A 72,089-nucleotide genomic window follows, 5' to 3' on the forward strand; every position below is an offset into this window, starting at 1 on the left:
GATAGAGATGGTAATGAGGTTGAAGCACTCATTGCGAGGCGTGGTGTGAGGAGACGAGACTTACTTTTACGTCGTGGAAACCGACAAAGGGCTCTTAGCACCCTTGCACCCTGACTCAATTAATCTCTAATTAGAAGCGAGAGTGCTCTTAATGTTGAATGGAGGTGGATTTCACATCGGTGTCATTGAACTAAATGGAAATCTGACAGTTCGATGGGTGTCAGGTTAGATGAAATTCAGGTCAGTTGAGTACGCCACGTCCTATCCAGGTAATTGAATTTGTTGGTTATTTATTTAAATTAAACCCTTCATCTTCCTCTTATTAGATTTAGATTCATATTTTTTAGTAAAAACATGGTGTGTATTCCAAAAAATTTGGACACACGCTGAGTTATTGTTGAAATCTTTCTTTGGTTATTAGTATCAACATTCGGTTCTATTTGATAAGAATATTGGACAACTTTGTTTATTTTTTTTCGTTGGGAGTTCGGTAGACATTTTTGTCTACAGATACATAGTTAGTTTCTCATGACCATGATAATCTCCCTATCCTTAAAAGAAGTGCCTAGTCGATACTTTCGTCAGGATTTACGTCCTCCAAATCTTTATCTTCCATCATTTTAGTCGGAACGACGATTCCTTCTTCCGTCTTTCGCTTTTATCATATTGACAGTTAAACTCCTAGGCTCATTTTAAGAATTCGCTGGTGCAAGATATCCATGGGTAATCTAATCCAATCCCTGTTCTATTTCTGTCATATTCTATTCTATTCTATATATTTTGTAGCAATATTTTATGTATTGTTGGATACACTTATTAGTTTGTAAGATTTCGATCATTTATACAATCTACTGGTATATTTTTGTGGTTATACCAAATAGTGGAAAATAACAACATACAATAATAAATTAGTCTACAAAAATAACGTGCAATAATACGAGCGATTAATTTATTCCGAATCGTTTTTGGCAACAAAAAATGTTATATGATATTTATCTTGTGAAATCACTATTTTTAATTTGATTTGTGGTTATATTATGCATGTATTAAAAATCAATGCCTTTTGAAATTATTGCTTTATTTAGCCAATTTTACTGTTCAAATAGTTGAATGATGGCGTTTCCTATATTTTTTATACAGCTGAAGGTCTCTTACAAGGATCGGTGCTAAGATAATACTTTTATTGTAGCTGTAGACACGAATTTCAATAAATAATTTTACTTATCTTTACTAATATTATAAAGAGGAAAGATTTGTATTTAAGTATGTATTGAAATAATCAAAAACTACTGGGCCTGTTTTAAAAATTCTTTCTCCGTTAGAAAAGTTAAAGATTAGTCTAAATAAAACAAAGAAAGGTAATTTATCTGTGAGTAACATAGGCTATATTTTTTAATTTCACTCGGGCGAAGTCGCAAGCAACAGCTATTATTATAAATACGAAAGTTTAGATGGATGGATGTTTGTTAGAGTTTGTAACCTAAACGTCTGAATGGATTTCAATGAAATTTGGTATGGATGTAGATGACAGTTTGGAAGAACACATAGGCTACTAACTTTTAATTCTACGCAAACAGAGTCACGGGCGATAGCTAGTTTCAAATAAAACACAACTATCCCACCTAAATGTCCCGACGACTAAATGCAAAAGGGAACTATTAAAACGAGTTTAAAATAATTTTATTTAATACATACCGTTCATCGGAAAATTACAAAGCTTTCGACATATATGCGCATAGAATTCATTTTATTTATACGAAAAATAACAAAAAAGTTATAAGTCAATAAGAAGCTAAATGTCGCTTTTATCCGGGCGGCTCTATCTAAATAGACTTGTAAGCATTTAGTGTGCTTCTACGATTCCCAACGACTGTCATTAGTGCAGCTTAAGTACGCTCCTAGTGTTCACTTAACACACGCCGTTTGAACGGGAACACTGGCTACAGCCTAATAAAATTATATTACAATTTCTAACTTCCAGCATACAGTTTTGTCTATAAAAAGTTTTTGTAAGAACGTGATATAAGCTTTGGTTTATTCGTTATCAGATTAAGTGCTTTCGTATTGTAGCTTAACATTTAGTTTATGAATAACAAAGATGTGCTTTTCATATAATAGGAAACCCTTCTTGGAGGCTCAAATTTATGTTACGGATGTACGAGTATTCGGATTTAGAAATAATGTGTTATGTTTTGTTTGTATTGATCTTGTTTTGTTATTACTTCATATAAAAAAGTATTCTCACAGTTATTCTGGTTATAGAATACTCGTAATTGCCCGCGACTCCGTCCGCGCGGAATGAAAAAAAAGTAGCCTATGTGTTCTTCCAGACTATGCTGTAAACCTGTTTCAAATTTCAGGGAGATCCGTTCAGACGTTTAGGCTACAAACGCTACCAAACATTCATCCATCCATCGTAACTTTCGCATTTATAATATTTATATGATATGGTTATTAAGATTAATTTATTATGTGCGTGACAAATAAAGCGTTTTAGATTATGTTATTTAATTGTTAGAGCTTGTATATTTGCTATTATAATTGTATTGGGAATTCGTCGAATCCTAAATGTTTAAAATTAGTTATTTGCCTTATTTAAATAGTTGGCATGATTTTCAAGTTGAAATTCACAACAGCGAAGATTAGAGTCACGATAAATATTTTCTAGTCGACTAAATATAAAGACGGTATTGTTCTTCTCGGTTAGTAATTTTCTCAACAAAGTAATTACAAAACATTCTTGTTATTTAAAATAATACCAATTTGATGTAAACTGTTAGGCGCTTAGCAGAGACTTTATAAACTACAAGTAACTGAAATATAGGGCGAAATTTTATTTATGTTACAGCAACAATCCAGTCCGTGACCAATAAACGTAGAGAAAGTTAGTCAATTTCCATTTTTCGTCATCCAGGAACACCATGTCGTCTTATTCACATTACATGCGGTTTTGTATTAATTTTTAATAGATTTTGAAAACACTAGAGATAAAAATTAATATTGTTTATAAGTTTAATTTTTAAAAGGGAATGTACGAAATGATGATATGTGTCAATACCATCAAAACCCACAGTTATACAGCAACTGCCTGCATTACTCGTATTTGTATAGCTGTTATTGTGCTATTTCAAACAGCAGGATTATTAGCGAGAGCTCCCGCTGCAGCCGTCTCTTTGTTTAGTTGTCTGGAAACTGTACACTGACTTAAATCTTCTTAGAGTATTGCCAGTAAGGATGTATTACTTTAGAGATTTAAACACGATGAGAACTACGAATTCTATATTTGTTTGATAGTTTATTTGAAATTTATTATATTACTAGCTTTTACCCAAGACATCGTCCTCGCGCAATTATATTCTATGTTACTCAGTCAAAATATAGCTTACAAATGGCAACATTTGGTTTCTATTAAGCATGCTCCTGGTAATCGACTATTATTTTCGTTTAGCTATGCTTATTCATTCTCAGGAGTCCTTTCCACCCTCATTAATTTCATTCACTTCTACAAAATAATAAATACAAAAGGTCCTTTCTTAAGTTAAGATCTGACCATAACAGAAAACTTAAATTTGTCAAAATTGCATTGTGGATGTGAATATGTAAAAATATTGCATCTTTTATGTTGCGAAAAATGTTTTAATACGCTTCAAAAGTTATGCAAAACAGGATTAATATAGCAATGTTGTCTCAACATAATCCAGCGGCAGTTCGACGACGGAGTTTCATAAAATTTGAATATGTTCATATTCAGCGAGTCTTCATGTATTTTAGTTAAGTAAATGAAATATACACTGCATGCATTACTTTTTAATAAAAGAATTATATATAAAACTATTAATTGTTTGAGATTAGAACAACCTATAACAAGTCAAAATTGAGGTTATTATATCATCAAATGTCGATTTAATTAACTCTATTCGAGCTACTGTAGCTAATAACTTATACAAACACGAAAGTCACATATAAAATACACCAAAGTTGTCCACAATGACCATGATACATACATAACATGTAGTTTGTTATTTTTTTGTCGAACAGATCCTCTGTTAATATGTACATAAATCCACTAAGAATTAAATTCATTATATATTAAATAAATCTTACTAACCTCACTAATATTATAAATGCGAAAGTTTGGATGGATGGATGGATAGGTGTTTATTAGAGTTTGTAGCCTAAACTACTAAATAGATCGTGATGAAATTTGACAAAGATTTAGAGGATAGTCTGGAAGAACACATAGGCTACTTGCTTTTGTTTTATTTTTTTTAATTCTACGCGGACGGAGTCGCGGGCGAAAGATAGTATTATAAATGAATATTTATTGTGCTCATACAATTAATTGAGATTTGACTTAGAACAAAATAAATTTGATCATTTTGTACGGGTAGCGCGGTGTGCGGTCATTATCGCTGTATCGCAGCCCAGTAATAGCTCGATTCGTATGCATGAAACACAAATAAGCAGCAATAAGCTCTTGGGAATAATAATGTAATTAGGAGCAATATTGAACACGTTCACCATATTGATAACGTACATATAGACTGCCGAATTAACAATATAACTATTTGCAGAATAAATAAATTAAACAAGTGCACACAAGTATCAACTTTTTTTAAAGCTTGCGTTGATGTTGCGGTTCAGAACGTCTTGATCCAGAGATTGGATCGGATGATCTTAAGCTTATTTTCAATAAGTAGATTACAAAATATATCACAATTTCTTAGTTCTATTTAAGTAACTTTTGAAGACTTTCCTTTTTCGTAAATGAACAATGAAGAAATTTTGGGTTGTCATTGAAATCCTTTGTAAAAGACACAATACGTTTAGTTTCACCCTAAATGTAATTCCGGTAAGATGTTTTGATATTATTAGACCTACAAAGCGTCGACAATGGCTCTATAAGTCCCACGCTGTGCCCTCTTCTCTTCAAACACACAATACTTATCCTTTTTCGTGACATATTGCGTTCTCTTTGTTCATTATCTTTGATTGTGGACGGCATTTATTAATATGAGTAAGTTATTAATATTATAAATGCGAAAGTTTAGATGGATGTTAGAATTTGTAGCCTGAACTGCTGAAAGGATTTCAATGGAATTTGGCATAGATGTAGTGATTAGTTGGTGAAACTCACTGGCTAATTGCTTTTGTTTTTTTTTTAAATTCCATGCTGACGGTGTCGTGGGCGAAAGCTAGATATTAGTAAAGCTAAGCTAAATATTGAGGCATAAAAATAAGTAGTAGATTAAACAAATTCTGACAATGGTTAATCATTCATTGTGCGGGAGAAAATAGTTCAGTTTTTGAATATTTTATGGGTGATATATGTATATCTAAGGAGCTTGTGCGGTATAGTGTCAGTACCAAATAAAGGGTGAGGGATTAATTGTAAAGTATAAAATAGTTTAACAGCCGCTAAATCCTTCGTAAGCGATAAGATAAGAAAGGGTCGGATACGGATGTACCATCATTATTAAATGACATTGCACGACTCTGCTTTACTATAGACCCAGTTTGTTTTGTGTAAATATAACTGTAATTTAAATTTTCTGTTAAAATTAAGAATAGAGGATCATATCTTGAAGACGTTTGATCAAGTTCAGTATGCTTACTTTAGTACAATTCGGTTGTAAGGTTTGCAAAACCTTTTATTTTTGCAGAACACATTTAACAAGTATTAGCTATTAAAATTTGTAAGGCACTTTCAATTTTACGAGGGTACACTTTTATTTGCCTGCGAGTTTACTGACCGCAATTCTAAGAAACAGCTGCACAGTCTATAGTCGGGCAGGCGTTTGTAAACACAGTGTGTGTCCGAGTTTCCTTTTGTCCTATGTACTAACTTCGCTTTGACAAAACTTCGACAAAGGCGAATGAGATAGCAAAAGGTGTCTTTCCTTAAATGCCCTCTGGTCTGCCTAATGAACTAGAATCAAATTTCGGTTAGAATAAGAATATACGGCTGTAATAGTTGTTACCCATGGATTATAAGTCATTTCTTTTCTTCTTTCTCTTGGCGTATTTATACAGTTATTCCGTTTTATTTATTTGAAAAATATTGCGTGTTACTTTTGTTAGGTTATACCAGATTAAACCTCCTACATAATTAGGACAATAAAGGATTGTTTTCTATCATTACAACCTACAGGTTTTAGTTTAATCATTGTAAAAAAAACAAGGTGTAGTCAAATGTCGTCGCTCTTATATTCGACCTTACTGAACTTATAAATAAAAAAATCAAGGATTTGGAAATTAACCGTTTATAGGAAGTTGTTCCTACATTAAAAAGATACCGTAGTCGTATAGTATAGGACATATGAATATCTCAAAGTATTTACTTTTTTCGGAGATGTATTTTATGTAATTGATTTTTTTTACAATTTTGCGGATCTGAATATAAAAACAAACAATAATGAAAATATATTTAATCAAAAATACAATTTTCAAGCTTAAAACATGATGCAATATTTAAAATCAAACTTATCCAATTTGATTGCCAAAAAAATTATTCCACTGTTAAGGTCCTTTCGTCTTTCTGTTATTTTATAATTCTTCTTCCAACTATCACGTCTCTTATTAAATCTGCCTGATTTAAGTTAAAATTTAATCATCATTCAAATCCTTGAAAATAAACAGTTGAGATTGTAAGATTGCAACAACCAAATTTATTAATATCATTATTTATTTGTTTTGCAACAAACACATTTCTTACGATTCGGCTTGTTTAGCGGAACGGGTGCCATTTATATACCATCCAAGGTCAGAATTAGTAAGGTTCTTCCAGTTTAACGATTTAATGTCCTTACCATCTGATGCTAATAAATTATTCGTCTATTTCAATAGCGAAATTTCGCCAACATCATTGCAACATTATTTGCAATTTAGTTGTGGCAATATTTATGTTTAAAAATGTCGTAGTTAAATAATATTTCACCTTTTTACATCCTTCTCTATTAATTTTATTAACACAAAAGATCATAAATCGAGTTAAACATGATTGAAATTTTCTTATTTCTGTTGTGAATATTTTTTTATTACTAGTTATTAGTAAAAGATTTATTTGCAATGTGATAAGTGTCTTCTTGTAAAAAAGCCTATATTTTTTTTACTTAAATAATTTTATTGTGAATACGAATATTCTAATATTCTCAGTTTAAATTGTTAATTTTGAAAGACAATAAAAAAGTTCCTAGACGCGAAAAACAAGAAAACAAGTAGTAAAATTAATAAAAATGGTTTATCATTCATTTTTCCTTTACTTTATGCTAAAGTCAAAGTATTAAGTGGGCAACACGTAGGCAATTAGTGCATAAATAATATTTTATTGTTAATAATCAATGTTTTTATCTACATTTAATGACAACCCATAAATAACATAGTTATGTTCTAACTTATACTTATTTTATCACATACCTATATTAATGAAGTGCAACATACTATAAAAAATTTCTAAACCATAAATGTTCATTTAATGTTCAATTTTTAATTATTTTAGGTTGCAACATTACACAAACATGTTAATTTGCCGTCTACTCTTGTGAATTTTATTCATTGTTTATTCTTTAATATCTTGTGATTCTATAAATACCTTTTAATAATTTTATTGTAATTATACTAAATTTTTACATCTATTCAGCGTAGCATTTTTTGTGTATGCTGACTTTGGAACTGACAATTGAAGTCTATTAAATAAATAACTCGGTGACGTCATCGAATATACAGTCTGTAGATTTGAAGACGTGTAGATTTTTTTATCTATCTCTTTAAGAGATCTCATGCAATCTCCTTGACACTTTTACTCTGACCCCAGAGTATGTCGATGACAAACCATTGTCCAGTATAGTAGAACAAGTGGCCAATAAACATATGGATCGTCAATACGAAAAATTTAAATGTCGTAAATGATTTCAGCCCTGGATAGACGTATTCTCCTTTCAATAAACTTGTCAGGCATCTGTTGACAGAATTAAAACATGTTATTATGTTACTAGCTTTCGCTCGTGACTCCGTCCGCGTGGTATAAAAAAAAAACAAAGTAAATAGCCTATGTGTTCTTCCAGATTATGCTCTGTGCGAAATTTCATCCAAATCCGTTTAGCCGTTTATGCTACAAACTCTAACAAACATCCATCCAAACTTTTACATTTATAATATGAAAAGTAAGATTAGTAACATTCCTCAGTCAAAATAGATTATTCAAAGACAAATAGTAATAATTATTATGTTATTTTACAGATGTTACGGCAATGAAAATCTACGGTTATTAACTGACAATTGTGACCTACAGGAGTTTCTCGAGTTTTAATCCATTTTAATGAGATATTTGTAAAGCAAGTAAGTAGTAGAGTAAGTTTTTTTCATTGCATATAACTAAAAAATAAACAGAGAATGACCATGGCTATGTAAGAACATGTCTTATATGTATGTTTGTAAAAACTATGTGTAACTAAATATATATTTCCGGCGCTAAATCTATTGAGAGATATAATATTTTTCTTACACTCAAACGTAGTTCTAAGAAATAAAACGAAACAAACACCTTGTGCAGACTTAACACACTTGGTTAAATACTGCATCATGTCTAAAACCTTTTTTATATTACTTTAGTTTATTTGCGTATTTATGAAGGTTAAGATATAAGTTAGTCAAAAATAAAGATTTTTACAACTGACTTTTATCTTCAAACCTTCAAAAGTATGCAAATAATAATATCATTTATACTAAGGGCTGTTTTAGTATATCGTTAAGTACTTATTAACTTGTAGTTAAAATAAAAAATATGTAAACTTACACGAAAATGTAGCTAGTCAGATATATGGATAGAAGTATTATACCCCATTTATATGTCTTTGGTCTTTGTCGAGGCACCAGTACTAAATCGAATATAACAAAGACCAGAGAAGCGGTGTGCATGCTGTGCTGTTCCCATACAGAAACGTACTTGTCGACAGACAGCGGCATCAATAGCTTTCTGTCCGTATTCCATAAGTTCCAAAATAGTACGTCTGCATACTGAAATGGTAGAAGAAATAATTGCAGACATTGACATTGCAGAAATAAGTGACGTGAGTGCATTTTGTACGCTTTTTTTTATAAGTCATTTAGCATTTTATGATATTCTAAATGATAACACAGTAACTTAATTACCTTAAAACTAAAAACATTAAAAGAACACATTACAAGACTAAATACTCGTGGAATCTGGTTGCACAAAAAAACGAAAAATAATCATATGTTATGGAGATTTTAAAGTTGATGTTTTGGTAACTAAAGTACTAAATTGTTAGTAAAGGAAAAATATTTGGTTAACTCATTCTTCTGTAACGTACCTCGAACTTCGAATCGGATTCGTAGAACCAAATCAGAGCTTTAATAAAGAATCATATTGGACTTACATAATTAGCGAAATAACGTTCTTAATACAGTTTACCTAAAGTTCAAAATAATACAGGAATGACACAATATATATAAAGAAAGACTGGACAATTTGTGAAGTTGCGAAATATTAAGTTTTAATTGTAGTAAAATTTAGTTGACCTTTGCATTCACAATTTGGCCTTGAACCACATTTTTATATTATGCAAATCGAGATATTCTTAATGAGGCATTTTTCACATTTAAAATGAATAAAAGGCCCACAAAATAGAACCATGTAGTTTAAACAACGCAAAATAACTGACGCCACTTTGTAAACACTTAGTAATAATGCTTCCTAAACATTTGTCATCGCATTAAGATAAATTCAATATGATTTCGAGATCGAATCGCAGAGTAATTTTTACATTAAACAAACTATTATTTGTGGTTTCTTTTCAATAAATTAGGTGAGAAAATATCCTCTTTGTATGCGTCCTCTTCCACGTCAAATCTGCTACCTTTTCTATCGTTTCCTTATAATGAAGATGGATGATATACGCACTCGTCAGATGTTTTGTCGGAATGACTTGTCACTTCACGCTTGTCTTCTGTGTGGTCGTGGTATTGAACCGTGCAATCGTACAACAGATGTTAGTGTTAGTGGCATCTACCACCGTTATTGCAATAAAATGTAGTGAAAAACATTACCAACGTAGCCGGCAAGATGAGATTTGTAAAGTAAAAGTCACGAATATTTTTCAATTTTTCTACGTTTGGCGGCACGGGGCGGTCGACTTTTCTTTTGAGTTCGCGCCAATCGCAGTACACGCAAATTGGAATGTACGGAATCGTCAAAATCTGAAATAAGAAAAAATCCTTTAGGACATTGCACAAACCGATGTAATTGTTTAAACTCTTTATTATTACTACGGTTAAGTTTGTTGTAGAATTGAAGAATGTAAAAATATTTAATAGTTAGTGTTTGTGAAAATATAGGAATGTAAACTAAAACACTATTTAATAGTTTATACTTTTGATACCCTTTTGATTTAGTTACCGTTAACAATGAAATGTTGACATTGAATTTAAATGAATGGAAATTTCTAAAGTTAATTTGCTTCTTTACCTATCAGGAAACCTTTGCATACGTAAAAAGAACTGAAAAATAAATTAGAATTTTGTTTCAAATAAGCAATTACCTAATTAATTGGTTCGATTATAATATTCAAATTGGCGTATGTTATACTAACCTTTGCTACTCGTTTGTGTTACGGGGCATTTTTATAATGAGTATTATGTGAATCGTACAGATTTTGATTTATATGTTATCTACACATGTTAGTGTAGTAGCCAGATTATCAGTTTATTTTCCCTCATATGTGAGTTAAGTGTGTGTACATTTCATTGTGATTACATCCTAAATGACTAAGATGATTTTTCTAATCGAGGCATATTACGATACGTTCTGTTAACCTAACTGATAGGAATATTTTTTTTATAATTTTAAAAATATATGTGTACATCATCCTTTTCTTAATATATTTTTAAATTGGTTTTTTCTTTTCTTAAAATAAATATTTTTTCATTTTACATCTGGCTGTTGACAGCCAATTAAAGTTAATTAAATGTAACAGAGGTATCTATGGTACCATAATTTCTATGATCTTGTACGATATTCCGTAGATTAGAAAAGAGATTTTTATTTAAAACAAGAATCATCCACTATTTCATTTCATCTTGTATTAAAATTACGTTCTTAACTAAAGTTACTTACCGTAAGGTAATTTCCTGAACCTATAGCAGAGATAATATTACAATAACCTCAAAAATGTCAAGTTTGGACTTGACCTTTTTTTACAAGTCTTTGAGCATATCGTAGTATACGGTGTAAGCGAATGTCATCGACAAGTTCATGATCGGTTTTTATCCTTTTTAAAGTTCATCATAAGCGTCAATGTCCTAATGGTTTCTACTGATCGGGAAGTCGTGGGTTCGATTGTGTTATTCATATACTGTATTACTAGCTTAAACTTGTGAGCGAAAATTGTTTGGGGAAAAGAAGATATTTTTAATTGACAATGATCTACTATTTATATTTCTGTTAAAATTGTGAAGTTAAGGAATTGCTATATCTAGATTTTATAATATAATAAAGCGTAAACACACACTTTTTTGTTGTCTAAGATGTCAGTAATTACAGCATATTTTTGAATAACTCTTTTTTTAATAAAAAGCCCTATACTTACGTTATGCTTTAGGATATATATTTTCACGCCATTAAACTTAGGGGGTAAATTTTTTGGATAAAATCCTGATGTGGGAAAGAGACCATAAGTTGCTAAAAACCATTCCAACAAACATCTCTGTTCATACTTTTTTATTAATTTTCAATTGTAAAGATTTTAATTAGAAACAATTAACACTAACAATAATATTTAAGAGTATAGTAGTACTTTGTATTTGATTATAAATGTTCTTTTCTCCATTTTTAAAATCTCAGTGAGGTTTTAAATTCTGAAAGTGTTTTCATAGAAGTAATTAAATGGTTTCTTTCACAAATTTACCGTTTCATGAAATTAATTTATTATAGCTCATGTTCAAAATATTAATAATTTACCAACGGATGGATATTTTCAGAGATGCGAAAATAATTTTATTTTTAGGAATGTGTAAAAGCAAAGCGAAACATTTATTGAAAATTACTTCTTTTCCATATTATTTATGCTATCAATTTTCACTGAAAATTAGTTAATGACGGTTTTTAATTTACGAATACGTTGTAATAAAGGGACTGAAAAAACTTACATTGAACCATGTTGTAATCAATTTCCACTTTAGAGTTAAATAAACTTTGAGATCTGGATCATTGGAAGTCGAAAAATCCTTGTTCAATAAAACCACAGACATTATATTGAGATGGGCGTACGTCAAACAGTACATAAACAATCTTGTTTTAAGGAATAGTCGACTATGTTTTAAAAAAACATTTTGCAAGTTAAACATTGTGGGACGCCACAGCACTGCCGCGGTTTACGTTTGCTTGTAAGAAATGCGTAAGAGGAACTCAGCGTAAGCTTTTGTAACCGACACATTTATGCTCCGTGTTGTGTAGAAACAATCCGGTTTATTCAGACTTTACTATATAAATATATGATTTTACTATTAAAATATAAAACAGAAAATGATATATTAAACGTGTTCAGGTTATAGAAGTAATATTATAATTAAAAATATTTCGATCAGTTAATTTCAAATTACGCGGCATTTAGGTTATGTTATTGTTTACACGCGCGCCGTCGGCCGTGAACGGCGACCAGCGAAATCGCGATTTGTTAATGAAATGCGAGATAAACAAGTTGCTCTCGAATATATTCGACGTTAGTCTGAGTGTAGACTGTGATGAAACATTTTTTTTCAAGGTGGCTTTTTACTTGCGCCTGCAGTTCTATGTTGAGAAAGTCATTGGTTAATTTTGAAGCAAGATTTACCTTACTATCGTAAACTAGGTAATATGAGTTTTGATAATTGAGTTGCCTCAGGATGTTTATTAATTTTTTAACAATTTGCATTGTATTTTGAAATAATCTTTATTGACATATCACATAAAGCCTATCAGTATTTACAGGAAATAATGGTTAATATTTTTCGGTATCTAAGAGTCACTGGTCAACAAGACCTTGAATGATATTTACCTGACGATATCGTCAATAGCTATTTGGTGTATATTATATTAAATGTGTGTATTAAAAGTTGATTTAACACAAAACAGTGAACATACAAAAATACATAGTAAAATAGCAATTACAAATTGATTAATAATGTGTTATTTTACGTGTTTCTCCAGATACGCCAATCCTCTTACACTTCCTCTCTTCCTTTATTTCATCCTTACCCCGTCCGATTTAAAGATACATTATTAGGAATCATTATTGTTAGAAAAGTGTAAACTTTAGATATTATTGTAGCTACATTAAAATGTTTGATGTAACATTAGCAGTAAGAGATGTAAGACATTATTACCTATTTTCATTTATACAAGCACAGGTTAATCTTTTCACGATGGACATTGATATGAAAATCTAAAATCTCAATCCTTGCACTAAAATTGCAACATTTAAATCCAACTTTTTAAATTGTCTTACAAAATAAACGTTGTTTAAACAAGAATTTGCAAGTTATAAAACAAAGGAATCCAGTTATATCTTAATTTAAACAAATATATACAAGCGTTTTGTTTCTTTGAGCTTGAAGATCCTACTTAGTTAAAAAGGCTGAACCGCGATTGTAAATAGTAATCATTGTAATTACATCGCATTCAATTATCGTATTCACTAGGTTATTGTAATTATTGTGAAGGCTACTAGCATTTTTTGGTATTTTGCGAATGAATTATGCTTAAAATAATGTACTAAAACTATTCAAGTTTGAAAAACTGCGAAGTGTTTGTTGAAAGTAAGTAAATGACATCGCCGGCAATTGTTAGGTTAGATTTACGTTACGCAAAAGATATCCAAAAATTTATTGTTTAAATCAAATTATTTAAAAGGAAAAAAAATCTAAATTTCCGTTAGCTTTTACAACATTCAATGCATTTGAACTCATAAAGTAATTAGGATCACCTTTTTATGTATAAATCCTTCGTTTGCGGTTTTCCAGTGGCAGAAAAAATGAACTGTTACTAACCATATAGAATTAAAGTGTTATGAATGTTTTGATAAATAAATAATTGTGCAACTACACTGTTCTCCTATACTTTAATATACGTAACTCTATTGATATGTCAATTATCATTTTAAGGCAGTGAAACAATACCGTTATAAAGGTATAATACCGCCGGTAAACTCTACTATACTATTGAAACATTCTGTGATAATGCAGCTGTCCACGTCCTCTCGCAGAAGACGGCACCGTGGAATTGTGACTTAATATCCTTAAGAAAGCCTTAGTAATTTTCCGTGACAAAATTAGCCGTAAGCAGTCGCCCTAGGGGTCGCAGCAGACATCCTTTCGCCATTCTAAAATCCGCGGCTCTACCCTTGACACTCTTCCGTCCGAATTATTACTGCAATGTCTACTAAATTTATATTACGATTTGTTAAGACTGTAGGGAACTGAGACAACGTTCTTATTTTTATTTCCTTATGGGTATGCCTTAATTCGTAAATTTCTCGTTATCAATTACTTATTTGAAAGAAATTGTAGTTATTAGATCTTACTGTTGATTGATCTGTGAACAAGATACCGGAGATTCTTTTAAAGTAATAAATAAATTTATAGGTATATGTTTGAACATTAACAAAATGATTAATTATTATTAAGAGTATCTTGCTTCAATAAAAAAATACGACGTTTTTTTTTCTAAACTAGGCTTTTATGTCCCTTCCTTTAATATTATTTATTATGTTTTAAAAGCAGTCATTTATTTTTTCGTTTTTACCTTCGTTACGTTAACATCATGGTAAACATGTTATGAGGCCTTATGGTTTACGTACACAGACACATCCAAAAACATGTACATATGTGACCCATTGTGAAAAAGTAGTTATTATGTCGTTAAGTAATGGGGATCGGAGTGGGCGCCCTTGATAAGGTCAACGAAGATGAGTTGCTTCAACCTTTTAGTGGTCACAATGTGAATTAAAATTATTCATTACGAACTTTCGTCCGCGACGCTGTCCGCTTATAATTAAAAAACAAAAAACAAAAGTAAGTAGCCTATATGTACTTACAGGCTATGCTCTACATATATGCTAAATTCCATCGAGATCCGTTCAGCAGTTTAGGCTACAAGCTCTAACAAACATCCTATCCATCTAAACTTTTGATTTATAACATAAGTATGATTAGTATGATTCTGTTCTTTGTTTGGAATCCTGATGTAGGTAGAATGTTAATAGAGAGAAGTTAAGATAAGGTTCTCTAACTTTGATGATGTTGGCAAAGGGAATTGGCAGTAATTATTATCTTACTAATATTATAAATGCGAAAGTTTAGATGGGCGGATAGATGGATAAATGTTTGTTAGAGTTTATAGCCTAAGCTGCTGAACGGTTCTTGATCAATTTTGGCATAGATGTAGAGGAAGGTCTTGAAGAACACATAGGTAACTACATTTTGATTTTATTTTTCATTTACGCGCGATTATTGATGGATTTATTTTAAATGGACCAGGCATAAAAAGGAAGAGATCCAAATTATCCTCTAGAATGTATAGCTTTACAAAGATTACGTCTAAGAGATTGAGCATTTTAAAGGTCATATTTCGTATAGTTGTGCGTGCATTGTGGTCAAGGCACTTCGCGTATCCATGTAATACCGAGGTACTTGCGCAATGACATTATTTGAGTAACGTGTCTTACAATTTTAGTCACCGATAATTACATTAGGATTCTGTTATATTTTCTTACCACTGATCACCAATGTGTCTTCTCTTTAACGTGGCTTTGCTTCTTATGACATAATGATAGTCTGAATGTTTTTTTTTCCATTATTCATAAAATAAATATTGTCGTACCAACGTCCACTTGGGATTTCCGAAGCAGACAAAAAATATTATTTTCAAGGCAAAATGTTTCGTACTCAGATAAGAGAACGGATTTATAGTTCGGTTTTTAATCCAAGTGTGTCCGTTTGGTTCCTGACTAGAGTAAGCATCAACATTAGTATAAACCTTTGTCTGCCCATTGCTGGACATAGGCTTTCCTCAATACCTTCCAGAGAATGCTGCCGTGAGCACTACGTTATTAATCCACCCGGAGAAAGGACGCCCCATTCTCCTGATCTCCATCCGTGGCTCCCATTCTAGGACTCACTTCCCCATCTGGCGATGCTAAATTGAATTGAAATGTTATGAACTTATGCATGACAATTGTAATTAAATTGACGAATAACTAATTAAACAGTTATACAAGAGCATCTTTTCGAAAACATGAAGACAATAAATGTCAGAAGCACATCAATTTCCTTATGAATGTAATTATTATTATCTATTTATTTATGTCTAACTCCTATAAAATAATCATCGAGGAGCAAAATGTAAATATGAATTTGTAGCGGATTTTATGGAAGCACATGCCGAAACGTTCTCTTGGAAACGGACTCGAATACGTTCGATCTTTGATGATCATGATTCATGCTTGTTGACGTTCGACTTAACATCTCAGTTTGACTAATAGATCGACGTAACAATAGGTTAAATTTTTTTTTATATTAATTACCAAGTATCGTTTAACAGATAAAATTATCAAGGAAATTAAAGCCAAATATGTTACGTTTACATAATTATAAATATTTACTGTTAGCGAAGTTTGTTTAGTCAAAGGATATTCCCTCAAGCATAGATGTTTGCTCACGTCGAGTTATCTCCTTGTTTACTGGAGTTCTTTGGAATTACCACCACTTATATATTTAACCGAGTACAATTTCGTGCACAATTGCTTCTATAAATAAAATGTGTATTGCAATTGTTTTATTAAGTATGTTTAAATATCTTGTTTTATAAAATGAGCTAATTTTGTATATATCATATAAGCTAGGCTGTCTGCATTATTTAACAGACACCATGTATGTTGTTTTGTCAATAGAGGCCGAAATAGAGGTACATCAATTCTTAGATTTGAAATTGAATCTAGGAACCGAAATAATAAAAATGAATAAACTCGTGGGTTATGGAGCCGTAATTAATCACCTGAAATTAATATCTTTTAACATATTTAAACACATTTGAAATAACAATATGTTGTTATTGTAAACGTGTTTAAATGTCTTTAATAGGTTTGCGTTTGTTTTTAGTATGTCCACAGAAATTATTTACCTTTTTATATATTACTGTTAATTTACATTAAAAAAAAACTTAACGTAATGTAAAATAATATATTAACATAGGTTAACTGATTAAAATTAATGTTAAATAGTGATTAACTCCTTTGAATAATCTTCAATGAAGGTCGAATTGAATAGAAATGAGAAATTATATTTACACATTTGTCTCAAAGTGTGATAAATCATTTATTTTATACTAGCTGTTGCCCGCGACTTCGTCCGCGTGATATTAGAAAATATACGAACTATATAAATAACAAAAAGCTACGTATCCCTCGGGAACCGGACATTTCTCGGGGATGAACCTTATCCCATGTGTACTCCAGACTTTGGTTTATATCTGTGCCTAATTTCAATAAGATATGTTGCACCGTTGCAGAATGATCGAGTTATCATTAAAGAACTAAATTAATGAATCCCACGGGAACTGTAACTATTCCCGGGATAAAAAGTAGCCTATGCGTTCTTCCAGACTATGCTCTAAACCTGTGCCAAATTTCATAGAGATCCGTTCAGCCGTTTAGGCTACAAACGCTAACAAACATCCTTCCATCCATCCATCTATCCATCCATCCATCCATCCATCCATCCATCCATCCATCCATCTAAACTTTCGCATTTATAATATTAGTTTTAAATATGTCTTGTTTAATATCTCTGTAATAAAAATTTATTAAGGTACAATTATTTAGATAAATCTGTTATAATTTTTCAATTGAAAAATGCTATTAAACGGTAGTTAATTACAGTGTTAGATAATTAAATAGTATTGTATTATCTGTGATTATGCGAACAGTTTGACCTTAATGGTAATGTAATTTGTCGTAGGGCGACATCAGAGTATGACGTTTGAATGACGAAGTGTTTTAGTATACAAATGCACCTTTTTGTTTGAATACAAAATAACATTAACTTATAATGGACCGAGGTGTTGGGTTCATGCTTCTTTTGTTGTGTGTTCGCACCGAAAACAAAATTGTACAAAACAGAATAAAGCATTTTTTGTTTGTTAGCCATTAGCAGTGCGCAGAAGGTTTGCCGATGAGAGCCGCACTAACACCGACCGATTACCACGCTCATCTCCTCAGTACTACCTGAGTACTCCAGTTAACACGTGACTGTTAATTATCATGAGAACTTCGACAAAGCTTTTGCACGAAGAATACGTGGTTACATTGCATGTAGAGTTTTTTCTTCTTTACGGAAGTTGATTGTCATTTTATTTTTAATCTTTTGATGGTAGCGTATGTGTTATTTAAAAAAAAACATGCTTACAACTGTTGAAATATAAGAAAAAAGATCACACGATTTCAAGAAAACGTATGCTTAAAAGATGGAGGTATAGCTGTATGTATAAGTATGCAAAGTACATCTATATCTATACTATTATAATAAAGCGTAATCACACACTACTTTGTGGCGTAGGATGTCAGCAATCACAGCATATTTATGAATAATTCTTTTTTAAATAAAAATCCCTACACTTGCGTCACGCTTTAGACTATATATTTTAACGCCATTAAACTTAGGAGGTAAATATTATGGATAAAAACCCTAATGCCGGAAAGAGACCATAAGTTGCTGCCAAAATCAAGGAAGCAAGATTGCCAAGGTCATGTCATGTCATGTCATTCTGACATTTGTAATTGATAATTTGACAAGTGTAAACAATAGAATAAAATTTTCATAATTTCACATGGATGAAGCCGCAAGGGAACAGCTAGTAATATAAGTTATTTACGTCACTAAAGAGTATCGTTACCGGCAATCAAATTAAATCAAAAGGAAAAGCAGTTTTGTGAGTGATCTACTAATACAAAATCCAATGTTACTCATGCTTTAGTTAAACTTATTACTTTAGTTCATGTGTTTGTATGCTCAACATAATAACCTATGAATCCTAAAATTTATTTCAGCAAACAAGAGATGACACTTTTTTGTCGGGATGGGTTGGTTACGGTATTAAATATTAAAAAATATAATTTCAACTGCATAAAGTTATTCATACACGTATTTTACATATATTTTTAATTGTTTGTTGTGAATTACCCACGATATGAAAAATTGATAAGAATCATTATTTATCCTCTGTGTAACCTAATGCAATAAAAGTTATGTTAATTCGTTTAAAAGTGACGTATCTGAGATTAAAAATAAATATGAAAGATTGTCAATTTTTAATAAAAAAATCGATTAGCAAAAAATATTAGAAAAAAATCAATATTATGTCGTTGAAGGCATCAAGCCTTTTAATATTGATTGTTATGGTTTTTATTATAAATTTTTACAAAAACACTTTTATAAAATGCAAACGATTACTAAAAAACTATGTATCGAAATTAAAAAATGCATTAGTGCACTTATTAGTATAAAAAACAAACGTAAATAAGTGTAAACAAAAATTTATTATGAATATAGCCTTAAGAAAATTTTATACAAATACAGTTTGTTTAATTTGAGTCTCTTGAAGTTGTTTCATTTTCGTATCGATTAAAAAGGTGCGCTGCTGCGGGTATTGACTCTGTAAATACCGCTCCTGGAAGCAGAAATATAATTGATGTTCACTCGACTTGATACTTCCTTTGAAGAGATTAATTAAAGGTTATCTCTTTTAAAGCTGTTTAGAATATTAAAGTAAACAAACTCATCAATTATTGTCGTTCCAAATAATGATGACTATACACCTCTATCGATTACTAATATAACTTAATCTATAAATGTTATCATATTTACCCTCGTTTTGAAAACTGGTGGTCGCCCATCGCGAGTGCATCTCCATTACATCTGTTCCAAGACAACTGTAGGAAATTAGAGCAACTATTTCCAGATAGCTCGTTGTCTTCGCGTAAAGTTGCCGCGAATAACTCCCAGGCGCGGATGTGACTGCAAGAGTTTGACAGGCCGCAGCCCGGCTGCTTGCTGCCACCGTTCGGGTAGAAGTCTACATCACCAATGGCATCCTTGAGGCCATTAGAGAAAAGTCCCTCACTATCGGTATGAATTACTTCAACGTATTCAGCGTCACTCTCAGATAAACGGCCCGAATTGGTGTCCCATTGGTTTCCGGATGGGTCCAGGCCTGTAAAAAAAGATACTCTGAATGAATTTGTTTATCGAATACTTGAGTAAAGTAGGCTGAGAGGCCCAATATAACAAAGTTTGTAATAATGACAAATAAGGAGAATGTTACCAGTGATTCTTGCAACTCGTCCTTGCAATCTCCTTCCAGCGAAGCCAGCGACGTGAGCACCCAAATTGAAACCTACTATATGTATTCTGCGTAGATCAACTCTGTTAGCGTCCAGCAACAAGCTGATTAGATCGCCAACGGCCGTGCCCACGCCGGGGACGTTTGTAACGCTTAGTTTATAATCCAAGCGAGCCACCGTCGACCAATCCACCACGATCACGTTAACATCAAAATTCTGTAGGTATGCTGAAATTTAAAAAAACAAAACAATTTTTAGTTCATAGAATGGGAAAATTTAATAGTTGGAAAATTAACAAGAGCTAAAATGGAGGCGTAAAATACATCCATTATTCAGTTTAGTAACTCTTATTGTATCAGGTTGATTTTTTAAAAAGTTTTCATTTATTTTGCAATTCACGGTTCAATAAACAATTTCTGAATTAAAATGTTGAACAATCTTACCGTTCTTGACTGTAGGGTTTAAAGAATTGAACGCCGTACTCTGGTGACCGTGTATTAACAGGACCGTGTCCCGGGATAACTCTACTCCTGATTGAGTGATGGTCGTGAGATCGTTCACGATTATTTCTTGTGGATTGTTAAAATTTCCCCTAAAAACAGATTAGTTATAGAAAACAATATTTTACTTTTAGTAATCTTATAATTAAATTACTTGTTAAGTGGTCAAAGTTTGCGTTTAACTTGAATTACAATTGCACTAATAATATAAATGCAAAATTTTAGATGCATGGATGGACAGATGTATGTTAGAGTAGCCTAAATTTTTGAACGGATCTGGATGAAATTTGGAATTAAGTAGAGCATAGTCTGGAAGCACACATGGGCTACTTGTTTGTTTTTTTTTTTTAATTTCAACAGAAGGAATCGGCCGAAAGTTATTTACTTTATAATGTAGAGTAATTATAAAGTGGCGTATTGTTGAATTAATTGATTTTATTTACCTAGTGTAAACAAAATAGCGGTTCGCGTTCCCGTTACGTTGCTCGGCCGCCGCTGCGGCGTACACTGAAATGTTCATCCATTTGAAGATATGTAAAATGATATTCATATGTTAGAAAGAAGAAATAAATTAATTTATTCTCTATTTTGTTTGTGATCACATCATGCACATAAATTCAATCTTGTAGACATTAATTATTTGTTATTCTTTATAAATATTGAAATAAAATTATCTTTAAACTTGAGAATACGCTCATGAATAGTTAGAATTTCTTTCTCCTGAACGCATCCTAGTTGAAAAATTATTGATTTCGGTTAATTTCTTTTAAAAAATACTTTATAATGTTGATTGATCAGAAATAAAAGAAATATTTCCTTACCGCATACTGCTAGTACCAGCACTTTAAACATCTTGTCACTTTCTGATCGTCTAGTTCGGATATGTTAGACTAATTGTCTTGAATCTTTTTATATGAATAATGAAAAACCACAATCAAAGTCATATCGATTAATTAGATAAAGAATGATCAAAGCGTAACAATAAAATAGCGGCGATTTTTTTCATGTAATGATTTTAATCGATCGACGATAAGATTGCAGGCGGTTTCCTTAAAAATTTTCACAAGAAATTAGTGAGTTAGATGACAATGACACAGTTAAGGAATAACTTTCGGTATTCATTGGAACAGACGTACAATAAAATATACAGTTGCAATAAAATGATTGACATCGATTGCATACTTTGTTCATAAAAATTGCAGATTACTTGGTAATTAGATATAACGGTACACCCCCGAGCTACATTGACTGAGAGATATATTTAGCGGGCAATATGTTTGTATGGAAATATGTAAGAAATTTGTTTTGCATGTATTTCATATTAAAATCCTGTAGCATGCATTATTTAACCAATTTTCAAGTATGATCTAAAACATATCTAAGCATCTCTCGAGTGTTATAAAGGGTTTTCAAATTAATAAATAATTCATTACATATTTTGACGGAGTAACAGATAAATAAACCGAAGTAATTAAACTGCATTTTCTCAACTGACCCTCTACATAATTTTATAACGCATGTTTACGTTTTAGAAGCTTTTATATAATAATATGTGCTTAAAACAAGGCTTTTAATACGGATGTTTGTTATTAGTTAATCCCTGCGCCGCAATTACGTAATATGGGTTTAGTATCGCTACATAAATAGGTCAGGGGGTTTAATCGGTGACGCATACTTGCGTTAAGAAATTTGGCAGGACATTCCTATAGCTCGTCCAAGCTGTATGTAACGAGGGCCAGTCACATGCTGACCTAGAATCACTTGGCAAAGGATCCGCATTGTCTCAGATTCGGGACCGCCGCGCTCGGCGGTGCCATAAGTGGCTGGCTTTACTATCCCAATATAAGATGATTATATAACCACTTGAAGCTACATATTCACTAACTTTAAGAAATAGAGAAATTTTTATCATACAAACTGCATAAACATCTATTTTTATACTAGAAGGTGACTAATGAGCAGGGTTTTAGTAATTTTTAAACTCACCGCTGTTCGGAGAAAAGCTAAAGAATTGCAAATGCCTTTTGTAATATTAGTAGATTTTTCTTAATTTACTAATATTTCCTTTAACCATTCCAACTAAGCTCTAGGCTTGTGCTAGAGTATGGTTTACGACAATAGTCGAATGGCGGGATTCGAACTTTCCACCGCAAGATCGGTAGCCCGTACCCCAAACCATTAGGCTATTGGCGCTTTAAAAGACAGAGAAGAGGATTTTCCTATCCGTCCTCTCCTCTATCAAACTCATATACCCTTCCCATCAACGGATGGAATTTATAATAATAAACAAGTAAAATCAGGTAATGGCCTGAAAGTATTTTTTTTTGTTACAAAAATCATGTAAAACAGCTCTTTTTACGTATTGGCTTAATAAAGATGTATTAAGATGAAGATCTATGACATCCATGTATGTAGTGCGCAGCGCATAAATATATTTTATCCCGAGCCTGGGACAACTTCTTGCGAAGGGAAAGATGTTGAATAAACTGGATGAGAAAAATGATATTTATGGTATAACTTTGAGATATATTTTACGTTTGGTAACACATCATGAAGAGTTATAAAACATACTTCTTGGATATAAAAATATATTTTTCATACTTCTTTAACGATACCGTTTAATAATCTAAGGACCCATCATCATATTAAAAGTTTTAACAAAACCTTGTACTGGGATGAAGAAGTAACTATAATATTTTTTTATTTTTTTACGGTGCTCCATTATTGACATTACTTAATCGTTATGTAGTTACAAGATTCGAAAATATAATACAAAGAAACTTATGTATGTACGTTCATTTAATACGTTCATATATGCCCCTGTAGAATTGGGTTCAAGCGAGTTAAATTTGAGCTTTATTTCATGACAAAGGGGTTAAACAGTACGGTCGAAAGGATATCGTACGGTTTCCAAAGAAGTTTTAAGTTACAAATGCGCTGCATGCTCCGGTGTTTAGATGACACAATAAAATAAATTAAAAAAAAGACTTTTGAATTTAGTACTAAACAGTCTTGAAGCAAGTTAGTGAATTTAAAAGATAAATGTTTAAAAGATAAATGTTTAAGACAACAATGAGAATTTTATATCATTTAGTAAAATAAATCTAGACTTAAATTACTTATTCTTAAGGATTGCCTAACTGTAGTGGCATTTATTATCTGTCACCATTAAAATCATAAAGTCCAAGTTTAAATTCGTTTGATTCTGGGGTCAACATCGCGCATGCGTGTCATAGGTCGGCCGCCACTTACACCGAATGGCCTGTAGTTCCACATTCGTACCGGGACCCGCGAGTCGCATCGAGCGCCCCTCTCGCACACATCGGAAAACTTTGTCAGCCTTCAGGAAGCGGGCATTTCAAATTTCGCTACTTCAGAACTCTTTAGTTGTGGTTACATGTCGTCTTATGTGTAAAACATCGTGTATTATTGCCGAAATGAGGTGGGCAGCGGTTATAGTATTGTTCAGCTTAGTTTTTTCAGGTAAGTTTAGTAGTTTATTTGAAAAAAATAATGAAGAAGAAAATCTTCATTAACGTTTGAAAATACTTTAATCCAGCTCAAAATAAAAAAATCAAGTTCCGGGTATAAATTTATGACTCATGTACCTAACCGTTTAAGTTATTGCGTAGTTATTTTATCAGTTAGTAATGTAATGACTATTGTTTTTAAATACGATACGCCTGATTATCTCTAGTTTATTGCTCATCAAAATACATTTAAATTAAATCGATAATAGTATAGAAAATAGATTTATATTCATAGCAAATAGCAACATGTTATCTATTTTATTTACGGCTAATCATAATGATACATGTTATGAAAACGTTGTATTGTTATTTTTAACAATAACGAAAAATAACATTATTTATTGTCATAAGAATATGATAGAAAAGAATAAGTTTAGACAGGTTAATTCGAACAAATAATTGGGTAAGTAAAATTTAATTTAAGTTTCAAGATCGTTTAGTCCTCGTACACTTAAGTCTATAATGAAATAATTGTTAAGAAAAAAAATCACAAACCAAAAAACCTAAATACCTACCTACTACTACTACCTACCAGCACGTCATCGTTGAAACAAGAAAAAAATCTAATGCATTGGTCATACGTTTAATTGGTGGGTCAGTCCGTGTGTCAATTATAGTTCATTCAACTAAACGAGGTTACGCATCAATATCGTTGATAATAACGAAAATTACTCGACCTTCCTGTTTCAAGGACCAAACCCTGAATAAATAATCCGTATGTAATTCAAACAATTACATTTAATAGGTTTAATAGACTACATTACAAAGAGAATACTGAATAGCTGTGTTTAGGTGCGGTCTATAAGATGGACCTAATTTAAATTGTTCGTTTTGTAGTCTTCTTTAGAGTCTCATAATACTAATGCATTTTATTTATACTTATGTATATGTATATTTGGGAAGAAAAAGACCTAATAGTTTTTAATCCAACTGATGTGCTAATTAACTTAAAATAATGAAGTATTTTTTACCTTTTTATTATGATTCTGTATTATCGCAATTTATAAAATATTACATAACACCTTGCCTTACTAATTCATGCTGCGTATGTTTGTTCTGTTGACCACATATGTAACAAGAATGTGGGCGCGGTGCACAGGGCGGGAAGCCAAGCCCTAAGGACAATAACCGCTTGAACCTATCACTTATATAAGGCTCATAATTCATTTCAAGGTCATAAGTCATACTAAGGTCATAGATAAAACATCAAATCACGCCCCTTTATTTGCCTAACTCCGCAATCTTGACTTTTTCGAATCGAATTTTCGCTATAGTACGTACTTAGTATAGAAAGGTTGAAAGAAATGAGAAACGGCAGCGAAAATTAAATTAATGTTTTCCTTTAGGATTATTTTATGCGAAATTGATTAAAACACTCCAATGTAAATAATTTTATCCATTTTCTGTAGGAAGTCGCGAGTGTTAGCTAGTTATTTGAAATAAAAGTGAAAGCAATAAACTAAGTGAAGTATTCCAATTGGTGCAATAACGTAGGAAATTGGACGATTTGTTAAAGTGAATCCTAAAGATTATCTTCAGATGTACATATTGATCAGACATCTGAAAAACTACTTCTCGCTAGGAATATGCGATTAGATCGTTATTTAAACACAAAAGAACTAGTTTAGCTATTGGTTTTTGGAGGGCTGATAACGCAATAGTAAAACAATATAAAAATGTCCATAAAATGTACATAAAGTTGCATTATAGAGGCGAAATTCAGAATAAACGCAAGTATTGTGAGCTCGTTGATGACATTAATTTATGGAATGGTTCGTATTGCCGCTGGATGGTCTCAAATTAAATTCATTTCAATGGCGTCCGGCTAATTGATGACGTTTGTCGCGCGAGCACCGCCTAATGGACATATGTGCCATTCAACTTTGTTTATAGATACTAACTGAAATACAATAATAACTTACTAATAGTTAATTTATTATGGAAGACAGGTATAATACAATTAACTCGTTAAACGCGATAATGACGGTGGCGGCTCTTAGGTAAAAATATTGAGCAGGGAATTTGCATGCTTTCATTTGTCGCAAGAGCGATCAAAAACCGAAGCGAAGATGAAAGACATCAAAACGAGGCAAAAACAGAACAAAAAGTGTGCTAAAAGGTGACAAAATTGGGTTCGTTTTGCATCCAGTTCGCTATCACGGCAGTTTGCTATAGACGTAAATAACTAAATAGTACGAAGTTCCATTGTACCTTAGTCTTACATAGTTAAATCAAGGCTTCACTAAAATCTATGAAAACGCCTAATACTTGTTCTAATAATAACCGAGATATACTTCATTAAATTGTTAACGTAGATTTATCCTACATACCCTTCCAAATAAATTTGTGATCTTGTAAATATTTAGTAAAAGCGTTGAAACAGTGCGGTAGCTGGCTAAATATAGCTTGAGGTTACAGCGCCTCAGGCCGGGTATAACATACTAAATAAATGTCAGGTTTTCAAAACTAAAATAGCGTTCATTCTAATACGAAAAAAAAAACATGTGACTTGCATTTTAGAACGTTACATTTTATTTATTTGTATAGCGTACATTTTTAAAACTAAGAACCAATTATCCATGTGAGGAAAACGATAGGGACAGCTGTAAATTGTGTATTACAAAGAACCCTCCTTCCTCCTTTACGCAGAATATCTAAAAATAAAAGTTCCAAATATAACTGTATCATTAATGTACATATCAGATATTTCACCCTTATTATATAAACGGATATAAATACCGAGTTCGATAAATAAGGAACAGAGTGAGTCATGATTGGTAAACTTTGATATTAACATTTGATTGATGTAATCTTTGAAATAGGTACAGTTTCTGTTGGCTCATTGCCAATTCTTCACGAGATCCCTTAGTATTGATATACTATACAAAATATAACAAAGTAACCTAGAACTAAGAAATAATAAGTAGATTGACGTAAACGACGTTAAGGACACAACCAAACAAAGCAGATTGGGCGAGAATCTCAATTACTTACATCTGTATCTCATTCTTCAAAATCAGCCAAGTATCGTTAATAATACATAGGCATCAGCCTATAACCATGGACCGTACTCTTACTAATATTATAAATGCGAATGTTTAGATTGATGGATGTTTATTAGAGTTTGTAGCCTAAACGGATGAACGGATCTCAATGAAATTTGGCATAAATGTAGAGGATAGTCTGAAAAAACTAATAGGCTACTTACTTTTGCTTATTTTAATTCCACGCGAACGCTACTTTTTTAGATAGATTTATTATTTTAACTCTATGGAATTTTAATATGAGGTATTTTTATCGTACAACATCAAAATTGCTTATCAAATAATATATTTTTGTTATCAAAATTGTCAAAAAAAAATCACGTTTTTAAACTGATGTCAAAAGCTGCACGTGTCGAAAGTCGAAGTTTAATTAAATTTTTTGTTCAGTTGTTTATCGCTAAAACGAGCTCAAAGCAAAATTTCACTCATCGCTATTTGAAACGTTTTAAATGTTCATGGGCAGATTCATTTAACAGCTATTATAAACGGCTATCGCGCGACTGATACTTTTCCGTTTTGTCAGAGTTCAAAGCGTTATTAATTTTTCGATAAATTAAGAGATGTTAAAGAAGAGTCTATTGTTTCGATGTAAAATGAATGTTTCAACGATTGTTTATGTATTTTTTTTTTAATAAATACATTAACACCAAATATAAGAACTGAAATTTACTTCAAGCTTTCAAGAGTCGACGACACCCATTAAAATTAAACTACATATAAGTAATGTTAGTAAATTAACTTTAATAATCATAGTTGTTTTAAAAATAATCGAAGTTACATAAGTTACGTTTAAGATCAATAGTGGGCAAGTTTAAATTTCTAAGCGTAAAATTCCTTCCTATAAACATCCATGTCTAAACAAATAGATAAGTACTACGAGCGACAAAGTCTAGCGTTCTAATTAGAGCTTGTTGAGAAAAAACCTTCTTGCTAATTAATTATTAACAACGACAGTTGTTGGAGCAGATTTTTTGGACTTTTTGTAATTTGTGGAATTAACGCCCGTACTATTTTTAGAAAAATAAAAACTGTGTTGTTTATATTTTCCATGAGAAGAAGGATATTGTTTTGAAGATTAAAAATAAAGACAATAAAAATTATCTAAGTGGGACTCTCTTTATAAACTGAAAAGTATCATGCAATATTTAGCAACGCAGTAAAAAAGTAGCACATGAAATAATGAAACTAGGCATGCAATTAAACATTGTCATAAAGTCTGTCATAGTATTTGTCGTATATTAGGAAAGTTTGCGAGGTTTCATGGGAATAGGTGGTGCGGCGTATGGGGCGGAGGCGGGGTGTGGCTCAGTTACAGCGAGTGAGGCCCCGGAGGCAATAACCTGCTTAATCTAAAGGGCAATATTAACACCAAACTGGCCGTTTTTACGTAATTATGACAACAAAAATAGCTAAACAATTATCTCATACTTAATTCTGATAATTCTAATACGGAATATTTTTAATTCAATTTGGTTAGTGAATTATAAAAGCATGTATTTATGGTAAAATAGACGACACATACTTATTTTTATTTCTATAAATAAAGCATCTGCAGATAGTAAATTAAATCAATTAACAAATATAGTAGGTTTTTTTATATAACATACACTTTTCTATTTTTGATATAAATGAAAATTTACATTTGTCCTAACTTCGTAATTTTACTCGGTGAAAGTGAGATATACGAAACTCGCGGGATATTTCCCTCAACACTCTGCTAAAGTGGAAAATTGTTGAATAATGAAACGAAATAGAATTAAAGAATAATGCCTTTAGAGCTAATATTTTCTGTGACAATTTTTGTCATATTTCTTACGGAATAATGTCAGTATCATGTAAAATATAAAAGTAATGTTTGTTACAAAAGCTTCGTGTCATATCGTCTTATTGTTTGAAATAAAAAAAATAATGAACACTTTCCTTTGATAAAATTTGTTCACGTTTATTTATGTTCTTCCTATACTTTTTATTAACATGAAATACCAAAATTTTGTTTATTGACTTGTATACAGTCAGTTTTTGTAAAAAATATTTTATTATTTTTTCATTATTTCACATTTATTCCACTTAGTTAAGATACTGACATTAATTTAATTAATTCATATTAAACGGCGGACCCGCGCGAATACTCCACATAGTATCGCCCACATACCAAATACTTCAGTTAATTTGTTCTGCTCATATATGGACTGGATATAACTTCATTACAAAATTCATTATGAAAATAATGACAATTTTATACTTAAAAAAACAATTATTTTAAACAGTTTTGTGTAAAACTTTCCTGATCTTCTGTCATTTGACGCAAGATGAAAATGAAATGAGTTTGTGCTCGGAGTATTTTAATAAAAAAAATTGATTGCTCGAAATCAAAACCGGATTGAAATCAGTTTGAATTATGTTGATTCAAGATCCATTTACAAAATTGAAAATTTTCTTATTCATAGAAAATCATGTTTCTGTTACTGTCTGTGTTTTAATTCGTCTTTCGTATTCATATAATTACTTTTTATTATTGTAATAGTCTAAGGTTAAACTTTTTATCGAACAAGAGTTGAAATAAAAATCGTTGGATAATGGTTACATACGTATACCGAAAATATTCTGCTCAACTTCGTTAAAACTTTGTACCGTTGACATTTAAAAAAGCTTTATTCTCTAAACCAAAATCCTAAACGTTAAATAAAAGCGGAAAGTTAGACGGAAAGTTTAATTAAATTTTAGACACATATTTAAGTCTAAATTGTCCGTTCGTTAGAGTCATACTTGCTCCCGCTCCTATGAATATTTTAGACGTCCCTGACCTCTTTCATTAAACAGTCACTCACGAATGCGAATGTATTACGAATGACTGAGTGTAAAAAGGAATTATTAAAAATTTAGCGCTAAAATACAGTTGCAGGTATATTTATCTTTTTACTCGGGTCTGAATAACTAAAGTTTATAGTTGCTAATGATGATATTATATTCTATTCTATAATGATCACCATCATTTACTTATTCTACTCCCGTAGGGTCGGCGCAACAGGTTTTTGTCCTCCAAATAACTGTATACGTCATCTCAGTCAATACTCCCTTATTGAGCATGTCATCTTTCACGCAATCCATCCATCTTTAGGTCTACCTCTACCGGTGTATCTCCACACTCATAACAAACGTTCTCCTTGTAACATGCTATTCATCCCATATTATATAACATGCCCACACCATGCTTACCTTTTACTCCTTACTTTCTCTACCACTGGGGCTACTCTCAAACTTCCTTTAATATACTCATTTCGTATCTTATACATTCGTGTTACCCCACACATCTCATTTCTACCACATGTAGTCTTCTTTCATCTACAATATTAATAAGATTATTAATTATTAATTGTTGTTATTATTACTTACATTATGAATGTTAGAGTTTGCGGCCTGAACGGGTGAACAGTTCTCGATTAAATTTTGCATGGATGTAGAGGATATTCGGGAAGAACATAGGCTACTTACTTTTGTTTTTTAATTCCACGTGGACGGAGTTGGTAAAAGCTAGTATTATAATAAGAAGGACGAACTTGGCCTGGAGGACTTTGGTGATATTAAGCATTTATGAAATTATTTACGTAAAATCTCGCGCAATCTTATTCATAATCCGTTTGCGAATATTCGTGCAAATTAGTATTTAGATTCCGAAATATACAATTCGTGACTTAATATGAAAAATTATCACGCAAAAAAGTCTATAACACACCTATTGCGGTATGTTATAACTATTAATGTTATTTTCAGGAGAAATTAAGCAGCGAATGGAGTCATAAATCTAGCTAATACACAATGTTACAAAATGTAACATACTAGCTGTTGGTACATTAATACTCAATGATGACGTAGCTTTTTAATGGTGAAAGAATTTTTGAAATTGGCCTAGTATTTTTAGTTATTTCCATATATTCCAAAGTCCAAAATCACAAATCTTTCCTCTTTATAATATTAAGTATGGATTTATGATACATTTGCATACTAAGGGTGAGTTGCATCAAATCGCTGGTTATCGTAAAAGTTATAATAGGGTTACAAGTGCAAAAACATATTCTCACAGAGGTTTTATGTGTTTTTCGTTTTTACAATGTAAACATTTAAACCTGAATGTCACTAAAGTGTCAAGTTGGTGTCAAGAATGACATTTACGTAAATTAAAATGTTTGGAAATACATGTTTCGCCGATTATATTTATGTATCATACGCATGGTATTGTATAGTGAAATAAACTTTTTGCCCACGAAGATGGAGAAAATGGCAAACTCTTGTGAAAATAAACCAGTTTGGGCCATTATTGAAACTGTATTTACTTTACTACTCAAATATGTAGCAAAAATGAAGCAATAAAATTATACAAATATAAATGCATCTTATTTATTTTCCATATTATAAATTGTCCTGTCAATGCATATTATAAATTGTCCTTTTATGGAGGACATTTTTTTAAATAAGAGAAAAGGGACAAGCGCTGTTGCTATGGCCTTAGACACTTGAAATTTGTCCAAACTGAATGTTTGGCCAAATTTCGAGTTCCATCTTGGAAATCCATTATTTCCGAGCACGCAAGACTTTATTCTTCTGGATTACGTATAGGATAATAGTAGAGATTTTCGTTTTCCATTACTTTTTCCATTATTTGTGCTTTTGAAGATAAGAGCTTGTGACAGTTGACACTACCGAACTGACACTAACCGTAACGCTAACTATAACCGCCCAAAATCGGGCGGTTATGATTAGTGTCAAATATGACGTCATTTTGACCAGCGCAAAACTGGTGTAGCGAATATCATGAACATCCGAAGACGTAACCATCGGGAATGTGCTGGTTAAGGTTTATAGTTAGTTAATGTAACTCATCCTTAGTAAATTTTAAGGTTATTCCAAATATTACTGTTACAAATAATTTTAACTTTAACGGTAACCGGCGATATGGTGCAACTCACCCTTAATGTAACAAACACAGTTAAAAAACGTTTTAGTAGTTTTACGCGTTCTACGTTACAGCTACATAAGTCTTATGAGTCTCTAAGATTCGAGAATGACTAAAAGATATTTGTATCCAAAAAAACCGTAGCTCCAAATTAAACTTACCGTTTCAAAGGCACTCATTTTCTCATACATGTGTTTGCAGATAACCTCCAGAAAATATAACCTTATTTATAGATTACCCGAGTGGAATATTATCACAATATACATGCCACAGTATGGTTAGCGCTAACGAGCTGGTTATTGGAAGAGATATGTATTATCCAATTGCGAAGAAAAAAGGACACGGCAACGTATTATATAGATTTCGAATAACGTCACTTCGTTGTATTATTCTTCAAATAACTGTATTAAAATATAAAAAGTAACAAGGATCTTACTATATAAATAATTTCAACTCTTTAATTTTAAACATACATCAAGCCTTTTACCCTTGTACCGTTGGATAAACGAAGTGGGAAAAGAGCCTAAGAGAGGTTCAAGACGAGTCTGTGTCGAGACGGCACGGGATCGTTAAAAGTGGAGATTTCCATTGTGGAAGAGCAAGGTCCACATCGTATCGTCACTCTGGGTAGATAAAAGAATAGCATTCAAAGGAAAGGCTAACGTTACTAAACTTGTTATTCTTATCTAATTGATTTGATCTATGATTACGCACAGGTTATCTCGTTTTAATCAATGTCCCCGATACAATAATATATGACTATTTAAAAACTACGCTTTATTTTGATTTTGCAAGGTTATGATAGATATTGTCACTATAAGTATAACATTTGAAATTATCCACACTAATACTTAGCGATATAGCTAAACTAAAACTTAGATAGCGTTGATATCTGAAACTATATCCTTTACACCGCTTAAATCGAGTACAGTAGAAATAGTTTTACGAGTTTACTTCTTAAAACTGAGCTACAAAGTCAAATATTTCGGTGAAAAGATTTCGTAGAGGGCGTATTGCGCGGTCTCATTTCGTAGCAATAATTTACGGAATAGCTCGTGCCGCTCGGCCACGAGGATACTCTCAAATTAAATTCATTTCAGTGTCGACGAGCTAATTGGTGACGTCGGCCTTTTCAATACTCTGGAGTTTAATAACGCTACTCTTGTAATTATGATCCAACTTATTCAAGATCAATATAGGATTTTCATCTACGACTTAAGCAGTTACAAACTTGGCTCACGGCTTGTTTGCTCACTTATAAGCTCGGCATTGATAATAGTTTTCTTACACTAGAAGGAGTGATGTCACATGTTTAGTAAGTATGAGGCCAATATATCGTACATCTTTGCAATTAAATTTATTACAGTTTTATTTAGGCATAACCTTGAGAACACTAATGTCGTTTAGGTTGTGTAAAAACATTTTTCGCTTCTAATAACCTCTGAAAGCAATGTTGTTTTGAATCCTGCGTCTTGCTCAGACATTCTGACATTTACAGACATATTTTACGATCCCTCAGGGATGGAATGAGAGTTTTATTCTTATAAGAATTTTTGTTTATGTTATGAGCCAAGGAAAGGTTCATACAAAAATGAACATAGTTAATGTGATTACTATATATTTATGTTTTTTAAATTAATGTTCAGAAAATAGTCAATGACAATTGTCCCATTTCTAATCTTGCTTGTGAATAATATATCCAATATTTTCAGACTATGTCAGATTTCAATCCTTTTGTGGACCTCCTTCCGTCGTTGACACTTCATTCGACCCTTTTACCTATATCTTATCATATATGCAGATTAGATTTGCGACGACGACAAGGTGATTGTCACTTTGTTTTGGAAATGTCACGAATTAAAATATTGATTTGAGAAATGATAAGATCAATGAAGCGTTGTGGTCACTTAATGTCAAACACGTAATTATCACCTTGAGATATACGAAAAGTAATCAATTAAAAAGAACAATGAGCTCGAATGAAAAAACAAATGACAACGAATAAATCACCTGCCATACAATCTGAATATTATTGAACATTGTGAGTCACTTGCGTCAACCACATAAAATTGTTTCAAAATACTAATAAAGATTAATCTTATTAACTAGCTGTCGCCTGCGACAGCGTCCGTAGGGATTAAAGAAAAAAATTAAGAAGTAGCCTATGTTCTACATCCAGACTATGTTCTACATCTGTGACAAATGTCACAGATATCGATTAAGCCGTTTTAGAGATACGTGGTACAAACATTCATCTATCAGCCTAAACTTTTGTTTTTATATTATTAGTATGGAATACGATTATTGAAGTGTAAGTTAAAAATGTGGCAAGGAACGTTCAGCGTGTATAATAATTAAATAAGTTCGAAACGCTTGCGGGTTTCAGTAACTAAATGTGGTTTGGGATCAAAAAGTTTTCGAAAGCGGTAAATAAATAAGAGAAACAAAACGTAACATTCGCAAAACCGCTAAATACAAAGGTGAAAGGGCTATAAGCTAAAACAACATTACAGTAATGGCGTTGATATTGAGTTGTAGTGTAAATATGTACTTATATATAAAGATTAGGTTTATGTGTTTAGACGGAAATTAAATCGGCTCATAATTTTGTTGAAAATAGTTTTTGTCTAAAAGTTATATAGTGGTATATTTAAAAGGTTTCCATTAGTTCATGAATAAGAAAACCGAAAACAGATGTTAAAAAAAATAGATATGGTTTAAAAGTATATTCAAAGTTTAGCCTTAAAAATAGACCCTCTGCTGTTGTAAGAGTAAGATTATTCTTAATAAATTAAAAAGTACTCCTCTCAACAGACAAATTGATTTCACACAGTGTGACTATTCCGTTGTTCTGTGTTATTTTTTAAATGTATTTTAAAAATGTCTAGTAAAAGAAAGAATCGTAGAAATAGTGTACAGAGATTAAGCAGTTCCAGTCACATTGCACTTTGTACGGATATTTTTCAACATCTCAGGTGTAAAAGTTTAATTAGGAAAGTAGAATTACTGTTTGTAAAGAAATGTTTTAGAATTTAGTGTGATAACTTAGAGATGGTTTATTATTTGTGTGAAACATAGATAAACGTTTCTTTTTATAGCTTTTACGCTAGCGACTCCGTTCGCGCGGAATTAAAAAAAAACAAATGCAAGTAGTCTATGTTCTTCCAGACTATCCTCTACATCTATGCCAAATTTCATCGAAATCCGTTAAGCCGTTTAGTCTACAAACTCTTACAAACATCCATCCATCTAAACTTTCGCATTCATAATAATAGTATGATTGACACAGAAATGTTTTATTTAGCAATATGTATGACATGTCAGCCCTTCAATTATTAGTAGTTCATGTATTGTTTTTTATTTCCAGTTCAACGTAGACGTTAAAAATTCGATCACGACTATGAATCATAATTTATTTAAAATGAATAATTACGAGGTATAATACTAATCTGTCCTGAAACATGTTATCATGTAAAATATCGAAAGATTTTAATTATGATTAAGAAGTACAAACTGATCGTGACTACGCGTTTCTTGATAATAATTGCATACTCTACATTTAAGTTCACGTAGTACCACATATTTTTTATATTTATCACTACCTATATGACACATAGTTGTACAAATTATACCGTTTTTAAAATAAAATTTGTGTACGCCAAACGGGAACATTAACAAAATCCGTACTGGCAAAAATCTACGTCGACACAAAAAAGGAATTAAAGGTTTGGCGAGTTTTTGTCGTCAATTTATTACGTAACTTTGACCATATATCTGGCTAAAGAGGACAATGACCTCGCCTTAGCTATTACTGACTAAACCCTCCCATGAGTACAATGTTACTAGACTGAGGAACTATTATTTTTGTTTGACAGCATTGTAGCTTTATTGCATATCTTTATCTTTATATATTGCGTGTAAAGATAATATTAAATAATAATATTGGTAAAATTAATTCGCATAACATTGGTAGCATGACTTCAATTCGTCAACGTGACTTGTGACGATTTCTATGCACTTTATTTAATAAATTTTAATAAAAATACTTGAAATGTAAAATAACCTAACTTAATTTATCACTGACTTGGAATTTAACACATCTTTATTTTAACTTAATGTAAATAAAATACAACTTGCAGAAATTAACATTTCAAAGTAGTTGGTGTTCAAGTTAGCAGGAAGTTTTCAATTTTGAACTTACTCAACAAGATAAATAACTTGATGAGTATTACCATAAAGAAGTAAAATAAAGATGGAGAAAATATATTTTTATGAGGAACGACAAGCTTATAGCAAATTAATCTGATATACTCTCTATTTGCAGAATTACTACTAACTTTAAATACATAAAATAAATTAAGCAATAATAATCAAACTGCTTAAGCTTTCATGTTACAATAATGTTTAAATAAGAGTTTGAATTTCAAATAAGTAACAGGTTTGTAAAGAAAATTGTAAATTAAAGAGAATTGTTCCAACTTGTGACAGTGGGATAAGAAACAATAAATATTTTATTACAAGTTTTATTCTCACACATAGAAGCGCGTAAACAACTTGAGAAGAGGGCAAACTAATAAGAAAGCAAACACATGTTGCCTCAATAATCTAACATTGTAGCTGAATATGGATTAGCTAATAAAACTAAAGAACAAATCATACGTACGAAATGAGAATAACTTTTCCCCCATATTTTTTATAACTTTGGGTTAACATAAATACGTTAGAACTGAAATCGTAGGTTAGGTACTCGATTTTATAGATCTGTTGTTCTTCTGATCTTTGACCGATACAATTTTCTTAACTATATTGAAACATTTTCGGAAGTTTAATTTACTATAGTAGTTAATAGTGTTGTACTAACTTTATTAATATATGAGTGTGCGTCATCTGGTAGCACGCATATCTGTGGAGAGTAGACCATCAGTAATCCGCACACGATTCTCAAATCACACCGCTTACGTATTCAACAGACGTTGACAGATATTTTATCAAGTAAATAAGTGAAAGTATTTTGTATTCAGAGCCTATTGTGATGTAAAAAAGTTATATAAAACTTCTGAAAAATTACATTGTTATAACATTCACAACGATCTTTACGGACTGGACTTTGCTTAAGTGGAGACAAAACATAAGCTACCGTATTTGTGCTTTGGCATGTCCTTGCATATTTCGTGGATTCATCTAATTATATTTTAACATCTAGTCTTAAAGTATAAGGGCAAATGCTCAAAAATATTTTGTGATACGTGATATATTTTGCAATTTATTCGCTGCTTGTATCGAAGCTTCGAAGTGGTGATTTAAATAAAGTAATAAAAATCTGAGCGCGATTTTCTTCGATAAGTCATGAATTGTAATTGAGTAATAATTTATTCAGCAACCGTGAATTTTAACATCGTAGACCCGTACCTCATGAAGATATTATAAAAAAGCTTCGATTTGTAGCTGGTTATGTAATTTCTCGTCTTTAAGAAAAAGGGGAAATCCTTGACATTCTAAGTTAGTATACGAATAAACAAGTTCTACTCAATCTTTATTACAGGAAAATATATTTAATGTAAATAGTGGATAAACATACAGAAGTCGAAGGGAGGAAACAACACAGAGCATGATATATGTTAGAAATGTAAGCGACCTTGTCCGTGGTTTATAAATCAAATTGAAAGGATTCTTCTGACGAATAGGAAAATAAAACGGTACGTGGAATGACTAAAATGAAAGTAACAAATAAATGCTGAATTGAGCCTAGGAAACACTTTGACTGAATTGAGATTGGATGAGTTGAGTTTGTTCCCGTCTTATAGTTTGTATGGTGTTTTGAACGTATGAGAATTTTATTTTGACCTCCTGTAGCGTTAACAGCTTAATTTTTTCGAGGAACGTGTTGTTCTGTTCGTATTTTAAGGAATATAGGCAATTGGACTATTGATTTTTGAAATTAATAACTTTTAATGAAATGCTTGTTTTCTTTTAACTTTTTGGACGTGTACATTTCATGTTGTATAAATCCAGCGTCGCGTATAAAGCGGCTATAACTTGTGGTATTGTAAGGTGCAAGACAATGATTTATCGCCGCACACCTCCGATTACAGTTTTTGGCAGCGCGCGCCGCGGGACTGCTGCCTCAAATTAATGGTCCTCCTGCCTTGCTTTTGACATTTTCAACTGAAAACCTATAAACAGGATATCTTTCACCTTCTTTTAAAATCGAAATTTACTACCATACTTTATAAATGCTTCGCTAGTAGTTTGATTTGTTGGTTCATATCTTACTATAATTTTTGTTTCGTCTGATAGAGCAAAAGCTAATAAGTCACTCTAAAAAATAGAGATAAAACTCACTAGTATGATGTATAGGAAAGAAAATGTAACTATATCCAATGAATTTGATAAAACATCTAAAATCCGACCACGTACAAGTGAAGTATGTATAATAAAACCAAAGGGACTATCTAAAACTTCATTTCCAATCAGCATGTATGATACATACGGTTGGAATATATTTTATTTAGAACTAATAATGAAAATACTTCTGTATGAATACAATGTAAATTAGTTTCCGAACAATACTCATATAGCTTGCGAGAGCGAGTCGCTTTGACTTGAGTTATTACCTTTGTTTATTAAGCTTTTTAAGATTCAGTGCAAACGTGTTTCATAAATCACTGTACGCGTTGTGTTTCAGACTTATGTCGCATATTTCATTTATCTTGCAAATGTGAAATGCAAGAAAATTTACTTTACCAAATAGGCTGCCTAAAAAGTTAAATTTATATACTTTTGTAAGAATGATGAGCGATTTGTAGAATTAATTCCGAAGGCAGATCATATACACGGTAACTATAATATATTGTGGGCGAGAGCATGTCGGAGATAATGAAATAGCAATCGCGTATCATTAAAAGCACCATCCTTAGTTAACCACCATTTTAAATGAAAACTGCACAACACAATCTAATCGGTAGCAAACATTTACAGAGATTAACCAATTGATTTTATATTACAAAGCACATCATTCCTCCATTCAATGACAACTGTCGTCAGTCATTCTATCGTCGTCTTGACATCTATCATGCACTATGCATATTCGGCCAGTGCTTAATAGTTATTAGTTGCCAGCAACTTTAATCGTTCAAAAATTAACAGTCATTTCGCCCCATTAACTCTACCATATACTAAACTTTCGCAATATATACTTAATCTATGATAATTTAATAATGGCTTAACTCATGTTTTATCTGGTATATGTCTAGAAAGTATGAAAATATTTAATTATATAATTAATATAACATTCTTATTGAGGTCGCACAAACATGAACTTTATGTGTTGCATTCCATCATAGTTAAATAATGTTTACGTGTTGTTTAACGATGTAGTCACAGGGGACGCTGGTGTCGTTCACCAAGGACATATGTTTACACAATGGGGAGTTAATTCACTCAAGAATGTCTTTAAAACTAAATAGCATGCAACATTTGTCAAATTAAACAATAACAACTGACGAAACAATTGCATTAATATGAGGATACAAATTAATGATAACAAGGTAAAGCTGGCTCGATAGTATAAGCATTTCATATAATATTGGCTCTTGCTCGACAAATAAGATTCCTGGCAGCGGTTATACCATTCCTGCGGGACGTAATTAACATTAATAAACATTGAGCGTGGAAAGCGCTCGTCCGGCCAGTATCTGCACAACGCCTTTAATTAGGAATAATTGTTGGCATTCGAGGAACCGAACACGACAACCAAAATTGTATGCATTTGGCTTAATATAATCAAATAATTTTAAACAAACTCTGCGGGTTTGTTGTTTAGTTTATTACAAATAAGTTTTTATTAGAAAAAATACAAATAAAACAACTGAGGTTCAAGAATTATTAAAGTTACAATGTAATTATATTAAAATAATAGAGATGATGAGTTTGATTGTTTGTATATACTAGGATTAAAACAAATTGTAGTTTCACTTTACAAACAAATAGAATTAAACACCCAATAAGCTTCGCTTTGTGTAATAATTTCGATAAGAAAATTGCAAAATAAACAACGAACATGATTTTGTTTTAACTAAGTTGTTGAATGCTTTTAATGTTATAAAATTTTGTACTATTATTTTCGAATAGAACTTTACCCGCTATAGTGAGTAAGTTCTCTCAAGTTTTGCTTTAGGAAGTTTTTATTACATTTTAGCATACCTTGTTCTAAGATTGTAAGTTATCTTATAATACAAGGCCGTAAACTTGGAAGCCTGTGGCTTGTAGCTCATCATACTGCTGTTCCGAATTTACGAACATATAGATACCTTGTTCATGCAAAGTTTGTACTAAACTAACTACATCGACATTTCCACAACTATGGAAGGTATATGATGTGGTTCAAATACATTATCAGGAATACGAATCATTTGCATACTAATGTTGTTAATGCGAAAGTTTAGATTGATGGATGGATATGTTATAGTTTGCAACCTAAACGGTTCAACGGATTTCGATGGAATTGGTATAGATGTAGAGGTTAGTCTGGAAGGACACAAAAGCTACTCACTTTTGTTTTCTTTTCATTCCACGCGGACGGAATCGTGGACGAAAGCTAGTATGTTATAAACTGTTACATTTAACATGTTTAGTTTTTAACGGTTAGCTGTAAACTTATGTACCTAATTTAGAAATGTCGGAATTTTATCCGTATCAGCAAATATTAATGAGACAGAAAGAAACTGGTTTTGGCTTAATTTCAATGATAATTCTTTTTTTACAAATTATCACGTTGATTCTCACTGATTTACTTTGATTATCTAATTGAGTAAAACTGTGACAAGGTGCAAGTTAGTGAAGCGCAAAGACACTTGTAAAATACTTGAACGTTTAAAGCAAACGGTCCCTGTATCGCATATTCTCTTAAAAGAATTTGCGGAGTATATCAGGTATTGATTACCTTATTTTCTAAATTGCGCATCTTCAGGATAGTTGCCAACGACAGGATGATCTGCTGGCATCGATCTGGCCCGTGACGTCACGGGCGCCGGCCGGGCGCGCCAGCCCGTCGCCGACGCACCCTCGCGCGAGGGATGAATTGTCTGACCTCAATCTCAGTTTTACAGTTGACTGGGTAATACAATTGCCGCAGACGCCTCGTTTTATTTTTACATACGTTGTGTTAATAAATTGTTTGTCCTAACGATTTACCTTAATTTTCATAGCAACGACAAATGCGAAATAATGAAATTTAATAATTAGGTTTATAACAAAACCTATAGTAATCTAATTAACTGCACAACATTTAACAAATTAGATTAAATTTCACTCAAGTAAATGTATCTAATGATAATCCTTAATACTATAAGTAATGAAAATGTAGTAAAAATGATAGCAACAATACATAAAAGAAATATGGAAGGAAATATCGTAGGCGCGCATCCATTGTACCGTAGAAGCTTTTCCATCGAGTTAATCCGACATCGGGATTGATGCTTCTGTTACTGAATTGAATTTACTTGTAGCAGTTGATTGCCTAGTACTGCCTTTGTCTAACAAAAGAGAAATATTCTCACAAAAATTCTCAATGTATTTGCCATTTTTTGCCCATCGAAAATCTAGCAAAGATAAAATTATACCGAAAATCTCTACACCATATATCAGACTTTATGTTAGAAATTTGACCTATTCAGAAATTTATTGCAATCTATTATTGTAATATGTATGCCAAAAGAGTTTCAGAGAAAAATATTTTGTTGCGCCATTTGGCACTGTTTCCACATTTATTCTACTTTCGAACTTTGAACTGAAATATTTTCGAGTTTATATAGTGAACTGTAAATATCCTTTATTCTACAACAAAGCTAAGGCCCTATACTTTATTTCTGAACAAAAATTATCTTGTAATTATTTAATAATTAAGACATTACAGTATTTTTCAAAATCCATGTTCAAGCTTTGTTAAAAACATTACATCTTTTTGCAAACAAACATTTAAAATCCTTTATAACTACTTACTAAACCATTATAATTGTACTAAACGTTATATTATCTGAACCCTATAATTAATCATTAGGTAATAATTTTGATGCTTTTACCTTAAGTTACGATTAACTACATTATAATATTTTTATCAGATTCCCAATGATTCTAAGGTATTCATTATCTTTGACAAATAACGAAAATAAACACTACTTGGTAATTACCTACTATTGTTTTGTACAAACAGATCAAATTCCATCATTAAGTTGAGTGGTACGTATTACGCGGAAACATTTCTAATGGTATTAACTCTTTCACCTTGTAAAGTTTAAGCCTATTATAAGGCGGATTCAATTTAATGACGTCCATAGCCCAATGCATAACATGGACTTTATGAAAAAAGTAAAATAGAACGGTTTAACATTTAGTGTGTCATCACTTATATCTGAACCCGACCTAGGGTCCTTCAAGAAGCGAGCCTACAATTTCCTCAAAGGCCGGAAACGCATCTATAGTTCCTCTGGTGTTACGGATGTCCATGGGCGTCGTTGACCAACTCTGTATCACTGCCGCTCGTTTGCCCTCTTTTATTACATTAAAAAAACTAAAAATTTATATCTATTTCTTCGTCTTGTACTTAAAGAATATCTATAGAGATATAATACAACCCTTATTTTATATTATTTATATAAAAGAAGGGTCGATAACAATCTGGTCAAGTATTTGACTACTCTAGTCCGTATCTGATTGTATTGTTTACTTGAAGCGTATTCTGCGAGACATTTATAATACATGGTACAATACAGAATATAGACTAGGAATAATTGAATTATGATAATAATGGAATGGTGAATATATAGACCACTTACATAGGACCAAATACATTGGTATTTTGCGTTAGTAAATGTAGAGTTTTCACGAACATTTTAAAGTAGCAGAATAATAAAATAACATAAAAACTGCCTGTAAGATATTGCTTACAGCAATAAGGCCGTCATTGCACAAATTTTGTATTAGAATAGTTTAAGTATATATATATATATATATATATAGTAATTGTAGTGCATAATTACATAATTATAATTACATAATTATAATTAATTGTAGTGCAAAATTAATTAAATAAATAAACTAACTATACTAAAGAGTGCATATTTTGTCTGAGATAAACGTTCTTGAACTGACATAAATCATTAAAGTGCTATAAAGTTTTGTAAAAGTATATCAATTGAGCTTTATAAAAATAGATATTTTACTTGTAGTAAATGTGACACGAGTCTTCTATAGGTGTACTTCCTTGAAACTAACATAACAACCTTGAATCCAGGGACTATCTGTTTTCCCGCTCCACTGACCTACAAGAGACTTGTAGTGACGTCACCGGGCGAAGGCGACGCTGCGTCGCCACACGCGGCGCCCGTGGCCCGTCTGCCGTCTTTAAATCTCAAACAATCGCTTCTCTCCGCATTTATCTATTATAGCTAGATGAAATGTGAAACCATCTTCAAAGTAGATTGCAATAATATTTCAAGACAGTTTATAAGAAATATATTGTATGGAATGAGGCCAACATTTTACAGAAGTAGAAACAGTTTAGTTAGCAATTTAAGTGACTTTATTGAGAGGTTCAGTTGAACAGTTATTCTTACCTAATCTATTTAAGTATAGTCAAGGTTCTAATAGGCAGAGTTTTAACATGGTTTTTCTTTTTTTATACAATTAAGTGGAAAGTGTTTATTCAGTTTAGATAATCGATTATGATAATTATCGTTATAAAGGAAAATATCAGTCTGGCAAACGAGAAATGTAATCTTTGGCATTCTACCCTAGCTAGCTTAACTTCTCTGCTTGTAGCAAACACGAGTAGCTTAATGCCAGTTGTATTAAGTGGCAATTAGATTGAAAGGGTACTTTGTAACGATGCGACATCAGCTTGATACGTGTTACGCGATACAATATGCCATGCAAATTCTCGTAATCATTCTAATGTGTGTACTAATGACTGCGACTAGCAACACTACAATTACCAAGACCTATTTTTATTGTCATGTTAAAAATAGATTTGTTTGTATATATCGTTTTGTAGATTAAACGGTAATTTTGCGTATAATTGATTGAAAAACTAATTGAAACAACTTCATGTTTAGTAGGTGTTTTCATTTGGACTGTTTCAGTTCAAATCTTAGTATTTGATTTCGATTGCATAAGTAGCCTTTGTGATTTTCAGACTATCCTTTGTATTTATGCCAAATTTCATTGCAATCTGTTGAGCCGTTTAGGCTACAAACTCTAACCATCCATCCATCCATCTAAACTTTCGCATTTATAATATTAGTGTAATATGTTACAGAATGGTATTAAAATACTGAATGGAATTAAACATTGTTTGTATCTATTCAAATTGAACAATACGCTGTGGTAATCCAACACTGCAAAATATTCTGTGCTCTTTAAAATTTACTGCTGCAAGAGGTATTATCTTTTAACCACAGCAAGCGCGCAGCTTTTGTGGCTAATAATGTTTCTTTGGAATACATTTCGAGTGTTTATTTTGGACGTTGGAAATATTTTACGTGAATCAAAATTTATTTAAGATTTTATGAATTACGTTATGATTAGATTGAAATAGCGTTGAATTACACTTTTTTACTTTTACTAGCTTTCGCCCGCGACTGTGTCTGCGTTGAATTAAAACAAACAATAGTGAGTAGCCTATGTGTTCTTCTAGACTTTCCTCTACGTCTATACCAAATTTTATGTAAATCCATTTAGCTCTAAAGGGTACAAACTAACAAACATCCATCCATCTCTTTATCTAAACATTGGAATTTATAATTATTACTATTATGGTAGCTAAAACATTATATATCGTCATAATGTGGCGTGATTTGTTTCTCTATTATTTCTAGAAATTTACAATTTATCAGCACACAATATGCCCAATGAGATTATAAACCATGGCTGTTAGCAATTTTATTAACAGTAACAGAAAAATTATCGAAACTTCTAATAAATTTTAAAACCTTACATTAAAATGCCATGAAATTCAATATGCTATTTGAAGAATATTTTCAAGGAAGCTAATAGCAGTATCGCACCTGCTGCTGCCCTCGCTCGTCAAATTCAATAACGTTACTCCACGTACAATATTTCCTATAACATTTCTAAAACTTCTAGTTAACGCTTAGTTCACCTGCAATTATAGTGCCAGTGTTCAATAGCTTTCTTCTAGTGTTCATTGAAGTAATTAGTACAATTGGGTAGGGAGTAGAATTCCTATTGTCACATGACTCTAATCTATTAATCCTCTTTATAAACTATATCGTACATCCAAATTGTGAAGCCATTGCATGTAAAAAAGTACATAGATACGTTTATGTTAGTTACATAAAGAAAGGCATACAAAGTGATTTGAAATGTACATTTAGTGTTAATATTGTAGTTGTTATAATTACAGTAATGAAGAATGGTGTACATACTTCGATGACTTTCAGCTGTTCAATTCCAACAAGTGATTTTTGACTTCTTAAGAAGTCCTTAAGAACCTTTAAAGGTTACAACGAAAAATGTGGAAAAACATTAAGGTTATTTAAAATCTAATATCGAATTTGTAAACAAATAAAGTCTAATTTGTAAAGTAACAAAAGCAAAAGGTTTAATACTAATATCAATCAATTAATTTCCAACTTCGGCAAATTCATTTCAATTTTGTTACGTACAGGAAACGTTTGTTTCGAATTCATAACGTTGTGCGGCGGAGCTTTGTATTTATGGAAATAACAATAGAACAGTGTAGCGTTGCTCCCAAATTGTTGTTAGCTGTAAATTAAACGTGATTGTGAAAATGACGGTCTGAACTGCGAGAGTTGTGAGTGTTTGGAATTGAAAGAGGGCACATTATGCAGTATTCGGCATCGGCAGAAGACGCGCCATCTGCCTGCCTCGTTACGACGTTATTACTTACCCAGTATGAATTTACCAGATAAATTCGTCTGTTTAATAGGCCTTTGTAATAGACATTTATGTTCAAAAAATTACACCGTCAATAAAGCTGACATAAATTCTTTTATTTGTTTTGCTGAATTTTGAAGATGTGAATGTTGAACGCGTTTGATAGAAAATAATGTTTTTCTACAACTTGCAAAGCGTACGTTGCAATGTTATCTAAACACAGTAATTAAATGATATTAAAAAGGATTTCGAAAATAATTGAATTATCATACTAATGTCACGTGTTAGAGACACGTTGTTTCTTTAGCTGGAGCAACGAGTATGATAAGGAGACCCTTTTCTCTGTAATCGGATGAAGCACTTGCGGTGCTGTAAATCTATTATCATTTGCAACGTACGAGAGACGTTACACCATAACTGGTTCCGCAATAACTTGATGTTTATAATATATTTACTGTTACAGTAATTAAGCCAGGTGTGTTTAAAAATGTCCGTGAACCTAAGGGATAAGGAGATAACTTGTGGCTTTATCGTTGCATAGTCCGTCTGAATTTTCTTAACTATTTTCTTATTATTAACTAAACCTTTTTGGTGTTTTGTGACGATTTACGCATTGGCACGAATATCGTAAAAAACATTTCATACAACAGGGTATTCTGTATTCGAGACTACCTTACAATAAATCTTTTTGTTTACATACATATGTATAAAGGTATTTTTGTTGTGTATTTCACCGCTTATAATTTACCTTTATGGGCAACGTGCAAAAACTTCAGTTTTTCACCAGTTTGGCAAACGGAAGGTTGTTTATCCAATGGTACGTAATAAAACACGCCCATGGGCCATAATTCCGAGGGTTACTAATTACTCGAGGTTCCTTTATAGCGGATAAAAATTTAAGTAATTGGATTCTGATAAGTAACGACGAAAAAATAACTTAACTGTTTTTCTGACATTCTCTGACCTATTTAATATTTAGTTTAGATACTTTTATGAAAATATTTTTTGATTCTAATACTTGTGAGCAAATTGGTACTGAGATAGCTAATGCTTGTGTCGAATAACTTGGAGATAACTTGTTTATGTAGAATTTTTGTTGTGGCATTTGGTTTAATAACGTATTACGAAATACTTTCATATTACTACTTCAAGGTTAATTTAAAAGAAAAGCTAAATAAATCCTTAGAAAGTCTGGGTTTTATAAATTTTAGGTATGTTACAAAATATTAAATTATAAAATCCAAGGCGAACGTAATGGATCCTATTTCTTGAGAATATCAAATTGATGAAGCCATAATCTTACGTTCAGGCGACCTTTTTATCCCAAAAGTGTTACGAACGTACCGTACCGTACATTGTGGTTGTAAAGAAAAACATAATGTCTGTCTTTTACTGAATAAAATTATTTACTTGTTTTGTTTAAGGCGTGTATATTATATTTTAACAGAGATTAAAAAAGCATCAACGGGGTTGGCTGTTCATAAACATACATAAGTGGAAAAATATCAACTAGAAATTACTGCTTTTTTTTACATATTTTTTTAATGTTATGCACTAGCATTACTAAAGTAAGGTTTAAATCCCTGTTACTGATATATGCAAAAGGGTCTATCATTTAAGAGTGTTAGTGAATGGGACGCCATTTTTCATACATAAGGAAAGGTCAACGCGTGCCTTCCATAGACAAAATATTTATTACCTGGGACTTACTGATTTATATAGAGATCTTTGGAGTATTAAAGCGGTGTATTCAGTACTGATTCAGCCAGTCCTGATAATAAATAAAAGACGAGAAAAACGTGTTATGTGCCTAAAATTCAAATGTTGTACGAATGCTGCGTTATAAATACAATCGTGTAAGAATTTGACTTGATTATAGACAGGACCTTTATTCCAAAAAAACACCTGAAATCAACTTTCCGTAGCACTAAAATCGAGTTTCGGAATTGATTAAGAACTTGAAATCCTTTTGCAATAGATGTACAATCCGTAGCACTTATTTCGACCTGCCGAGATTTTTTTCTCAATGAAATTGGATGTGATTGTTGAACGAAATTGGTTTTTGCTATAAGTTGTAATGGAGCGTATTAGAAATGTGAGAATGTTTGTAGAAGATAATATTTGGTGCGAGTGAATAGATTCTCTTATTGCCTGCTGTATGGTTGGTCATTTGATAAACGTTTTTCCAACATACTACAGACATTGAATACTAGATAGAGTATATTGCTGTTGGTTATTTATGACCAACTATTTGACTAATAAGTATTTAACTATTGTAGTTCGTCTATACTAATATTATGAAGAGGAAAGATTTATATTTTTGTATGTATTTGATTCACGCAAAACTACTGGGCCGATTTTAAAAATTCTTTTTCCATAAGAATGGTAATTTATCTGTGAGTAATATAGGCTACATTTTGTATTATTTTTAGAATTTCACGCGGGCGAAGTCGCGAGCATCAGCTAATTAATAATAAGTTATATGAAATAAGTCAAGTCATCATCATCTTGTCCTTGTCCCTATAGAGGGTCAGCACAGTATTAGGTGGTCTTTCATGCATTTCTATCAGCCGTCAATCTGATTATCTTCCTTTTTAAGCATATCCTCTTACACATAATCTATTCTTACTTTCTTCGGTCAAGTACAAACCACAATTTTATCTTTGAAATAAAATTTATTGCAATGCACTACTTTTATCGTCTAAGTTGTTTATTTTAGAAAACAATGTATGCAATATACTGAATTTGAAATGCAAATTCTCTTAGCGCCGCGTCTGTGTATGAGTGATTGGTTAAATTGAAGTGAAGTCTGAGAAAATGAATTTTAAATACGATCAAAAAATAAATGCAGCAGTTTCAGCAAAGAGTTTTATCGTGTTTTGTTACAGTAATGGAAGAAATTTCAGTAATTTGTTCTATTCATCACATTTTGCTTATTGCTATAGTCGAATATCAAATTAGTTAATTCAACTTTTCAATGATCCCATTTTTTTACGATATTATCAAATAAGAATGTATTCATTGATTTTCTATATTTTTGTATTAATTAATCTAATAATTAACTTTATTGACAAAACTTTACAATACAGAACTAAAGCTGGCATATAACAATAAGCAAACAAAACAATACGGTGTATGCCTTTTTGTGTTCGGAGTGTTTTAAATCCAGTGGACGTTTCTCTTTCATATTATTTTTTTTAAATAAAAATATCCTTTTGTTTGTAGCATAAACGATGAATAGAAAAATACCGATCATTTAACGTACATTTATCTACATTTTTAAATAAACTTAATTGATAATTTAGTAAAAGTCTTTTTCTAAGTTAAAAAGAGGATTTTTTTACTCAAACAATCAAAAATCCAACCAATTCTAACGCAATAGAAGTTTGTGGTATTTTATTGATTTGACTACTCTTCAAGGCCCATTTAATTTAACTAATCATACGCACAAACAAATCATAGGAGTCAAGGAGAATTCGACAACGAAAACAAGTTACATATCAAAAAATATATTACAACACATACATATGCATTAAAATAATCTATAACATGTATGTAATATAAATAGGTATATAGTTTGCTTAAATGAATTTTAACAACAACACTTTGTGAATCGTTAATCCTAAGGATGCCTAGGTCTTATCGCTTTTACACTGTAAGCCTCTTTATGTGCTCGGGTTACCATAAATTGAACTAAACACGATAATCCTAAACGAAGTCTTAATAGAAAAGAAACAAATGTATTTTATGTCTGATATAAATAAAGTTGTTACTTAATCAAAGATCATAGAAGTCGACTTCTACAAACAAAAAAATCGAAATGCCCATATTCCAATAAAATTTCTCAGAAGAATACGAATCCAATGAGTCCTTGGAAAGCAGTGAATAAGTTTCTATCACTCCACAGGGATACGCAGAACTGTTACTTCGTTCCACGATAAATTACTTATGCTAGTGATAGACGATTTTGAGAAGGAAAAGAAGAGCGCCTTCGTATTTCATTTTCTAATAAAGTCTCATTTAAACGTTGTAAAGAGATTTCATTCATTAAGTTGAAAGCTATTCAAATCTTTAAAGTTGCTTACCTTGAACATATCTATGAAAAAGTTTAAATTCCTTGATACAAGGTCACCTGGAAGGAGCTTTTAATTAAATTAACGTCTTCATATAATCTCATCGTATGTCTAAGAGTGTTCAGAAGTTCAATTTGCTAATGGAGTTGCTCGGCGTTTAGACGCAGCTACGAACTTGACACTCAGGTACAACTTTGACTACTTCACGTGTTCTTAATGTTTCCTGAAAATATGTATACAGAACTTAGTAACTTTTTGAGTAGAAATTTTAGAAGCCAACTTTCGTTTCATCTTTTTTCATTTCATGTTTAAAATTATATTCTAATAAAAATGTTTAATAACAAAATGATAGTATAGTATCTATGAAGTGAATAACAAATTGTTTGTTAAATCATGTATTTATTTACAGTAATAACAGCGGAAGATAGTGATGACGCCCCCAGTCTTCGAGTTTTAGCAAGATCGTCTGTGTACAATGCCGGAGAGAAGAAAGCTATTTACTGCAAGGGAAAAAATCTTCAACAGGTTAGTAACTAAATAAATGATTTTTTAATTTACAGTTCAGTTTAATAGTGCTAAATTAAATCCTAGGATTACGCATGACTTATTATTGAATTTGGTTCAATCTATAATAGTAGTCCTTGCTATTTTTAATTGTTTTCTTGTAGAACTTAGAATGGTATTCGCCCTCCGGCGAAGCCGTCGAGGGTCGATCTACCACAAACACCAGGGTGTACGTAGAGAGGCAGAAGAATGACAGCCTGCTGCCTCTCATAATTCACAGCCTAAAGATCGAAGACAGCGGCAACTGGACTTGTAAAGCTGGCGAGCTCAATGAAACTATTGAGATTCTAGTAGGAGGTTAGTTTTTTGTTAAATTATCTTAATATCTGATAAAAATCTTAAGATCCAATAAAATTGTGCTGTTAGAGTTAATTTATTACGCTAAATGAAAAAGATTTTGCAAGTTCACCAAAATAAAAGACAACTTAGTATTTATTATCAAAACGTTAAAGTTACTTTAACATTTTAGAAAGAGTCAATATTACAAATCGCTTTGAGAGCTTCGAAGGTGAAGAAGGCAAATCAGTCAAACTAAATTGTGAAGCAAAAGGAAAACCACAACCTGTTGTGCAATGGTACAAGGATATTCAAGTATTATCTGGTAATAAACATACATTAATTGTACATTTGACCAAAATTGCAATATTACTAATAACGTTTTATTATATTTTAAAGATAAATCCAAGAAATACGTTGTAAGGAAGATTAGGGATAATTATCAACTAGAGATCAAAGAACTAAATCATAGAGACACTGGTGAATATGTGTGCAAAGTTACACAAAACTCTCTGCGATATTACACGGACAAACGAGTACAGCTTACTGTTCAGCGTAAGTAGCACAATAAGTTTAACTCAACAATAAATTATATTAATGATGGACGTAAGAGAGATGATATTTATTGTTTCAGATAAACCGATCATGTTTAACAGTGACACAGAAGAAATTTATCCAACATCAACATATAGAACAGAGGAAGTGTATGCAATTTTAAATGAAACGTAAGTCTGTAAACATAATAAAACTTATTGAACACTCAATTTTGTACACTTTAAAACAAAAGAAGAAAGTACATATTTAGACTATTGTTGGATAACTTATTATCCTCAGAACTCAGGATATTTTTAGAAATATCTTTTCTGTACTTAGAAAAATAAGAATTTTTCAGTCGACTTTTGAATTTCAGAAAGAATATTTCGTGCAGTGCTATTGCTCACCCAGTTCCAACGTTCCGTTGGTTCAGACGATATGAAAATGGTTTTGAAGAGCCAATTGAAGACGAAGATATGGTAATGTACTACATAATCCAAGTAAAACCAAGTGTCAACTACCACATAATTTAATTTGTTTTTTTTTCTGTTAGGTGGTGACGTCACCCCGCGGCAACGTCTCTGTTCTAGTGCTCAGGATGTACAATGAAACTATTTACGGAGAGTACAAATGCACTGCGAAGAATCTAAAAGGGGAAGCTTCGATTGTATTCCACGTTACTGAAGGCAATAAACCAAATCCTCCCGATGAAGTAAGTCTTACTGTCTTACTCAGTCACTAAACAGTCACTTAAGCATGATTTCCTTTATTTAATCTTCCCTAAGGGACAGAGAGCTCCAGTATTTTATGCTGTCTAACCAACAAATATATTATAATGAATTAGGCATATCGTACTAAATAATACTTGTTTGTTCCAGGCGGGCGTGTACGCGTCCAATGTGAGCACAATAACCTTCAACGTGACCTGCTTCACTTGCAATATGGATTTTGAATCTGAAAAAGCTCCCGATCCAGAAAACCTTGTTGTTATTGGTATAAATACTGCATTCACTTTATATTAAAACAACGAGCATAACTTAAGAGATAGTATGACTGAAGAGGCAGTAAAAAGGCGTTACGATGAAGTATGTGATACAAAAATGAGTGTATGTACAAGAATGAGTTGTTTTATCCTATAGCGCGAAGTAGTTTACGGTAGTCTATTTATGTATGGTGATCACTTTACAAATGATTTGATTGATATACATTTTATTATTATTTAATTCTACGACTGACAATATTACTTTAATTTCAGGTTACTCATTTGAGCTAGTACCGGCGCGAGAGGGTTTCCTTCCCGAATGGGACACTGCTTCGCTGTTCGATATTGACATTGAAAATGGCAATGGTAAATATATTTAAGAGAAGAGTTTATAAGAAATCAAAGACTATGTTGACTACTTTTTAATTATGTGCAGAAACGCTGTTCACGGTTGGCCCCCTGCCAAACAGCACGACCTTCCACGCTCGAGTGCGGACGCGCAATGCAGCCGGCCACTCGGAATGGGTGGACATCATCTCCGCTGATATTAGAACCACGGACAAAGCTATCAAATTCATTGCGTCACTAACGTTGCTCATCGCAGCTCTTCTAGCTATAGTCAATATTTAAAATGTTGACCGTCAATGTTTGCATAATAATTTCTTAAATTCTTCAGGTTATTTTTGACATATTCTATGTTGTAATTTCGTAGTTATTAGTTGATAAATGTTGCAACTATTTGTTAACAACGCTTCGAAAGTGATGAATGTGTAGATATAATAAATATAAATGTTTAATAAAAAACGATGTTTTATCTAGTCGCTACTATTTCAACAGAGTTGTAACTATATCTATGTCCGTAAACCAATTCAATTTCATTTTAATTAAGAAATAATTAAGTTACTTTTAAGTTGTACGAATGCATTCCACGCCTTGTGTAAATAAAACGCAGTTTATGTTAAGGTGTCTATTATTGCAAATTAAATACGTGTTCATATATATATAAAGGCCTAAATTTTAAAATTAGGTTATATGTAAAATGTTTCCTTAATGTAAGAAAGAAATAGTAATTAAAAGACTAATTCCTATCTTACTTAAAGTGAACATTATTTAAATGTTTAAGTTTCATATATTACGTTTGTGTAGGTGCACAGTTTGCGTCCATGTTTTGCTTTCGTAGATTTAAGGGGCGCATTTAAAAAAACTACTGACCAAGTGCGAATTATACTCAAATTATAATTTCAATAATATATATTTTAATTAAATTCCTTGGTCACAAATTATTACAAATACATATAGTACATTTCTGTCAAAATCGCGAGGTTGTATGTTACAAGTTTTTTGCAATAACTCCACCGAACATCATATTTACAGAATTCATTTTCGTATTCAATTATTTAATTTCACATTTCATTATTTTCCGTATCTGTTCATTTAATGTTATTTTGTAAACTATTACATTAAGATATTAAGTTATTGTTCTTTATTTTATAAGATAGTTACGTACATAATTATATAATTACAGACAAAGTAACTCTTTATATAAAAAACTACGACAATATTAGTATGTTCAGAAATAATTATACCAAAATCTTTTTTTAAAATTAAATAGTTAACATTAATTGCCTTTGTAAAAAAAACTTAGATTGATTGAAATTCAAGTTTGTATCAAAATCTAACAAAGATTGGAAGTTTGCAAAAAGTAAATTAAATTCAAACGACGATTAAGAACTGGCAATTTCTCCAATTGTTATAATTGCATTTCCAGGAAATAACTAAAAGATGTGAGTTTCTTGTAAATAAGAAGCGAAAATTTAATTTACTTTTTTGGATATGAATGTTGCAGCGCCTGATTCAATTAACTAGTTTCGTTGGTCAATTTTAGATATCGCTGTATCCGTAGTTTTCTTAAACTTAGATATCAAATGTATACAGGAAGACTGAATTTGCTGTAGATATTCTTTCAATTGCGTTTTTATATAGTTTAAAATGTAACGATTAATCATATAATATTTTTAACACTGATGTTGCAATGGCGTGCTTGTAAAGCTGCATTCAAAAACATATTATAAAGTAATTTAAAATACGTGCCAGATGAAAAATTATTTAAATAATGTTGATACTATTGTTTTTAATTTAGTGCTTAAAAATTGCACTCAACAATTAAAAGTTTATTCCATTGTTTGATTATGAAATTTTATAAAAATGACTTAATTAAAAACATTTCCAAAATCATTTTGTATATAGGTTATAATTCAACTTCAGGTATACACAGATTGTTATAAGTGTTAACACATATTCTGCCTCCAATAAAATGGTTTACACATTAGCATTGTTTTATTTCAAACTCATTTATAATTCTACCAATTATTACTACTATATTTGGTAATTTGCACAGAGCATTTGCGTCGATCATATCTATAAATCATGTGGCAGCTTTCGCTTTGCCACTATGATAAAAATATTTATGACGTAACGAAAAATTTTGAAACGTATTTAAAATTTCGGTTATCCCTCACCAGATCGAAACGTGTCTATTACATATTCAAGCCGGCAGCCATCAAAGCGCTTTGTGCGAGTTTCAATACGAGACGTAGATACCAAGCAGTCGTTATAATATCTACCATATTCTACTTGATTGAATCTGTACATCAGTTTTTTGAAGCATGTCAGTTATGTAATAAACTCTTTACTTACTAATATAAGTCCTGCTATTACGTGAAAAAAGTTTCATAGACTTTGTTGAATTTTTGTTTATCTTAGTTTTTCTTTTTTAAATTCCGCGACTGCCCTGAAAAACGCCTAAACTCAAATTCAATAATTATCATAATTTCTCGTTTTATCTCTATAATTGTAATCTTTAATCAACCTCTTATTTCCGAGGTTGTTAAACAAAATCTATGTAAAGATGTAGAATATAGAGTTAATGTTTCAAGTATCATCTAAATGTGAGCATATTTAGCAATATTACATCTAATATAATATTTAAGTATTAATATTAAACGTAACGTTATTAAACCGGTTTAGAGCGCCAGGTGCGTTGAAGATATTACATCCGTTAACAATATTCAGATGAAAAATTTCAAAATTTAGTATGTTGAGGCTCAAGCGTCTTTTCGTTTTTGATTTATGCCTATTTTTACAATATCCATTTAACAATTTTAGAGACTACGAGTTACATTGACGTCTATATCATCACCTACGTCTATATCAACGTCGCCGCCTACACCTATGCCTATACTAACGCCCACGCATACGCCTACATATATGTATACTCACAAATACGGTCACTGCTCACATTATACATTTTTTAAAAACAATACTGAAATATAATAAAGTCATATTACTACTGATAAACAATAATATAGCATTATTCGAATAATAAATGAGCGCGGCCAAACGTGATGTTTAGATGCGGCGCGAAAATGTTTAATTGCATTCAAAATGTTAACACAGCTGTTACTACACTCGCTATTATTGGGTATTCTGTTGTACGTAAACAGTTGTGAAATAGTTTATTATTAAAAACATGCTTTGATATAATTGATTGGCAGAAACCAGAGTTTAGAATTAAGATGCATTATTAAATCTTTCAATTAGAGTCTATTAAGACATATTGACATGAAAAATGATTTTAACATTTTAATAATCTTAGTGAATTTCAAACGATGTTATAAATGTATGTTTTATAAGCTTTTTGTTTCTAAATTTTGAGTATAATTTCAGCTAACGCATGTGCGATCACGTTTCTATTACGGCGTCCTCAAATATTGTTAAAATTAAGAGCGTACGTCGATAGCAGAGCATGTCTAATGTGTTAGTGTAGTTTAATTAAGTTAATGTTCAAATATGTGTTAGTAAGTAACACATAATTTGCTATTTTTATTAGATTTTAAACAAACTAAAAAGTATCAAATAAATTCTAGTTAGGCCAATCAAGTTTTAAGCAAACTGTCCAACTTTTCTAAATCTATTTGCAAAAAACGGAACGATCCGAAAATATGCAGATCAATAAAATAGGAATTCAGCACAAGACTTGATTCAAATGGAATTCAATTACATGCTTCTAAAGAGAACGAGGGATATTTTTTGTTCCTGTTGGCGGCTAACAAACGCGTATTACCCTGCAGCGGTATGTAGATCTAAAGATTCTGTGGCTGACGTACGTAACCCTACTAGAGTTAACGGATATTTGGTTTAAACCGAGTTTGTTTAGTCACAAACGATACTTGGAGGAAAATTGAAGCCATTAATTTAGCCAGTTCATTGGACATTTTTACAAGTGATCATTCTAGACTTTGAATTTCTTCTTCTCTGCTTTACCACTCCTCTTCTCTGACCGCAGCCTTCTTTGGACATTGGTGGAAGAGGACAATAACAGCAGTTCTTATGCATAGTCGATTTCGTAGGCAGTTTGTCCCGTTTTTCGTAAAGTGCATTCTTTTATCTTAAATTTACTGACTGTTCTTTTGAATATCGGATATTGATCTTTGTAAGTGGCACATATTTGGAAGCTCTCTATACTCGTCCGATACGTGCTCACATGGTCGTACATAACATATCCGCTCCACATTTCAGTCACAATCGTGAGGTGGATTCTTTTCGATGATTTCTTTTTGATACGATACTAAATTTTAACTACAGCTTCAAGCTTATTTTACAATAGACATATATCCATACTTTAATAATAGTATACCTATTAAAGATGAGGGTCGATATTTAACTATGATAGATCCTAAAAAGAGCGCTTTTTGATGTAACACGACTAAATCTTGTGTTTGCAATGGAATTAATAAATACAACACCATTGATACTGGCACGAGGTCGTATAGGACAGGCGATGTTTTCGTTCTCTTTTGCAGGAAGTCAAGATAAACATTGGGTTGCTCCAGAGAAAGTTAATAAACCCATAATACTAGAAAAATAATTTTGAATATCGACCAATCTTTAAACCTTAAATCTACGTAGTACCCTAACAACCGTGGCTTTGTAATTAAATCAGCTTATTTGATTTCCAACAACCAAAGTCCTGGTACGTGAGATATTCCAACGAATCTAGCATTTCCAATTATATTAATACCACGTTTATATTTCCAATCTCTGGTAATTTGATTTTGGATGGTATTTGCTACTAAATTATCTATTACGGATCTTCATAAAGATTCAATGTGGTTTTTCCTTGTTTTAATAAATTACTTTAGCCTTTAATTAAGACTTTAAGAAAATAGCTTTAAGGAAATATGAAGAGTTATTAGCATGAAGTTTCTGGAGAGGTCTCATTATGCATCAGATTTGCGTCGGGCGCCGCCGCCGCCGCCGCCGCCGCCTGCCATCGACGCCGCCTTGTTTCTCTCGATAATAACTTGTATTAATTATTACAAAATAAAGATTAGTTAAAATGCAACTTGAGGAGTATATCAAAAATCATTGAGTTTTAACCAAACATAATGAAACATTATGAATATTTAACCATTACAACAACTAAATTTGTTTCCATTGTTAGAAATTACGCATTTATAATATTTTGTTGACACAATTTATGATTTGTGGTTATAGGAAATCCGCACGCGTTGTTTATATCCTTATTAACGCCTATAAATGTATCCTATTTGCTAAATAAATGACATTCGAAACTCATTATTGTAGACAGTTATATTGTACAGCTTTGTAACCACATGAAAATTTCATTTAAAATCAATAAATTGGTTTTTAAGGGTATTTTATTACATGTTAGCTGTCGTTTACGTCTTCATGTTGTTGTGAAAAAATAATATTGTTTAAAAGACTGAAAGGAAACCACAGCATGTTTTTTTTTAAGTTTTGAAAATAGAATCTCACGGCTTACCAACATGTACTCGTATTTAGCTAAATGTTCCGTCTAGGACAGAACTTAGTCTTGCCTTGTCTAAATGTCCCAGTAAATGAATAGCATTAAGCTTCTAACGACCTCAATTGTATTCACTAACTTACGAAATAATCGAGCATTGTTTAAATACTCGTGAAAATTGTTAAGTCATAAATGTACTTTATGATGAAAAAAAGTGACGCAATTGGCTTGACCACCACCATCAGATAGCTCGTTCCCACCGAGGGGTTTGGAGACTACCCTCAGGTACGGTGACTAGGGCTTTGTCAACCACGCTGGTTCACTACGGGTTAGTTGACTTTACACGTATCTTTGAATTTCTTCGCCATATGTGCAGATTGCATCACGATGTTTTCCTTCACCGTAAGAACGTCAAGTATTGACTTGTTTCTTTTTAATTATTTTCGTTATAAAGAAAGCAACAGTGGAAATAAAGCGAGTCATTAAAATCAGTCAGATAGCCATGATATTCGGAGTCGTGTTCAGTCTAGCGCTACGCAATCTCTGGCGTACATGTACGTAGGAGCGCTATGTTTTATAACTAATATATCATACGAGCTAATAGCAAAGGGCTTTATTTTTTACACTAGTAATTCGAAACTCAAACACTGTCTCTTAAATATCTCACGTAGCACACATACATTGTGAATCCAGTCTTTATTGTTTAACAGAAACTATTACACTAATTGATATTTACATATTCCCATCAATACATATATTTTATTAATAACTGTAAGTTTTCATTTAAATACAAAGACGACGAAAAATAAAAACCCCGCTAAAATATTAACAATGACAAAATGGTGTTTCATTTTTTTACAAAAGACATAAAACCGCTTAACAGATTAAAGCAAAACATTTCAGGTCAAACCAAGGGTTGAATTTTTTCGCAGAATGCACTTATTCCTGATGGAATTCAATTACGGTTAAAGGACAAAGAGGAAAAGTCGAGCGCTACCGGCTGAAATAGAATAAAACTGTTCTCCGCTGCACTGCACTGTACTGCTGTAGCAAATATTGATTTTACACTTGTAATTGTGATTTGAGTTGAAGAATATTTTATATAGCATTAACAATTATAAGCGCAGGACCCGTTATTGAGATCTTGGTGCGGTAAAATTTAGAAGGATGATTTTTAATATTGTTTGTATCATATTATGCACGTCTAGGCAATCATTTCGCAATTGGAAATATTAACTATTGATGGTTTAACCATAGTTTTAATGTACCAATTCATCTCCCTAGTTTCAACAAAAATTATACTTTAAAATGAAAATCGTTTTGTTTTTTTCAATTATAATAATTTATTGAAAAAAGAACTAGCAACTTCTGGTTTCGAAATTTTTATTTTATGTTCAAACCGTTAGCTGTTTAAAAAGCCAATTAACTTTTATAGCTCTTAGAGTTATAATCATACATCAAAACTGCGCACTCTCGCAACTGCACTGTATTAGCGTCATTGTTTTGCAATATTTTATAAAAATAAAATGAAAACGTTTGAAGTATTCGGAAACATTTATAATCTACGATACTCCTTGTTCGAGGAGAACTATTTTAAACAAGAACATTTATTATTGTTACGTATTATTTATGTAATATAGTTTACAAGTCTTAAAAAAACAGTAAAATATAAAAAAAAAAAACATTGTATATAAATATTGTGAGTCCATTATGAAAACATATCACTGCACTAATCTTACTTTTTACTAATATTATTAATGTGAAAGTTTAGATATGGGTGGATGTTTGTTAGAGTTTGTAGCCTAAACAGTTGAACGAATTTCAAATTCAATCCCACGCGAACGAAGTCGCGGGCGAAAGCTAGTATAATTATAATTAGAGGTTAATTTTTACAGGTGTAATTTTTATCAACAAACAAAAACTTTACGTAACTATTTTTCCTTATTCTGATTCATTAAACAATACCTTTATAACTTCGTAGTAAGTATATTTTTGAATTTCGTAATTCAAACTTTTGTTTGTTATATAAAGTTGTAAGTTGTTATTGGTGTTGGAAAATTAATTAAGACTCCGAGAAACAGTTCTTAAATTAAATTTCAAATAAAGTTATATCCGAGAGAAAATTAAATTAATGGCTTCGCACGTTAAAACAACAAAACATTACTGTTTATTATTTCCAAATATCACTTTCGTATAAATTAAAATTTAAGGAATCAAAAAAAAAATCCGCTTCCTACTTCAGATTGTATATAATAAAATACTTTAACCATGTAGTTATATAATTTAGTAGTAAAGTTAGTGCAATAACATGTACATTCTGCAGAAATGTGTAGGAAATTAATATTTTCGTACAAGTAACAATTAAACAACATTTTGGAAAGGGTCAGCAGCGTTGTAACAGCAAGGGAAATGTTGGCTAAGCTCGCACTTGTAGGCTGACAAGCTTAATCATAGTAACATCTTGCGACAAGACCGATATCCATGTTTATTAAAACACGAGATACACTGAAAGCCAGTCATTTCAAAACTGCCGATAGTAGGTAAGAAGGTACAGGTTAAAACATTTATATTTTATTAGATGTTGCTCGCGACTTCGCCTGCGTGTTATTATAAAATAATGAGAAAAATGTTAGCCATGTAGTCTATGTTACTCACAGATAAATAACCTTTCTAATGGTGAAAGAATTTTTTAAATCGGCCCAGTAGTTTTTATGTGAATCGAATACATACAAAAATACAATTTTTTATAATACCATATTACTTTAGATGTAGGTAACCTTCTTCTTACCATAATGCAATAAAATCTGTGAGGACGATGTAATGTATTAGACCTTATTTATTGGATCTTATGGCTATTGGTTTAACTGGGCTTAGTACATCGAGGTCCTATTAATTTGGTAGGATTACAGTATTGCTGTTTCGCATTGGCTTAGTATTTAGACGTATACTTTTGACAACTGACTCATTTATACATCGTATAACATATTAAGTTACTAATTAACAAATATTCAAAAGTAAAAAAATCAAATGTTAAAACCAAAAAATATGAAACTAAAGAAACAGACATCAATATCCATGAATTTTGTTAGTCTGTATGTATCTACGAATGAAAATTGATATATTTCGTGTATCCAATACAGCATGTTTAACAAACAAATAGGAAAATCAATGCAATATAAATCCGGAAATTGTTTTCACAACCGGAAATGACTAGCCTAAATCCAACCATACTACCAAAAATTCAAACCCTTCGAACAATATATAACCTTATGTATTATGCTGGACTATAAGAGCGTACGCACAACTTTAACTAAACCATTGCAGGACTGTTTAGTCGCGCTTTGATTCTTGATTTCATATGGTGGTCACACTTTGGTTTTTAGTTGTGCAAATAAACATTTGAATGGCCTGCAAAGCAATCGACAATCGCACAGCAGTTGTGAGATATTTTACTCAAAGGCGTGCGGGCGCTCCTAAAATTAGTGTCACACCTATAAAAGTCATAAAAGCATTAATACAATGGCTTACATACAATAGGATCACACGATAAAATTGGCTCAAAAAGCCTATTGCATCCACAAATGTAGAATCTATATTGGTTATTTATCTTCAAAGCAAGTTCATTATTATGAAGTAAGTTTGCAAAAGGTTGTCACTTGTCTCAAAGTTTGGGCTCTACTTAAATGTTCGATGTCGTACATTAGTAAGTTTGTTCACGAAGCTGTCACTCTTATACCATAATTATTTATTAAGATATACTCTAAGTTGAGGGAAAATAAATAAAAAGTTTTCTAAAATATCGATACTATTACACCCAGAAGTTAAATGTAAGGAATTGTCAAATAAATAACTCATATCTATCACTTGTTCAATGCTGTGGGAATTGACATGAGAAAATCCAGCCTTCAACAAACTTATCAGTAACTTTAAATATGGTAACATGCATCGACACATTATGTGTACATAATAGTTATTTGATCACTCGTATCCCACGTAATGCAACCTTTGTAATACGTAGGATATAATATACCATGATTTTTTTTTGTGTTAAAAACAGTATTAAAAGGACGCAAATTATAACCTAAAATACAACCTAAAATTTGGGTACTTTATCAAACAAAGTTGTTTATTTTATATTATTTAGGATTTAAAAATATTGCAATAGTTAATTACATAAGTGTGCTTTGCATTCTAGAGAGAAATCTACACATTTTATAGTAAAGTAAAATGTATTTCAAATGATACAAGCGATCGTTTCCGTGAAATAAGAATAAAATTTCCGTTTTCAAGCTTTGCATATATTTATTAAAATAAAATTTCATTTTACGTTTGCGTAATCCTTTTTCATGCGTTCATGAATTAAATGTTAAGTAACTATAATATCGCTGGACATTCGTAGATAATATCTTTTAGACTATCATGGGAAATATTAATATAAAATAAGGTGAAATAAATTTTATCTTGTGTATGAAATGAAACTAGAGAGGATAACTGATAAAAAGAGACGAGGTAAATATGACATTTGTTGAATTTAATAATATTGTAATTGAATGTGTACGTTGAACATGACGTTACGAACAATGTATCTCAACTTAGTTTCTGTACTTTTAACCAAGTTCGTAATTATAAATTATAACTTAAATGTACTTGTTAACGAATTCACAACTTGTACTTTATTTTGTTTTCGTAGGCATTGTTTTGTTTTCGTCATTTTATACAGAAAATAAGGATTTATTAATTTTGTTCCTCTTAAAACAGTTTGTTTTTAACGTTATAAATTCAAGTAAATTTACTTTGTTCAATATAAGAAATAGACGACGATCAATTTAATAAACATTTGTCTATTAAAATTCAATCTAGTTTTAATAGCTATAAAACACTTTTATAATATAACTAGCTTCACCCGTGACTCTATCCGCTAGTAATTATAAAACACAAAAGTAAGACTTCTCCCAGAGTATTCTCTACATCCGTGAAAATTTTCATCAAGATCCGTTCAGTAGTTTAGGCTACAAACTCTAACAACCACTATCTATCCATCCATCAAAGCTTCCGCACTTATATTAGAATGAAGTATAATTTACACTTTATATTTTTCTAATTTGAGCGTCGGTGGCTCAGTGGTTTGAACACTTGACTTGTAATCTACAGGTCTTGGGTTCGAATCCCGCTATGTACCAATGTGATTCTCGATTTTTCATATGTACACAATTTACCCGACGTTCTTACGGTGAAGGAAAACATCGTGATGCAACCTGCACATATCGGCGAAGAAATTCAAAGATATGTGTGTAGTCAACCAACCCGCACTTGGCCAGCGTAATTGACAATGGCCTAGTCACCCCCATATTAGGGTAGGCTCCGAGCCCCTCGGTGGGGACGTATAGTGAGCTGGTGATGATTTTTCTAATGTTAAAATATAGTCCAAGAATATCTATCATTTCTGTTCTTGTATCCGTGTGTGTAAATAGATGGACACGTTAATGTAAACATCGAATAGATTTGAATATTGAAGAACATTCATCTTAATGTAGTGCTTTGCTCCGATACAGCCTCTGTTCTCGAAGTCGCTTTCTTTGTGAATTAATGTAATATTCCACTAGTCTTGTTAAAGCGAAAACTTCAATAAGTTAATAAATCTATAGTAAAATATAAATTACTAGCTTCCGTCCGCAACTCCGTCCGCTTGGTAAAAAAAACAAAAAAGTAGCCTTTGTGTTCTTCCAGACTATCCTGTACATCTATGCCAAATTTCATCCATATCCGTTCAGCCTTTTAGGCTACAAACTCAAACAAACATCCATCCATCCAAACTTTCACATTTATAATATTATATAACATAATATAATATAATAAGATTAACATTATACTCGTAGTTTAACAACAATTAGCAAACTTATATTATATAACAAAAGAAAAACATTAATAAATAAGTAAGTAACAAACACGTTGGCATATGTTGTAATTACTTAACAAATTTATAAGATAATAAACTATTTTTTTTACTATATTTACTTACATCGATCAAATAAAACGTAAGAGATAAGGAAAATTGAGTGCAAAAGTGAGCGACAGATTATTAGAGCGTTTAGACGAGGGTATATCGATCTGATTGGCGACACTGGAAAAGGGTCACATAATCAGTAGTCGTATATCTTGACTAAGGAATGGAGATATTTAAGAGACTTTCAAAGTATAATGCTTTACGGATGAAGTTAAAAATCATACTGAGAAATGTTTGAAAGAACTGCGAAGACTTCGAATAGGGACAAGGGCATGCTGCTGATGATGATGATAATGGGTGAAGTTAATATATTAAAGGTAACGATTATCGCTGCTTCTTGTCTTATGTACGCTGTTAAATCTTTATTCGTCTGTAATGGTAATAAAAAAATGCTTCATTTACACGGTGCCCCAATAGTTGAGAGTTCTAGAGTTGTAAGCTGTCGACTACTACCTGTCTAGGATAATAGATTACGTTCGTCGTGAACTTCTGCAGCAACAAGTTTAGCAATTTCACCTCTGGTAATTCAACACGAAGTATTACCGCTGCCCGAAAATGCTTTTGTATATTTCCTGCGGAAGTCTATTTCTGTACGATCATACTCGGAAAGATATAACGATGCTTCCCACGCTACAAATGCGTAGGTGTTACCTTTTTTACAACCTTCTAAATTTAGTATTATCAGTCAGGTCATATTATAAATTAACTAAAATATAATGTGATAGTACTTACATATAATGTGATAGTAATAAACTTAAGTACATTTGTTAAGTAGCTGGTCATTTAAAAAATCCATTAAAAGTTTTAAAACGTTTAGATAAGGATAGCGGCACAGAAAAGCAATTAAATGTTACCATTTTTATTGGTCATCACAAAGGAGTGTAACTATGAAGAATTATGCCGTATATTATGGCTTTGGAAGTCCATGTAATTCTTAATTTTAATTAAAAATTGTTTATCGCAATATGAGAGATTTCATGATTTCTCATTGTTTTTATAATTGAAAATACAACTAAATATACCCACTGAAATTACAGTATTCAAATTTCATACACCACAAAATAATTTACTCAAACAAAAGCTTGAAAACTAAGCGAAGTTTTAAAACGCTGACCGTGATAAGTTAATGCCAAAGTTAGCGGCAAGTACATTAAATCACAACGAAAGCGCCCATTAACAGTTTAATTTGAGTTGTTGAAATTTTCTTGTTTCTTTTCAACAGCGCTGTAATCTCGACTGAGTACATCAAGGAACATTTAACTAACAAGAGTTATGTTGTGACAATATTGTCTAAATAATGATTGTCTTTGTAAAATTAACAAAGCATCTTTAATATTTGGGCAGTCCGCAAGAAACAATTGAAGTTAACGTAAGAATACTGTTTACTTATTTGCATTAGCGTTCTAATCACAAGAAGTTCCTGTCTGGTTTAAAAAGTTTTTAAGTATTACATTTAAAATAGTATATGGAAAATATTTTCACTTTATATCGTGTTTCTATGAAGCCCTGGAACGAGTATATTGCACGGGAACCTTCGACTGTTGTTTTACAAAGGTTTTCATTTTATTAAAAGCAATGTCGTTTTAAAAATTTTCTCTTGTGACATGTTACGAAAGTCATCTGTATGAAAATAGTTTCTAGTGAAATCACAAGTCGGTGTAGACCGCAGCTGCGCTAGTTTTCATTTCATATCACCGGCCACGACGCGACTTTGTTCACTAACTGTAATTGAATTCCGTCAGAAATAAGTGCATTCCATAAAAAAACTCTAACAAACTCGATCGGATATGCTTTTACACCGTTGAAAAAACTTTTTCGATAGTTATTTTAAAACTTATTTAAAAGTATCGACGTTTACTTGTCATTTGTATAATTTATTATTTCATTTTTACTACACTCTTAGAATGAACAATTATTGAACCTGTGAGATGTGATAGAATTTAGCTGGACCAAAATTATCCGTCTAATCTCGAAAACTAAGTACCAACAATTTTAGAACTGAGTGCATTCAAACACACACACTCTGTATCTTTATTATACTTGCACAGTTGTATAGATAAATGACTGTATATAATAGTATAGAGTAGAGCATAAGGCACTATTCCTTCGAGACCCGCTCAGATGTGATTACACGCGCTTGATCAAACGTGACTTCAAATATCACGGCCATCTAACTCCGAGAAATAATCTCTCGAATATGGTTTATTATTTTGCTTATTTATATATTTATTTTCATTGAAAAAAAAAGGTAATTCCCAGCTTAGATGTTAACGACAGCTGAATTCTGTATGTTATGTTTTCAAATAACACTTATAAATTACTTTAACATGCTTTAAGACAGATCTATACAAAATAAAGTAATAGGTAAAAACATGAAAAGATGTGGGATAAAGAATTCCATTACATATCTGAATATTATTGCGTTAAGGCTCCGATGACAGAGTGCCTATTCAAGCTGACAGCTATTAACACACAAATAAAATGATTATTTTTGCCTCTGTATGTTACAAAAATATTGACGAGATTATGTTAAAAATGTTAACGTCTTCTGATAGAAGTTGAATGTTTCATTATTAAAGAGTCTATTATAATATTATATCTTATAGTAAATACTTCAAGGCACTAGAGTGGCAGTGGACAAACTAAGTGCGCCGACAGTTCACATCAATTATCCGTCAACACGATGTTAATTAGCTGAAGAGATTATTGTTAGACCACCTGAAGTGATTAGATAAGCATCCAATAAGGAGTATATACATCTATATGTCCGGACAAAAGTTTATACATACAGATTAGATGTACATACTGACATATCATACTACATCAGTAAAATGTTGTTCTTGGTACTCTATAAATGTGCAACTCAGAGGTCACCTCAGGGTCAGGTAAGTCACGGAAAAGGATTCCTCAAGGCTTAGTTTACCTATTTAGCCAAGTTATTTAGAACTAGCTGTTTCTCGAGACTTCGTCTCTGGGAAAATAAAAAGTAATGAAACATCTGAAAACGTAGGTGTTAATAGTGAAGCAATGTTTCAAATTGGCCCAGTAGTTTTTCAGTTATTTCACTGCATTCAAAAATACAAATCTTTCCTCTTTTTAATATTAGTGTAGATAATAAAAGACGCAAATAACAAACCTTTTAACTTTCTACATATGTCTGTAGGAAGGATAATTAAGATTTTTCAGTGAAATTAATTTAAAAAGAAGAAATATGCGATTTTCCGTTTACTACGTTCACGTTGTGTACGTAAATATATTACTAAAATGAATTGAAGTGTATAATTTAACCTTTGACTTATATTACTTAGTACTTACTTGAACGTAGTTAAAGTTCTTGAGTCAACAGATGGTATTACATTAAGTTGGCGTCATATCAAGTGGAGTTAAGTTTGTGGTGAGCTATATCACAGATTAACGTGTTTGATAGTACACACGTGCCGTCTTGACACAGTATATGTTCTTAGCGTCCGTTTCCACCACCGAAACATTCAGAGCGGGCGCACACCTTTGTCTAAACCAACGCACAAATGCTGTACGATTGTCGATTGTTTCGCAACAAATTCAAATGTTTAGTTGCACAACTAAAAATCGAGTAGTGTGCGCACCTCAATATTATCTCATAGGAATCAAAACGCATAAAACAGTTGTGGAATAGTTTAGTCAAAGTCAAACGCTCTTAAGCTATACAAATTTAAGTATGAGACGATATGTTTGCTGTTACAGTGTTTTGTTTTCCAAAAGCAAAATAGAAGTCACAACATAGACAATAAAAAAACTTAAATCGGTATAGGTACTTAATTTTCTCAACTTACATCAACAAAACCGTTTTGTAAAGCTTTTGTAGCTTTTGTTTCTGCTCATGAGGTATAATCCGTAAACTTTGACTCGATTCATCTTAACATAAAATATAATTCAACATAATGAAATAGTGAATGATGAATGAGCCGGTTGATTCGAGGGGCTTTAAAACAGCGTTTCCGTCGGAGACGCCACCAATAAGCCGGCGTAAATAAATCATCTTGACAGGTATTACTTCGCACCTTGAGTGTTCCTGTAATTACGACATTTGTGTCATAATACGCCGGATAAAAATTATGACAAACTTCTTTATTTCTTAATATCTGTAGACTACAATTTCATCCTCACAAAATAGAAAAAATACTTAGCGTGTGTTTTTCTAGACTATGTTCTACATCGATACTAAATTTCATCCAGATATATAAAGCCGTTTGAAAAATACATAATAACAAGCAAAAATCCATCCAAGTATTCGCGTTTTTAATACTTCATTAAAAATAATTTAAATCTAACTGCAAGCTACTTTGCTACAATTAAAATTTAAAATGAAATAGCAAAATAACAAAGTTATGATGCTGGAACACTTTTTAACAAGAAGTACTGTTCACAATAGAAAAAAATTGTAATTAATAAAGACAAATTGTCAATAAGCAAGTGAAATTACTAGATTTTGTAGCTCTACGTAAGAATCGGATCTCGTTACCGGCAGCTGTGTTCGCCGAGCAACATAATCGGCGACTCATTAAGGCTAAAGTGAAATAGCTAATATAAATCTGGAGTGCTTCTCCATACTCTTATTATTACTAAATGTGTGGTGAAATTTCATATCAATATATATTCTAAAATGTATTTTTTATCTACGCACATGCATCTTAGATAGTTATTCGTTAGCGTCGTGACTATTGATCATTTCAGGTGACAGCTATTTCGTTTGTCTCAAACTTTCAATCATACTTACTTATAATATAAATGCGAAAGTTTAGATGGATGGATGTTTGTTTGAGTTTGTAGCCTAAACGGCTGAACAGTTTTCTATTAAATTTAGTGTGGATGTAGAGAGTAGTCTGAAAGAACACATTGGCTACTCACTTTTGTTTTTTTTTTTTAATCCACGTGGACGAAGTCGTGATCGAAAGCTAAGCTCAATTAAAATAGTTTCTCACCTGAAGAATCAAAATTGTTTTTGGTTTCGTCATTATTTCTTACTTTACACGGTATCGCAACGCTTCAGCTAGAATATAAAAACATGAAATCCTTAAAAGTTACGTAAACGAAGCTTAACGTTTCACATCGCGTATACTTTGACGTTAATTACAAAGAATATTTAGTTACCTGTTTGCTGAGCGCACTAATAGAGGCTTTTATACACTTTTTTCTAAAGTCACATTCCTTTACTTGAAGATCAATTTTTTATATGTTTCATTTTATTTGATAAAAAAAGAGTTTTATTGAGTTAGAATTTCATGAACTTATCTATTCAAAGATATTGTAACAATGTATTATTATTCCTAGAAAATCGATGTTTAAGGAAATATTAACATGAAGCATTGGGTAATATTATGGCAAATATTAACACAAAGGTTCTGGTAGAGTTCACAGGTACTGTTTTGGTTCATTTTAGAAATTCCGAGCGCAAAATTATGTTCATGGAAAACTTATTTTTAAATGCTTTCATTCAATTTGCTTTGTTTATGTATTTAAATGGTTTTTTTATATAATACCAAAACCATTTATTTCAAAAAAATATCGCAATCATTATTTATTTAAATTAAAAATATTCTAAATTATTCGCAAGAAAATTTAGTTCAATGGCATAAATACTTGATCACATTCTAGATATACAATAGCAGCTCCCAATGAGAGAACATAATTTTGTTTTTGGCGAGACGAGATGGCGCCCGTCTGACCTGGCCAACCTTGTCTCCGACCTAATTTCACTATGTCAGATGCTATACGCGTCATTTCAGTTATGTCATACTTTAATAAAATAAATAGCAGTAAAACTATTTTTAAAAATTAAAACTGAAAAATTTCCTTAATAAACATTTGACAGTTAGTCTTAAAAATGTTACTGAATTGAAAATAGCTTTTATAATTATTTGTATTCACAATAAATAGATTAAATACCATTTTAGAAGTATCGAATACGAAGCTTAACTCTAAGCTTTGACGATTGGTCAATGACTATTTTCATCAATAAATTTCATGGAAGGTATTTTCTACGTAAATGTTTAATCTATCCCGAACAGACTAAGCTTGTCTAGCTGTCTCGGCAAATGCATAACATTAAGCTCCGGGCTACCTGACACGGATATATTCACTAACTCGTTATTAAAGCCACATCCAAATTTACGTGTTAGGTATTTTACGTTTAAATTAATCGACACTACAGTTCATAACAACAAATCGATCTTTTGTACGATTCTATTTGAAATATGGTAAATTGAAGAACAAAATGTTTTTTTTTTTTCAATAAAAAAGTTACATGTAGTTCGGGAATCGGACGACAGGAGTAACTCATTTGAATGATTATAAGTCACCAAATTAAGTTGATAAACTTCTGATCTTTGCATATGATCCATATCTGAACTTCCGAACACGAAGATTATGAATAACTCTCTACTTATCCGCATGCACGGAAACTTGTGCTCAATTTAACTAAGGTTCATTACTTATCGCAGCAAGTACTTTAACTTAGTGTCGTGTCGACTTCAAATTTCATAAGCTTTTCATTTTCTTTCTTATAACTCTACAAAGTTATGAAAGTCTGAATTAAGCCTTTAATGTTTCACGATTTCTATATAGATTGTCGTAAATCTGAGAAAAGGACGTTAAAAAGGCTTAATTTCAATTGTGCAATTAATTTAATATTCTTATTAAAATATATAAGAAAAGTTCTAGCTTCTTTGATCATTAATGCACTTTGAAAAAAGCTATTATCCTATCCGGTCAAAATAAGCGTACATGGAGAAAAAATACTAGAAAATAAAATTCGTCCAGACTCTATTCTATGGATTTCTTAAAATGCGATATGGACCCCTTAAAACGCACCTTACTTTTAAACCAACTGACCTTGCTATAAAATATACAGTAACACTATATGTGTATTCTATTAATGATTCATGTTATGATAAATATAAAATGTATTGCACATAGTTGCATTATAAATTTGTCGAGGTTTGTGTAAGGAACGTGCTCTACGACCTCACTCGTACCTCTATCACACTACCCTAGTTTATCAAGTGGCTCACAACGCGTCACTCGCTATAGCCTTAACTAGCTATTAACTACTTAGATAATTGTGATATTTATGACAAAACAATGACATACATATGGACACGTATTCCATAATCTAACCCGATTTTCTTCCTTTGACATCAATACATACATATACATATTAATACAGCAATAAAAGCTATACACTGCAGCTTGTTTTACAAAAAACATATTAATGCACAGACTATAAATGCACAGAGAGAGAATATACATGCACAGACCTTGTTTTTCTTTTTTTTCTCCTTTAAAAGAATTGGTTGTATATGAACAGATACAATGTAAACTTATTCTAGATGATTGTAATTATTGATCTTAGTTAATGTGTGGAGAGACATTAGGTATGAGGGTGGCTAATATTATCTGCGTTGTAATGCACGTTAACAGCTGAGATTTATAGGGTTGATAAGGCTAAGTTGCTTAGCTACG

General features: G+C 31.7%; 3 protein-coding genes across 3 annotated transcripts; 1 reads left to right on the plus strand and 2 right to left on the minus strand.

The window, feature by feature from the left end:
• Positions 1-6,413: 6,413 nt before the first annotated feature.
• Positions 6,414-12,572, minus strand: LOC106106711 (androgen-dependent TFPI-regulating protein-like). The gene is made up of 4 exons (XM_013287348.1): positions 12,166-12,572; positions 10,069-10,218; positions 8,795-9,015; positions 6,414-7,957 (listed from the first exon to the last, which is right to left on the minus strand). The coding sequence occupies exons 1-4, from the start codon at positions 12,361-12,363 to the stop codon at positions 7,777-7,779; spliced, it is 750 nt and encodes a 249-aa protein (XP_013142802.1). The 5' UTR covers positions 12,364-12,572; the 3' UTR covers positions 6,414-7,776.
• Positions 12,573-19,567: 6,995 nt separating this feature from the next.
• LOC106106710 (pancreatic lipase-related protein 2-like) lies at positions 19,568-21,764 on the minus strand. The gene is made up of 6 exons (XM_013287346.1): positions 21,712-21,764; positions 21,334-21,397; positions 20,834-20,982; positions 20,372-20,617; positions 19,915-20,260; positions 19,568-19,717 (listed from the first exon to the last, which is right to left on the minus strand). The coding sequence occupies exons 1-6, from the start codon at positions 21,740-21,742 to the stop codon at positions 19,672-19,674; spliced, it is 882 nt and encodes a 293-aa protein (XP_013142800.1). The 5' UTR covers positions 21,743-21,764; the 3' UTR covers positions 19,568-19,671.
• Positions 21,765-24,173: 2,409 nt separating this feature from the next.
• On the plus strand, positions 24,174-54,177 carry LOC106106536 (neural cell adhesion molecule 1-like). Its single transcript, XM_013287134.1, has 11 exons — positions 24,174-24,373; positions 50,812-50,927; positions 51,071-51,263; positions 51,436-51,567; positions 51,642-51,797; positions 51,877-51,967; positions 52,153-52,255; positions 52,330-52,488; positions 52,655-52,769; positions 53,032-53,124; positions 53,195-54,177. The coding sequence occupies exons 1-11, from the start codon at positions 24,298-24,300 to the stop codon at positions 53,386-53,388; spliced, it is 1,428 nt and encodes a 475-aa protein (XP_013142588.1). The 5' UTR covers positions 24,174-24,297; the 3' UTR covers positions 53,389-54,177.
• The last annotated feature ends 17,912 nt before the right edge of the window (positions 54,178-72,089 follow it).

The sequence above is a fragment of the Papilio polytes genome, unplaced genomic scaffold, assembly GCF_000836215.1.
Source record: "Papilio polytes unplaced genomic scaffold, Ppol_1.0 DF822178.1, whole genome shotgun sequence".
NCBI classification, from domain to species: Eukaryota; Metazoa; Arthropoda; class Insecta; order Lepidoptera; family Papilionidae; genus Papilio; species Papilio polytes.

Excerpts from the sequence above, each read along its gene's own strand:
- LOC106106710 (XM_013287346.1), bottom strand. The coding sequence starts at position 21,742 with ATGTTTAAAGTGCTGGTACTAGCAGTATGCG. Across the intron at positions 21,398-21,711 it reads GCTGGTACTAGCAGTATGCG|TGTACGCCGCAGCGGCGGCC; the intron begins GTAAGGAAATAT and ends TGAACATTTCAG. Across the intron at positions 20,618-20,833 it reads AAACCCTACAGTCAAGAACG|CATACCTACAGAATTTTGAT; the intron begins GTAAGATTGTTC and ends TTTAAATTTCAG.
- LOC106106711 (XM_013287348.1), bottom strand. The coding sequence starts at position 12,363 with ATGTTTAACTTGCAAAATGTTTTTTTAAAACATAGTCGACTATTCCTT. Across the intron at positions 10,219-12,165 it reads TGATTACAACATGGTTCAAT|ATTTTGACGATTCCGTACAT; the intron begins GTAAGTTTTTTC and ends TTCTTATTTCAG. Across the intron at positions 7,958-8,794 it reads CTGACTAGCTACATTTTCGT|ATGCCTGACAAGTTTATTGA; the intron begins GTAAGTTTACAT and ends TTCTGTCAACAG.
- LOC106106536 (XM_013287134.1), top strand. The coding sequence starts at position 24,298 with ATGTGTAAAACATCGTGTATTATTGCCGAAATGAGGTGGGCAGCGGTT. Across the intron at positions 51,264-51,435 it reads TATTGAGATTCTAGTAGGAG|AAAGAGTCAATATTACAAAT; the intron begins GTTAGTTTTTTG and ends TTAACATTTTAG. Across the intron at positions 53,125-53,194 it reads TGACATTGAAAATGGCAATG|AAACGCTGTTCACGGTTGGC; the intron begins GTAAATATATTT and ends AATTATGTGCAG.